The 71,696-nt window shown below is 39.0% G+C and overlaps 6 protein-coding genes across 7 annotated transcripts in view; 3 read left to right on the forward strand and 3 right to left on the reverse strand.

Moving 5' to 3' along the window:
• Positions 1-25,747: 25,747 nt before the first annotated feature.
• Positions 25,748-29,933, reverse strand: ing2 (inhibitor of growth family, member 2). Its single transcript, XM_073475073.1, has 2 exons — positions 29,689-29,933; positions 25,748-27,106 (listed from the first exon to the last, which is right to left on the reverse strand). The coding sequence occupies exons 1-2, from the start codon at positions 29,831-29,833 to the stop codon at positions 26,406-26,408; spliced, it is 846 nt and encodes a 281-aa protein (XP_073331174.1). The 5' UTR covers positions 29,834-29,933; the 3' UTR covers positions 25,748-26,405.
• A 3,046-nt stretch (positions 29,934-32,979) lies between these two features.
• Positions 32,980-42,366, forward strand: cd68 (CD68 molecule). Its single transcript, XM_073475140.1, has 6 exons — positions 32,980-33,124; positions 34,442-34,842; positions 35,148-35,267; positions 36,767-36,827; positions 37,179-37,352; positions 40,029-42,366. The coding sequence occupies exons 1-6, from the start codon at positions 33,067-33,069 to the stop codon at positions 40,166-40,168; spliced, it is 954 nt and encodes a 317-aa protein (XP_073331241.1). The 5' UTR covers positions 32,980-33,066; the 3' UTR covers positions 40,169-42,366.
• A 1,497-nt stretch (positions 42,367-43,863) lies between these two features.
• LOC141003448 (uncharacterized) lies at positions 43,864-51,413 on the forward strand. The gene is made up of 7 exons (XM_073474791.1): positions 43,864-43,971; positions 44,196-44,317; positions 44,442-44,552; positions 47,226-47,279; positions 48,204-48,362; positions 49,855-49,977; positions 50,325-51,413. Exons 1-7 carry the CDS (start codon positions 43,965-43,967, stop codon positions 50,361-50,363), a joined length of 615 nt encoding a protein of 204 aa, XP_073330892.1. The 5' UTR covers positions 43,864-43,964; the 3' UTR covers positions 50,364-51,413.
• Positions 51,414-52,604: 1,191 nt separating this feature from the next.
• slx1b (SLX1 homolog B, structure-specific endonuclease subunit) lies at positions 52,605-57,438 on the reverse strand. The gene is made up of 5 exons (XM_073475127.1): positions 57,059-57,438; positions 56,907-56,958; positions 54,973-55,290; positions 53,111-53,326; positions 52,605-52,943 (listed from the first exon to the last, which is right to left on the reverse strand). Exons 1-5 carry the CDS (start codon positions 57,229-57,231, stop codon positions 52,914-52,916), a joined length of 789 nt encoding a protein of 262 aa, XP_073331228.1. The 5' UTR covers positions 57,232-57,438; the 3' UTR covers positions 52,605-52,913.
• A 396-nt stretch (positions 57,439-57,834) lies between these two features.
• Positions 57,835-60,240, forward strand: LOC141003758 (bolA-like protein 2). 2 transcript variants are annotated; one of them, XM_073475199.1, is made up of 4 exons: positions 57,835-57,910; positions 58,122-58,186; positions 58,784-58,881; positions 59,984-60,240. In XM_073475199.1, exons 2-4 carry the CDS (start codon positions 58,124-58,126, stop codon positions 60,081-60,083), a joined length of 261 nt encoding a protein of 86 aa, XP_073331300.1. In that variant the 5' UTR covers positions 57,835-57,910; positions 58,122-58,123; the 3' UTR covers positions 60,084-60,240. The 2 variants fall into 2 exon arrangements, with proteins under 2 accessions (XP_073331300.1, XP_073331301.1); XM_073475200.1 differs by lacking the exon at positions 57,835-57,910 and adding an exon at positions 57,913-58,014.
• Positions 60,241-66,749: 6,509 nt separating this feature from the next.
• The window catches only part of LOC141003333 (protein C-ets-1-like), a 6,076-nt gene continuing 1,129 nt past the window's right edge, over positions 66,750-71,696 (reverse strand). The window contains exons 4-8 of the mRNA XM_073474656.1: positions 70,606-70,680; positions 70,290-70,483; positions 68,621-68,843; positions 68,405-68,523; positions 66,750-66,962 (exon numbers count right to left, since the gene is read on the reverse strand). Coding sequence (XP_073330757.1) covers positions 66,750-66,962; positions 68,405-68,523; positions 68,621-68,843; positions 70,290-70,483; positions 70,606-70,680 — 824 coding nt within the window. The remainder of the gene's footprint in view (positions 66,963-68,404; positions 68,524-68,620; positions 68,844-70,289; positions 70,484-70,605; positions 70,681-71,696) is intronic.

Here is a 71,696-nt window from a genome sequence, read left to right on the forward strand (position 1 = left end):
TTAATGTGTTCATCTTGTTCTGCTGCCAAGCCTACAAGTGTCTTGCTGCCTAGAAACTTTAGAAAGAGAACCTTGTATGTTCATAAAGTTTATAATTTTATATGAGCATGTCTAAGGTAAATGTGTGTCTCTCGTGTGTGTGTCAGGTTTTTGACCTGGCCTCCTCCTGCTCTCTGCTGCACTGTGTTAACATTTCCATGGAGCAGCAGGCGATCCACAAAGACCGCTCCATTCTGCTGTCCAACAACTCCATCAGAGACTACGTCCTCTTTGCCTACAGGTCAGACAGAATCAGTTCAGACCCAGGTCAGGATCAGACTGTTGCCATGTCTTTTTGAGTTATGCTGAATACTACCTCAATTACGAAAAAGTTGGGACACTGTGTTAAACATAAATAAAAACAGAATGCAGTCAACTGTGTTCATGACAGCTGCTGAGCCCATGTTGTAATGACTGAGCCTTTGAAGATGCCCCTTTCACACCCAGTCATGACTCTCTCACCTGTTACCAATGAGCCTGTTCACCTGTTTGGAACATTCCACGACTTTCTCAGTCTTTAACTGCCCAACTTGTTTGAAACGCGTTGCAGCCATCAAATTCACAATAAACATATATTTACAAAAATCAATGAAGCTGAAAAGTCAAACATCACATATATTATCTTTGCATTGTTTTCTATTGAGTATATGTCAGACAGGATTAACAAATGATCATATTCTCTTTTATTCCCACTGCAATCCATTCAGCCATAATGGCTTGCTCACTTTCTTAGTGTGGAACTGATAGTCCTGGAGTAACATTAATTATGATGTTCCAGGAACAAAACCAACACAGACACTAAGCTATGACAACTCAACAACGTGATTGTTCAGTTCCAGTGATGCTCCTGAAAACAGCCTTAATCATGATGTAATAGGAGCAACACTAACAAGGCGATATCAGATAGACCCTGCAATGGCACAGTAATATTAGCAGGCAACCCAAGGGTATCAGCATTTCTCTTAACCCAGGAATTCTCTAAACTGTATTATGGAGAGAGTAAAAGGACACTGTCCAGAGAATATTTAGTGAGTCAGATCCCAGCAGGTCTCTATGAATGTTAACTGACGTGATCTGAGCAGCATCACATTCAAAATGCATGAGTCACAAGTGTCACTGCCAGTGACCTTGGTCTTAAATAATATCACATAACCCTTTGTTAACAAGCTGTGAAATCAGGCCTCCAGAGTATTCAGACAAATTTCACCACTGGCTTTGAAAACAGTTGTGAATTATTAAGAAGGGCCACTACTCAGATGCCTCAGCAGTGTAATATAGCACGGTGGTGGATGTCCTCAAGGCGTGGCTCCTGTCACACACATGAATGATACTGAAGTTGATGGCCAGGGGATTACAAGATAATACAAGTTTTTCTTCATTCTGTTACCATCTGATTAAAACTGCATTAAAGGCAGTGGCATGGATGCTTTCAGACTAATGAGCACAGAAGCCAATCCTTCACACCTGACAGGAGGAGGTATCAGATAAACAACAAACTAGGTCACTGTTTTTTGGTGGTAATGTAAGACGACAGGGATAGTAATAACATGGAACGTCTCAGAGCATCAGCTCATTTACATTTCGCTCACTCCAGTGTGTCAGTGTTCAATGAAAGCTCAGACGAATGAAAATTCAATCATCATCTCCTCCCCACATGGAAAGTCAGGTGAGTCCACAAAACATTTCTGGAGCTTCACAGCAAAACAGTGTTGCAGCATTCTTCTCAACTATTGAAGTAGCTGGAGACTTGTTTTAAAGCATTCATTTTGGATGACCTTTCCTTTAATCAATAAAAGCACTTGTAGAGGAAGTTCTTTGAAGTAAATGACTTGCAATGGTTCATAGATTTAAGCCTAGGCCTCTAAAATGTCTTTAATCCCGACTGAAAGTCGCCCCGAATTGCCTTTTGTAGCTACTGCAACTACTTCTGGGCCAACTTGCCTTGTTCCATACAGTATAGTAGTTCTAGACATTTTCTGTTCTACATGTGCAGGAGGAAAACAACCTAAATATACAGAAAATCACAATTTTAATTGATAAAAATCAACAAAGGGGTTGCTCAAACTACCACATTTCAGAAGCACAAGGTTATCACTTACTGGATCAATTCAATATACTTACTGGTCCAAACTTAAATTATATATTGCTGTGTATCTGGAGACTGTATAACCCCTCTCTACTTGTGCTACACTACATTATAGGTGTAGGTGTAGTGGTTTAAAAAAATGACACAAATTAGACCACAGACCTCCATCTAATAAGAATTTTGCTTTTAGATGTTTTATTACTGAAAGTAATAAACACATGGCCAAAGCAGTAACACAGTCTGTCATTGTGTTACTTATGGATGGAATTATAGTGATATAGTTTTGCTGGGAACCCCGTGGAACCCCCTGAAGGACCACTGCATTATAGCAATTCCACTAACTCGCACTTGCTATGCAGTGTTCAGCAGATATACAGCAGACTTGATTCACAGACCTAACTCGATGTTTTCTGAGGTAATTCAAGGAACACAGTTTTCTTCATCTTTCAGTGATGTAATTAACTATACTTCACCTGGACCTTTAAATAAGCCAGCATGCACACTTAAATGACTACTTTTTAAGAATGCAATGATAAATGGAGAGCTGCTCAGAGCTGATAAAAAGTAACAAGTAGCCTGTAACATCTCAGAACTCACGTGATGAAATGAATACTAAATTGAATACTAAACTGTGACAAATCATTGTACTGGCAATACAAATGTCCTCTCTATATACCAGAAGATGAAACAGACCCTTGTTACTTGTTCTCCTCAGGTCTGGTGGTGAGGCAGCAGTATTCAGTGCCAGAGGAGGTTCGGTGCTGTCTGTCCTGTCTGCTCAACATGGTGCTGCCTCTATACAAGCTGTGGAGATGACTGAAGACTACCTGCTGCTCTTCTGCAGGTACGCTAACACTAGTGCACCCCAGTGTACAGTTACTTTATAGCAAGTACAGGTACAATCCCTGGATTTGTTGTAAATTCCAGGAGTTCTGTGTGAATGTGTTTGTGTCTGCATAGTGTCTTATATAAAGTACAAAAACATACATATTTGATGTTTCTGAAATATTGGGCTGGTTTGAGTGCAAAAAATTGAATGACTTGCCATCTTATTAAACATTGTTGGAGGGATCAGTGACGCCACACTGAGGTGAAACATTCTCCTCTCACCACCCACTTGTCTGTGTCAGATACCCATACAAGAATGGCAGTGACATCATCCACGTCGAGCTCTTCAGCACCATCTCCTTCCTCTACCTGCGGTCTATACTGGGCTGCAGCCAGGACTGCATTTCCCAGGTTTCTGTCAACCAAGCGGGGACTCACGCCGTGGCCTTCTGCCCCTCACCTCGTACCGGCATCACTGAACTGGTCACCTGGAACCTGGAGACGGAGGACCACAAACATATCATGCGTTTCCCCGCAGTACTGACCAGAGGTCCGTATTTATAGCTGAGCTGTTGTAGTGTGGCATGGAGATATCCAGAGGGGTTTTAGGGTTTTTCAGGGATTCATTAACTGTTTGCTAAGTGCGTGACCCAAAGGGCAATTGTCCAATCATAGCTTAAAATGTTTTACTAGTGCCACATGTGTGCCATTAGTAAGAGCTACACTCAGAATTCAAAGAGTTCGGAGGGTTTTTTATAGCCTTTCCAAACGCAACAGAAATAAGTGTAAAGAATGGGTTAAACAGCTTGCTGTCTGCTTTAATGTAAGCTGCTAACCTTAACATGCCTGGCTATCGAGCTCACTCCTTATGTTAGTCAGTTCACTCTTCAAAGGCTAACAATTAGCATATGATTAGTTGCCATAGAGCAGGGGTCTGCAACCTGCAGCTCTGGAGCCACATGCGGCTCTTTTGCCCCACTGCAGTGGCTCCCTGTGGCTTTGACATTTTACGTGAAAATGAATTATATATATATATATATATATATATATATATATATATATATATATATATATATATATATATATATATATATATATAAATATATATATATATATATATATATATATATATATATATATATATATATATATATATATATATATATATATATATATCTATATATATATATATATATATATATATATATATATATATATATATATATATATATACAGTCATGGAAAAAATTATTAGACCACCCTTGTTTTCTTCAATTTCTTGTTCATTTTAATGCCTGGTTCAACTAAAGGTACATTTGTTTGGACAAATATAATAATAACAACAAAAATAGCTCGTAAGAGTTTAATTTAAGAGCTGATATCTAGCCATTTTCCATGGTTTTCTTGATAGTAACCAAAATCACTTAAGTTCTTACATCAATAGCTATGGCACTGTACTGCCAAAAACACTGCTTTTAAGCATTCCATGTTTTCTTTTCTGTTTGCTTTAAACACATGATACACACAGGAGTTAGTACTTGATTGCGTAACCATTGTTTTTGATGACTGAAGCCATGCGTCTTGGCATGCTCTCCACCAGCTTCTGACATTGTTCTGCTGTCACAGCAGCCCATTCCTGTTGCACAAATTCAAACAAATTTGCTTTGTTTTTGGGCTTGTGGTTCTCCATTTTGAGTTTGATGATTTTCCATAGGTTTTCAACTGGATTCAGATCTGGTGATTGAGCAGGCCAAGGCATGGTGCGAATGTTGTGGTTCTCCATCCAGGCTTTAACTGACCTTGCTGTGTGGCAAGGGGCATTGTCTTGTTGGAAAATCCAGTCATTCGAGGCAGGAAAGAGTTTTCCAGCTGATGGAAGAAGACTGTTTTCAAGAGTAGCCCTGTACATGACCTGGTTCATTCGCCCTTCACACAATTGCATTTGCCCTGTTCCACTCATACTGAAACAACCCCAGATCATCACTGATCCACCCCCATGTTTTACTGTAGGGGCAAGACAGTCTGGTTTGTAGGCTTCTCCAGGCCTCCTCCTAACCAGTAAGTTAGCTGGAGTGGGCATCAACTCAAAATTGGATTCATCACTGAAGAGAACCTTAGCCCAATCATCAACAGTCCAATCCTTGTGATCCCTAGCAAAGAGTAACCGGGCCTTCCTGTGCCTTTCGTTGATGAAGGGCTTCTTCCGTGCTCTGTGTGACTTCAGACCAGCTTCAACAAGTCGGTTTCGAACTGTCCTTGCCGAACAAGTCACATTTCTCGACAGTGCCCACTCATTTTTAAGGTCCCTGGAGGTCTGACGACGATTCCTGACACAGGAACGGACGAGTGCACGGTCATCTCGTGGGGTAGAGAGACGTTTCCTGCCGCGGCCAGGTAGCAATTTGGTAGTGCCGTGTTCGGCTTGTTTTTTCTTGTTGTAATGAACAGCTGTCTTGGAGATCTTTAGTTTTTTTGCTACCTGTCTCTCACTCATGCCAATTTCCAGCAGTGCCAAGATGGCTGCCTTTGTGGCTTCACATAATTCTTTTGTTTTAGGCATTATGTGAGAGCTGACAACTTCTGAGTTGTGCTATGGCTTGAATGTAAGCAGGAAACCACTCTAAGCCTTTGCATGTGCAGTGCTGCTTATGACATGAAATGGCCTCTTATATACCCTGGGAATACAATTAAGCTTAAGAATGTCAAATAGGACATAAAGTATTATGTGATCAGCTGCATTTTTTGTCGTGTTCATTGTATTATACCTTTAGTGGTACCAGGTATTAAAATGAACAAGAAATTGAAGAAAACAAGGGTGGTCTAATAATTTTTTCCATGACTGTATATATATATATATTATCATCATCACTGCTTTAGGCCGACAGTGATTCTTGCATTCTCCTAAAGTAAAAATGCGTAGCCTACACACAGAATTGTATCTGTTCTATCAAGTTGTGATTAATTGAATGATCCTGAGTTAACACATTGTGTTTAATGCTCAAGCCCGAGAGTTGGTCGCTGTATGTGGCCGAGGATAAAAAAGAAGGATTAACTCACACTGAAATGGACTAAAATAAATTTAAACTGTTCTGTGTTTTTTTTTTTTTTTTTACTTTTACTGCCTGCCACTATGTGTTTTATTTATTATCAAAAGAGGCTACTTTTTATTTTGTACATTTTCACAAACACAGGGGTCTGCATATATAGCTCTTTATTGCTACTCTATTTCTATTTATTGTAGGTTAATTCTTCTATTTCATAAATGCACCAAAACATGGCATCATTGGAATGGAAATGCAAAGTTCAAGTACCTTATACTGTAAGCATGAGTAGCCCACTGCAGAGTTGCCACATCATGTGGAATTATAAATGAACACTCATTGAGGCTGATTAATAATCTTGATAGGCTAGGCCGTGTTACCTTCATTATAAGACACATATAAGACATATGTTTTGCAGCTCCAGACATATTTTTTCGGCGAGGGACGGGTGCAAAAATGGCTCTTTTGATCGTAAAGGTTGCTGACCCCTGCCATAGAGTTTAGGGTAACATTAGCAGCCTTGACCAGCCATTATTGAACTTGGAGAAGTACTAACAGGAGGGCTAACTAGCTGTAGGCTTTATTGCATGAAGACACAGTATTGTGTTTGCATGATATCATGTATGCAGCCATGAAATGCATATTTAAGAACAGGACGAATTCGTCTGGAGACAGATTTTATTATCTAGCATGATCAAATCTGGCTCAACAGTTATCATTTCAAACAAAATCAATGTGTGACTAAAAATAAGAAGGTGCTTCTGTCTACTTCAGTCTGAAATCACACTCATTGTTCAAAAGTAATGATTTTCACAGATCAATCTGCCACTGTTATTATCACTTTAAAACTGCCCACAAGCTCAGAGTCAACTGGAGAGAGCACTGTTTTGGGGAGCATTAAAACAATGAGTAGACATTACACATTCCTGACTTTTCTCAAGGAGTAACTTCACCCAGGACGAGTCCTGCTGGAGCTGCCATGCAGTCCTAGTATTGTACCCTGCCACATCACAGCTGGGTGTGGTCACAAGTACAAAAGGCCACACCTGATCACACCCAACACGTTTTTCCTCCACCCATAAAGCCATGTCATTTCCTTTCCCTTCAGGCCTGTGTTTTGATCTGCGCTTCTGCCTGGGGATCTGCAGCGGAGAGAAGTATCTTCACCTGTGGGATCTGACCTCCAGGATCAGTGACCAGACTCTGACCTATAACATCCATAAGCTGAGGAGTGACGGCACAGAGGAGGTCATCCCTATGGGGAAAACCCTGAGGTATGTGCTGAGATGTGTTTTCATCTCATGATGCTTCTGGTTCAGTATGATGATGACTTCTATCTATCTGTAATGTCTTTTTTAATAAACTTCCACTGGGTCCTTCTGATATATTATACATAACTATTCATTGGCTGTTTCATACGGAAGCCCTAAAGGGCCATGCATTCATACATTTTATTTCCTCCGTTTTCCCGTAATAACGAGCTTATTTCATTTGTTTTCTCGAGATCTCGAGTTATTATCTCGAAATAACAACTGCCGTTTTCCCGAGATAACGGGATAATTTTCTCGAGATCTCGAGATAACGAAACTTTGTTTTCCCGAGATAACGATATAATTAATTCGAGATCTCGAGATAATGACAGTGATATGACAGGCCTGAGATTATGGAGACGCCCGGGACCTCGTAGCTGGTCAGCTATGTAGTTAACGACAACATCAGGCTCACTTAGATTGCGCCGCCGATATAGCTGAAGCCTTGCTAACCGTCTTTTCAGATTACGCACACTAATGTGTATATTATCTGTAATAGCAAGGCATAATGCTATTTCAGCCTGTGTCAGGCCTTGATTGAAAATATATGTGACGCGGTGATCGATATGCTCCTGCTCCTCTGACATTGCTACACTGAATGATGTTTCCTGCAATGATTTAATATACTACACTATTGTTTTGTTTTCTCAAGATCTTGAATTAATTATATCGTTATCTCAGGAAAACAAAGTTTCGTTATCTCGAGATCTCAAATTAATTATATCGTTATCTCGGGAAAACAAAGTTTCGTTATCTCGAGATCTCAAATTAATTATATCGTTATCTCGGGAAAACAAAGTTTCGTTATCTCGAGATCTCGAGAAAATTATCCCGTTATCTCGGGAAAATGGCGGTTGTTATTTCGAGATAATAACTCGAGATCTCGAGAAAACAAATAAAATTAACTCGTTATCTCGGGAAAACAAAGTTTCGTTATCTCGAGATCTCAAATTAATTATATCGTTATCTCGGGAAAACAAAGTTTCGTTATCTCGAGATCTCAAATTAATTATATCGTTATCTCGGGAAAACAAAGTTTTGTTATCTCGAGATCTCAAATTAATTATATCGTTATCTCGGGAAAACAAAATTTCGTTATCTCGAGATCTCAAATTAATTATATCGTTATCTCGGGAAAACAAAGTTTCGTTATCTCGAGATCTCAAATTAATTATATCGTTATCTCGGGAAAACAAAGTTTCGTTATCTCGAGATCTCAAATTAATTATATCGTTATCTCGGGAAAACAAAGTTTCGTTATCTCGAGATCTCAAATTAATTATATCGTTATCTCGAGATCTCAAATTAATTATATCGTTATCTCGGGAAAACAAAGTTTCGTTATCTCGAGATCTCGAGAAAATTATCCCGTTATCTCGGGAAAATGGCGGTTGTTATTTCGAGATAATAACTCGAGATCTCGAGAAAACAAATAAAATTAACTCGTTATCTCGGGAAAACAAAGTTTCGTTATCTCGAGATCTCAAATTAATTATATCGTTATCTCGGGAAAACAAAGTTTCGTTATCTCGAGATCTCAAATTAATTATATCGTTATTTGGGAAAACAAAGTTTTGTTATCTCGAGATCTCAAATTAATTATATCGTTATCTCGGGAAAACAAAATTTCGTTATCTCGAGATCTCAAATTAATTATATCGTTATCTCGGGAAAATAAAATTTCGTTATCTCGAGATCTCAAATTAATTATATCGTTATCTCGGGAAAACAAAGTTTCGTTATCTCGAGATCTCAAATTAATTATATCGTTATCTCGGGAAAACAAAGTTTCGTTATCTCGAGATCTCAAATTATTTATATCGTTATCTCGGGAAAACAAAATTTCGTTATCTCGAGATCTCAAATTAATTATATCGTTATCTCGGGAAAACAAAGTTTCGTTATCTCGAGATCTCGAGAAAATTATCCCGTTATCTCGGGAAAATGGCGGTTGTTATTTCGAGATAATAACTCGAGATCTCGAGAAAACAAATAAAATTAACTCGTTATCTCGGGAAAACAAAGTTTCGTTATCTCGAGATCTCAAATTATTTATATCGTTATCTCGGGAAAACAAAATTTCGTTATCTCGAGATCTCAAATTAATTATATCGTTATCTCGGGAAAATAAAATTTCGTTATCTCGAGATCTCAAATTAATTATATCGTTATCTCGGGAAAACAAAGTTTCGTTATCTCGAGATCTCAAATTAATTATATCGTTATCTCGGGAAAACAAAGTTTCGTTATCTCGAGATCTCAAATTATTTATATCGTTATCTCGGGAAAACAAAATTTCGTTATCTCGAGATCTCAAATTAATTATATCGTTATCTCGGGAAAATAAAATTTCGTTATCTCGAGATCTCAAATTAATTATATCGTTATCTCGGGAAAACAAAGTTTCGTTATCTCGAGATCTCAAATTAATTATATCGTTATTTGGGAAAACAAAGTTTTGTTATCTCGAGATCTCAAATTAATTATATCGTTATCTCGGGAAAACAAAATTTCGTTATCTCGAGATCTCAAATTAATTATATCGTTATCTCGGGAAAATAAAATTTCGTTATCTCGAGATCTCAAATTAATTATATCGTTATCTCGGGAAAACAAAGTTTCGTTATCTCGAGATCTCAAATTAATTATATCGTTATCTCGGGAAAACAAAGTTTCGTTATCTCGAGATCTCAAATTATTTATATCGTTATCTCGGGAAAACAAAATTTCGTTATCTCGAGATCTCAAATTAATTATATCGTTATTTGGGAAAACAAAGTTTTGTTATCTCGAGATCTCAAATTAATTATATCGTTATCTCGGGAAAACAAAATTTCGTTATCTCGAGATCTCAAATTAATTATATCGTTATCTCGGAAAAATAAAATTTCGTTATCTCGAGATCTCAAATTAATTATATCGTTATCTCGGGAAAACAAAGTTTCGTTATCTCGAGATCTCAAATTAATTATATCGTTATCTCGGGAAAACAAAGTTTCGTTATCTCGAGATCTCGAGAAAATTATCCCGTTATCTCGGGAAAATGGCGGTTGTTATTTCGAGATAATAACTCGAGATCTCGAGAAAACAAATAAAATTAACTCGTTATCTCGAGATCTCAAATTAATTATATCGTTATCTCGGGAAAACAAAGTTTTGTTATCTCGAGATCTCAAATTAATTATATCGTTATCTCGGGAAAATAAAATTTCGTTATCTCGAGATCTCAAATTAATTATATCGTTATCTCGGGAAAATAAAATTTTGTTATCTCGAGATCTCAAATTAATTATATCGTTATCTCGGGAAAACAAAGTTTCGTTATCTCGAGATCTCAAATTAATTATATCGTTATCTCGGGAAAACAAAATTTCGTTATCTCGAGATCTCAAATTAATTATATCGTTATCTCGGGAAAACAAAGTTTCGTTATTTCGAGATCTCGAGAAAATTATCCCGTTATCTCGGGAAAACGGTGGTTGTTATTTCGAGATAATAACTTGAGATCTCGAGAAAACAACGGGAAAACGGAGGAAATAAAATGTATGAATGCATGGCCCTTTAGGGCTTCCGTAGTTTCAGGTATTTCTCAGTGCCATTCAGTTTTATAGGCTCTCTTTGATTCAGACTGGTTCCACACAGTTTCAGCAGATGTTCCACACATACAGACTCTCAGTGAAATGTCACTTTAGGCACAGTCCGCCAGTAGAAACAGTGATGGACTGTGTTTATTAATTTAATGTAATTAACTGAATGAATCATTATGAAAGCAATGTGCCAATTGTTTTATAGAGTATTACACCCAACTAGACCCAGCAGCATCACATTCATAGACCATTCACAGTGTTTATTATGTATCATCCACATCAGAAAGGCTAATGACATCACATCATTTTTCTGTGCCCATTGGTCAAGTGACCACAAAGATACCATCTCTTCTGCTGGGACCCTGACCCTAAACATGGCACACACCCAAACTTAACCACAGCCCAACCATTGACCACTCAGGTCACAATGGAGTGACATAGAGTCAAAATGGACAAAAGAACTGATTAGGAGTAAAGTGACAAGTAGTAGAGAACCGTTTTTAAGAAGGCATTTTTACTGGTCACCTGGAATCTGGACACAGAGGACCACAGTTGTTTCCCTGCAGTACTGACCAGAGGTCCGTTTTTACAGCTGAGCTGTGGCAGTGTGTTAACCAGGGCCAGTTTGCCTTTCTTAATAACTATATCAGAGATTAAAAAAAGTTTTTGCACAACCATGTGTCCAATCTGAATTTAAAACATATCTTTAAATAAACCTGTCTTTAAATAAATGTCTTTATAGCTGATTTCTCGTATGCTCAGTTATCTCTTTTCTCCAAGCTTTTCGTCAACTACCCGTACCTTTTTCCACTATGTCAACAGCTTTTTACTGTATATAATAGTGTCACTTACTGTTAGGTTAATACTTTGTTCACCATGAGACAAAAAAGCTCCAAAATGTCATATCTAGATATTCCTCTTAAAGCAGACACAAGGAACTCTTTATTTTATTTTGTTGATTCTGGCAGCCCCTGTGGTCAAAAGCGGTATAAACACTGCAGCCTCCTGTCATAAAGATCTTGACCTGTCTCGCACATTTATTTTTGTGCAATTTGACAGTGAGTGAAAGAAAGGTGCAACATATTTTTTGTATGCTACTTGACTGACTGCAATAAAAAAAATATAAAAGTCATATAAAAGATGTAAGAATTGGTATATTTTGCAATTTGCCGCCACAACAGGTTCTTACTGCATTTCACTTATAGACCACTGTCATAAATATGGACTGCTTTACACAAAAACCAGCCAGTCCCCACTGTTGTTAACACAGCCGAAGCAAGTGCAACAACACAAGACGTTTAACTTAGCAAGCCAGCTAATATTACTAGTCCAACAGAATGAAAGCCAGCCCAGTGTCTGACTTGCAGCCTTTTATTTAGCTAAGCTCTCACCAAGGACTTAAAGCCAGTCTGACATTTATTCTTGCTTTGTTCCTCTCTTTTTATCTTCTCAGTTTCCTCCATCTCCTCTTTGTTTTTCACCTCTGTAATGATGTCAGCAGAGGCTGCTGAGCCCGGTTCTGTCGCCCTCTCGCCCGGCTGCCTCCTCCTGGCAGTCCTAAGCTCCTGTGCCAGCGGTGTGAACCCCAACAATCCTTCAGTGCTTCAGGCTCCCAGTCCAGTCTGGGCAGAGTCAGCTAGCTGCACGGCTAACTGAGCAAACTAGCTAATTGCAGCTACAGTTAGCAGCCGTTGGCAGTTATTTAGCAGCAGGTACAGCTCTTTATCCAGCAGGAAACTCTGTAAATCATGAGAGCTGAAGCTGAGCAGCCTGAGGACATCAGGGGAGGAAAAGCCAGAAAACATTTTCTCCATAAAATCTGATCCAGTTTCAGCCGACATAGTTAGCGGTGGGTGACATGGTGTAAAACGACATGCACTTTTTGCAGGAGATTGTACTCAACCAAGTTGCACAGTGCATTCCCTATTACAATCAGTGTACCTTCGAATTGAATTTAAAACTTTTTTTGCTCTTTTGTGTTTAGAAAAATAGGTTGTAATGTACTCACCATTAGATATTCCAAAAAGTCACAAATATTGAGCATATGTAAAATGTTAATTTTAGTATGATTATGCGTTAATGATACTTAACACAGCTTTTCTATTAGGCTATGTTACCACTGTAATGGAGGGATGATTAGACAAACTGTAATGACCATTTCAGTCATGATGCTGTTGTAGTTAAATGGGTAATGCAGGTAATGCAAGTATCATCTTAATATTTTGTCAGACTGAATCATATCATTATGTCTACTCCAAGTCTGACACCAAACCTACTGTATGTGCTGGGTATCAATAGTAAATTAGAATTTTCCATTCTCTTATTAACACCTGGGACTGTTCCACCTTGATGACAGTGAAAATGTGATGTAAAGGTATCAGGTCCAGCACTTTGATGTACTGCCTGGTCCATACCATGTATATGCACTGTGGGATCCCTCACCTTTGCTGGAGTCTGGCTCCCTCTGTTGGCAGGTATGCTGTGTGCCGCTCCATCAGAGCTGGGACGGTGTACGTGTGGAACTTGACCAGGCGGCGTTTCACCTGCCGACCTGTCAGAGTGGAGCACGGCCTCTACAGCAGCACTGATGTGATGCTCGCCCATGACTTCAAACTTTACATCTTCACAGACAGAAGCACAAACAGCAGCATGGAGCCATCATTTCGATTCAGGGTGAGACTGTGTTTGATGTACAGTTTCTTAGATTTATCTGCTCATTTGGAGTCTGTGTGTTCAGTAGGCTGTGAGTTGGATGGAATCCTACACTCTGTCATAATAACACTGATACGTTATGTCTGACCTCCCAGACTCTTCTGGTGTATGATTTGATTAAGCGGAGCTATGTGAAGAGACAGACTGGGCTCGCAGTAATCCCCTGTCCTCAGCATGAGTACCGTCTTCTGGAGGATGCACGCACTCTTCTGGGCCTATCAGAGACCAGGTGAGAGTTATACCTATGAAATACAGGGAGCATGAAAAGTCTGCAATTATGAGGATATTTCACAACATATGAGAGGAGAAAAAGTTTTTGAAAATGTGGAAATCAATTTTATGGTTTTTAAATTAAACGATGGTTCCAATTACGACATGCAGTTGTTTAAATTCACGGTATGTAATTTCTGTCACTAGGGGTCTTTTAATCAGGAGTTATCTTTATTGTTAAGCAACCAACATCGGTGATGAAAATCTGTCGATGAGATTCATTCATCATTCACAGACAAGGTTATGTTTCTAAGTGTTATTCAGGGTTTTGTTGAATCATGTTCACCGACTCCCTCCCTGATGTGAGGTTTTCCTGGAAGTTATGGTGACAGGTGACCAAATGAAAAACACTTTTTACCTTGTGTAATGAAGGTCCTTTCATTACCACTTTGCGTAGCACATATGTTAACAATTAATAATAGAATAAGACACTAACCCAGAAGATTGAAATGTTTTATTGAAATTGTTACATTTTGCTGATGCTGTTTAAGTAGATACCTCCTCAGTGGTGAAAGGTTTCCTGTAAGACAAACACTCATTCAGTTTGTCTCTGTGGCTGTGTCCCAATTCAGGGGCTGCATCCTTCAAAGTACGCATTTGAAGGCCAATTACGTCACAACGCCGCGTGAAGGCTGTCCCAATTCCAAGGCTCCTCCAAATGCACCCCACAAATGCAGCCTTCTTTTCCCTCTTTTTAGAGGACGCACCGCTACTATCCTTCGCGGCCTCCCATATCCCAAGATCCTTTGTACGCCCGAAAAAGAAGAAAGAAAGAAAATGGCGACATCAAGTGGTGTAGATCATCACTTTCGCGGGCCTGGGCAGCAGAAATCGTGACGTAAGGGTAAGGGCGGGAACATCTGGTGACGCAACCAGGAAATGCTCCGAAGGCTAGACCGTCCCATTTAACAACGGTTGACGCGGCTTTCGAAGGTCTCTCCGAAGGACTGGCCTTCGAAGGCTGCAAAGGCCGGGTCCTTCGAAGGATGCAGCCCCTGAATTGGGACACAGCCAGTTAGTTAAACACAATGAAGTAATCAGAATTCCTTTATTTGTCCCGCCAATTGGGAAATTTCTTTGTTACAGCAGCCAAAGGTCAGGAATATTACAATAAACAATAAAAAAAAATAAATAAATAAAATAAAAAGATAATAGAATAGACTATATACATAATATTTACAATATGAACAGTGTAATTATAAACAGTGTGGGCAGTGTATTTTTATTTACAAATAAAACTGTCCAGTTAGTGCAAACCAAAGAGAATGAGAGTGGGATATGTGTAGCGTTTGAGTGCACATGTGAGGTCTACTGGGAGCAGTGCTGGTTGTACAGTCTGACAGCAGCAGGAAGGAAGGACCTGCGATACCTCTCCTTCACACACTTGGGATGTATCAACCTGTCGCTGAAGGAGCTGACCAGTGCGGTGATAGTGTCCTGCAGGGGGTGGGACTCCTTCACCAGCAGCGATGACAGCTTATCCATCATCTTGCTCTCTCCCACCACCTGCACTGGATCAAGAGGGCATCCCAGGATGGAGCTGGCCTTCTTGATAAGTTTATCAAGTCTCCTCCTACCTGCTGCCGAGATGCTGCTGCTCCAGCAGACTACACCATAGAAAATGGCTGATGCCACCACAGAGTCATAGAAAGTTGTCAGGAGTGCCCCCTGCACTCCAAAGGACCTGAGCTTCCTCAGCAGATGGAGTCTGCTCTGACCTTTCTTGTATGTTGCTGCAGTGTGATCAGTCCAGTCCAGTTTATTGTTCAGGTGAACTCCCAGGTACTTGTAAGATGTCACCATCTCAATGTCTGTTCCCTGGATGTTCACCTGTGTGCAGGGTTGTCTGTGCCTGCGGAAATCCACCACCAGCTCTTTGGTCTTCCCGGTGTTGAGCTGGAGGTGGTAATGATGGTTATGGTATAAAGCACTACATACAACATGTTAGTTTACTGATTTGTGGCTGACTGTGTGTACTCACCTGTTGTGTCTCCTCTTCAGGGTGTTCTGGGCAAAAGAGTCCCCAGGGCAACAAAGCACAAATTTAAAGGTTCCAGGAGATACCACCTGTTGATTGGTGTAGGGGTGTCTGGGACTTTAGTTTGTTTGTCAGGGTTGCTAGGATTGACTGGTATGGTGTAAGATAAAATAAGATCAGGTAGAATAATTTATATTAGTATAATCTAGGTGTATCCTGATGTATTTGTGTTCGTTGTGTTAGTTTGCTGTCAGGTGTGGCGCAGATTCCCCTATACTGTGGGAGGGGTAGAAGTTAATGGCAGTGGCAGGCTATATAAGGCAGCCAGTTTCCAGCAAGCACGGCCACTGCCAGGACTCCATGTAGCTCGTTGTAATGTAGTTCTGTTGTATGTTAAATGTTGGTGAAAATAAACACTCGATTTGGTTTGCATCAAACCTCTGCCTCAGACTCTAGCTTCAAATATCCAGCCGTCACACAGCCATCCTTGTATAGAATTATATATATATAAAATAAAGGTCTTGTCTTTTTTAGACATTTTAATGTAGAAATGTTTTATATCGCATTATATAGCATTATATCTTTAATTTGAGGCTATTGAGGCCTGATGACCCAGACACCCTACAGTACATACAGTCCTCTCTAAAACTATTGAGGCCAATTCCTTTATTTTGGCTGTACACTGAAAACATTTGGGTTTGACGCCAAAAGATGAATATGATACAAGAGATCAGTATGTCAGCTTCCATTTCCAGGTATTTACATCTAGATCTGTTACAAAACTTAGAAGATGGCATCATTTGAAACAGAACACCACATATTTTGGCGAGCAAAAGTATAGGAACAGGTAGACTTAAAATTCAATTTAATTAAAAATTAATTAAAGTGAATAATACTTAATATTTAGTTGCAAATCCTTTGCAGTCTTCTTTTGTGATGCTTTCCAGGCCTCACCACAGCCTCTTTCAGTTGTTGTTTGTTTCAGGGGGTTTCTCCCTTCAGTCTCGTCTTTAGCAGGTAAAATGCTCAATAGGGTTTAAGTCTGGAGATTGACTTGGCCAGTCTGAAACCTTCCACTTCTTTCCCTCGATGAACTCCTTGGTTGTTTTGGCAGTGTGTTTTGGGTTGTTGTCTCGCTGCATGATGAAGGATCTCCCGATCAGTTTGGTTGCATCTATTTTTAAATTGGCAGACAAAATGTTTCTGTAGACTTCTGAGTTCATTTTGCTGCTTCCATCATGTGTTACATCATTAATGAAGATCAATGAGCCCATCCCAGAAGAAGCCATGCAAGCCCAAGCCATGATATTACCTCCACCTTGTTTCACAGATGAGCTTGTGTGTTTGGGATCATGAGCAGATCCTTTCTTTCTCCACACATTAGCCTTTCCATCACATTGGTAAAGGTTCATCTGTGTCTCATCAGTCCATAAAACTTTGTCCCAGAACTTTTGAGCCGCGTCTCTGTACTTTTTAGCAAATTCCAATCTGGCCTTCCTATTCTTATTGCTAATGAGTGGTTTGCATCTTCTGGTGTGGCCTCTGTACTTATGTTCCTGAAGTTTTCTGCGGATGGTGGATTGTGATACCTTCACTCCTGCCCTCTGGAGGTTGTTGGTGATGTCACTGACAGTTGTTTTAGGGTTTTTCTTTCATCATCAACTGCTGATGTTTTCCTTCTTCTACCAGTTCGACATCTGTTGCTGAGTACACCAGTGGTTTCTTTCTTCTTCAGGACAGTCCAGATGGTTGCACTGGACATGGCCAATGTTTGTGCAATAGCTCTGAGTGATTTTCCATCTTCTCTCAGCTTCAAAATTGCTTGCTTTTCCCCCATAGACAGCTCTCTGGTCTTCATGTTGGTTACACCTGTTTAACTATAAATGCAGTCTGCAAAGGCAAAACCTAAAGCTGAAACTGAGAGCAGACATTGAGCACTATTTATTGTTTGAATAATCAATGTAATAGGACACACCTGGGCAGCAAAAAACACCTGTCAGTCACGTTCCAATAGTTTTGCTCACTTGGGTGGGTTCAAACAAAAAGGTGCTATCTTCTAAGTTTTGTGTCAGGCCTGGACGAAAATGAGGACTCAGATGCAGAGGATATAACTTTAAGCACACTTTATTGAAATCGGCTCCTTCTTTGAAGAGTGATAAATGAATGAGCTGTGAAACACTTACTATTCTTACGAGACCTGGCTAGAATGACGGGGAGGAATAACACTTCCCAAAAGAGGGAAAACACACATAAAAGGGAGGGACAATTATACTAGAAACAAAGAAAACAGAAGACTAGGCTAGAAATAAAAACTCTCACAAGGAGGAAAACAAAAGGCTAGATAAATAACACAAAACGCTCCCGAAGGAAGAAAACCGAATCTAAGAAAACAGGACAAAAGAAAAGGCTCACCTAAACAGGGGCTCTACTACTATCTAAAACTACCTAACAAAAAATCACTCCGCAAGCGGGAGGAAAAAAAGCAGAAACAACAAAATACAAAATGAACACTAAACTAGAAAAGATTATCAACAAAAATCACTCTTAAAGAGGAAGCAGAAAACAACTTACGTGGCAAAATAATTTCTCTTTGGCAAAACTGACTATGACGATGATTAAGGGCTTGGGTGCACGGACAAGGACGAAACACTTTGGCACAAGACAAAGGGAAGACGCCGACTAAATACACGAGGGAAATGGGGAACAGGTGGAAACGATCAGGGATCAGGTGAGACAATCAGACCGGTGACACATGAGGAAGGGCAAGTGACCTGAAACGAGAGGAGAGTTAGATTTCAAAATAAAAAAGGAAGTAACGAGACAAAACCCCAAGACAAGACAAACCTCACCGCGGTGTGACATTTTGTAACAGATCTAGGTGTTAATACCTGGAAATGGAAGCTGACATACTGATCTCTTGTTTCATATTCATCTTTTGGTGTCAAACCCAAATGTTTTCAGTGTACAGCAAAAATAAAGGAATTGGCCTCGCTGTTTAGTAGTGTTGGAGGGGATTGTATACAGAACCCCTGTTAAATTCCTCTGTGTTGGATGTTGTTGCAGAGATCATCTGATCCTGTGGGATCTGGACTCTGGCTCCGTCAAACATGAGATCAAACCGTCCCACAGAGGGTCGCTTGTGTGCAGCAGCTCAGTCCAAGAGCTGCAGCCTGATGTGACACCACGCAGGGACACATGTGAGCTGCCGGATTCCTCCAAGTGTTAACACATATTTCCATGATGATGGAAAATTTAACTATTTAAAATTCACATTTGACCTAAGTGATTTACAGAGAGCAGTATCAGCAATAATTGTCTAATTGTCCAATTGTTTCCCTCCCTGCCACAGTGATGCCGTGGGACATTCGCACAGAGAGCCAGTCTGCAAAGAAGAGGAGGCTGGAGAGAGAGGCACAGAGGGAGAGAGAGGCGACAAGGAGGCTGGACAGAGAGAAATACAACTGTATAGAGCAGTACCTCCTCAGTGGAGATGAACAGGTACGCAGCAAATAACAATGCACAGTAAGAGGACAGGATAACTCATCTAAATCTAAACTCTTATCTGCAGATTATATTGCCATGTTTTTACACTGGTAAAGGAATGCCATATATTTGTTGTGTACTTACAGTATTCCAACAATGGCTTTAAAACATTACCTCATCTGTGAACGTTTGTGCCTGAGTAACATCAAATGGACTTCCATCAGTAGTGGTGGTTGTTAAATGGTGTGTTCACTACCAGTGAAGCAAATTGTTTTACTCGCGCAAGTAATGCAAATAAACACAAATGATCCCGCGGTCAATCTTGTACATGTAACGCCCCAAACAGTCAGATTACTTTACTGTACATTAGCCGTAAGCTAGTGAGCAACAACACACACCAAGGGTGTGTGAGTGTGTGTGTTTGAATTCAGGTCAACCTCTGACTGACCTCAGCACTCAGCAGAGACTCTGGTTCTCTCTCTTCTTTCCCCCTCTCCTCTCTGTAATGTTATGTTCATGAAGTAAAGTACATTTCCCCTCCAGCTCCAGTCAGCAGTCAACATTACAGAACATAAACACCCGACAATGGAGGTCACCTCCACTGATCACTGCTGCAGTCAGGTTGATAAACAGGAGTGAAGATAAAAAGTAATCTCTGAGCTCTCCTCCCATTGGTAAACCGCTCTGGATCAGAGCAGAATCTGATGTGACTATGGCTGTTTATTCCTCCAGAAGGTCTGGCTCTGCCCTTTACCCTCTCCTCCAGAGCTGCCCATACCATATTGTGCATTTAAAGTGTTTTAAATTGCTTAAGGTGTTACAGGGCATAAGGTCTTGTTTAAATTTTATATCATGTTTATTATCAAATAAATGCAGAAATAAATCAGCCTTTATTTGATACCAACAGTAGAAAGATGACAGGAAATATGGGAGAGAGAGAGAGATGGGGACCAACATGGCAATTCTGGTCACTTTACTGTTGTTGAGATAAAGATTATTTTGAAAACCAATCAGCACTTTCTGTCATTCTCTTTTAGCATTTTGCTTTAATCTGATAGTGGAGAAAGACAGTGGGATATACGACCCCAGCTAGAATCAATATTAAGGCCCAACCAGCATGTGTTTTATACTTATTTTACTTCATGTGTAAGATTTCACAACTTTTGAACAATAATTGTCAATGAAAAATATTGTTACTGCTTAAATGTGTTGACATAAATGGCTTTGGTACATCAAGTTTGATTGTATTGTCAGTAGTTGTTGCGTTATTGCCGTCTACATTCCACTCCTTTATTTTGCAGGTGGTGGTGTGCTCCTATTTTGCTCATCACCTTAATGTCTTCAGCATGGTTTCACAAGAACACCTCCACATACTGGAGGATAAAACATCACTGCTGAGCCTCCGCACGGCAGCTATTACCTACACTGGCAGCCACTTGGTGCTGACCAACTATAAGCATGAGCAGAGGACTCCCTGCATCACCCTGTGGGACCTACACAAAGGAACGGTAGGATGCCACTCTTACATGTTTTTAGTTCATTAAAGTCTTTTGAACAATTATTCTTTGTATTTGTCAGTTCTCTGGTGACCAACATAGCACATATGTGATTGTTTTTTGGATGATTTAAGATTTCATATTGACCTCAGGTTATGTTTTGCGCATATTATTTTAGGTGATTAAAAGACTGAGGAACGAGGCTGGAGTTTGCTGCGTAGCTATCACAGACAATGCAGACAGAGTCGTCTTTGGGGTCACAGGAAGCAACAGGCATGTTACTATTCATCACCTCACCAATGTGTCCTATCATTATTACACTGATTACACAAGTCATATGTCTCACTTAGTCGTGAAAGTCTATCTCAGTTCACTGCAATGCTGCCTTGCTACAACACTTGATGGCTTCAACTTCCTGCAACAACACAGATAAGACTGAACCTTGGACCACCAACAGCTCAGATCACTGATTAATGAAACGTTCACACACAGGAGTTTGATTTTTTTAACTTTTGATTCATCACTGATTCATCATTTACAAATAAGAACAACAACTTGGTGGCTCACAGTGAACTTCAACAGACTTGTGGAAATCAAAAAAAGAGCTGATTTCAAATAGGAGATTTTCATAATGATACAGGATGCAATTTGTTCATCTGTATGCATTCTATATGAGGAAGCTACAATGAACTGAAGACTTGGAGTTGTGTTAAAGACTGGAGACTGTCAGTAGTTGAGCTTACAGTTTAGCCTAGCAGCCTCCTGCTTTACACAGGGAGCTTTTATAACATTCTTACTATTACACACTAATATTGCCTCTTCAGATAATAGCACCCTAATTAACTTTAAATCTCTAATGTCATGTTTGGTTATGTGATTCAGGCATCATGTAATTTGTTTATATAATAATATAAATATAATAATCACTGTGTGTAAAAGAGTGTACCGGTCAACAAAATAAGAGTGAATGCTGCACACAGCTTTCTCTCTTTTGCCTGTCAGCAGGCACTAAACTTTAATTACTGACAATATTACCTTACCTATTGATATCCACCTGTGTGCTGTCTTTGGGAACAGCTGTCTGGATGAAAGGTCTCTAACAGGAGCTGATACAAGACTTCATCATGTTAATACTTTGAGTATGACATCTGACGTCAACACATCAGGCTCCAACATCATCTGATCTAATTCATCTTCTTTTTTAGGCTAATTTGTAGTAATTTATTTTGGGTTGAAAATATTGTGGTGCTCAGCCCCATCAGCAGCCACAGAGCTGGAGGCTGTGCCTAGTTCCCAAATGTGCTAGCTGTTAGAATTACAGACTGGCTATATTTTTACCTCTTTATGTTTTCAAGTTTAAAATGAAGTAAAAATTCCAGCCCCACTCCCTACCCCAGTAACTTTATACTGTCCCTTAGCTGCCCTGTCTTTAGTTCCTCTTCTTCAAAAGGCTCTAATACATCAGGAGAACATCTAGCTCCACTTTGTATACTACTATAGTTCTTTAGAAGCTCCAGAAAAGGCTAGAAAGTGGACCTTGAGTTTTTTTGTTGTTTAACTGGGACTGAGGTTTGTTTTTCTGAGTTTATTAAAAAATATTAATCAGCAATAAAATCCACGGCTTATGCCATACACCAACTAAACTGACAGATGAATATTTAGGCAGCTAAAATGGTCTCCAGGTGGTTCTTAAATTTTTAATCTTGGGCGGCTTACAGGTTTCATTAACGTCACGTTCTTTTGCAACACTTCATTACTGAGATAATTTTATAGCATATAAAAAATAATTTGCTTTACTGTGACTGGCTAAAATGCAGTTAGATGGCTAAATATGTACTCATAAAACTAAAGTTACATCAAGTAACTACTGATTTCCTCGCTGACTCCGACTTCAGTAAGACAAACATTTGGAACAAAGCAGCCCAAAATCTCCGATGTTGTCTGCAAGAACCAACACAAACGTCTTCATCTACTCTCACCATCAGAGGACGTGAAGACCCAGAAGATCAACTTTTTTGTGACAGAAAACTATAAAAATCTTTTACTTCGCAACCATTTTACTTCGTACTGCTTTCTCAACAAGGGCCAGCAACGTAAAAATCAGGATGCACTTAAAAACTCAAGGATGGATTGTTACCCAGTTCAAACTTTGAACTTTTTTTTTGCCATTTATTTATGTTGTTTTAATCTTTATTTTGTAATTTAGCCTGTTGAACTTGAGTGTTAGCATGCACGGCTAATGTGGCTAGCATTTATTGTAGTTACAAAGTGCATATTCATAAATACATTTGCATTTAATCAGCCTATAACCAAACTAATTTGGAGAGCACAAGAGTTGTGAAGGGATTGAATAAGAAAATACAGTTCATTTATCACTCAGGCCCTTTACTGGGTGAATCCAGCCCTGCTGTCAGCTTTCACACTGTAACATAAACCTTTCACACCACAACATGTTGTCTGGGATGCTGATGGCACTCCCATTCCACCAGCATTTTTAATAAGACAAACTCAATAGTGAATTCTGTTCTCAGTTTTAAATGTTAATTTGTAAAAATCATTTCTTATTTTTTAAGAATTAGTGTTGTTCATGTTTGCTCCTATAGGCTGACATTGTGGGATCCTTTCAAGAGAAACTATAGGAGCATCTGCGGCTATGGGAACCTGACAATAGAAGTCTCCAGTAAGCTGTACATGACAGAAGGAGGAACCAAAGCCATCCTGCTGTCAGGTAGGAAACAGAACTAGAAGCTATTTAAAGCTCTTATAAAGGAATTGAAAGATTTATTAGGGCTTTAGTCATATGACTGAGGTGTGTGTTTGACTTCACACTCTGGTGCTAAAAACCAGCTGTGACATTAAGTATCTTTCACAGTAAGGTGCCATATTACAGCATGCTTTCACATTTTCAAGCAAGTGTAATCAGTGTCGTCCCGGGCTGATGTAGAATACAGCTATTAGTTATTATATTAGTTTATTAGTTATTATAATCAAATAAAGGTGCCAATGGCCCATTTTTGTGCTGTTATGATCTATCATATTTGAACCAGCCACATTAAAGGGTTGATTGACCCACATTATTAAATAAAGAAAAAAATGATGCAGAAAGCTTCAAGGAAAATTTCACCCAAAAATGAAAATTCTGTCATTATCTACTCATCCCCATGGTGATGGAAAGTTGTTTCATGATTCACAAAACATTTCCTGAGGTTCACAGCAAAGCAGCATTGCATCATTCTCCTAAACAACTGAAGTAGCTGGGGAAAAAAATAACCCCACAAAAAAACACATAAATTGGGGGGGGTGTTTGTTTTGTTTTGTCAGGTTGTTTTTTTTACATTTTGATGTGCAACATAGCCACTTAAGGTTCATTCCAAGGTGATGAAAAAACAGTGATTCTTAGTTTCAGGTGATTATATATGCACTAATGAAAACATAATTATGAATATTTCATTTCATTTCTGACAATAAATCCACCTTAAAAACACACTTGCAGTACCACAATTAACCACGTGTCACCAAATCACCCAGAACTGAAGTCTGCAGGATAGACCTCTTCCACTGCAGCCATTTTGACATGAAATAGTAGGTAAACACGTTGTTACTAATGACATTAATTAAGGTTCTGTTTTATTTAGGTACAGAGCCTAATTATTGTGATTAGTAACACCTGTGTTCATGTCAAAATGGCTGCTGTGAAAGAAGTCTTCATGACACATCACCCCACAAAAACTACAGCACTAAAAATCTGTCTAAGACCAAAACTATGCACACCTGGAAACATATTGATTTTCATATCATAAAAAGCACAATATGTCCATGTGACTTTTTATGTTGCCATAATAATCCAGGACAGTTGAGCCTGTGGGACCTGGAGGCATGTAGCATCCTGTCTGTGCTCTCCCTGGATACACATGTCGGCTGTATGAGGCTGCTCCGTGGACGTGAGATCTGTGTCCTGCTCGGCCTCAGCCACAGCCCCGCCCTCATCAACATCAGGCCCACATCCAGGACTGTCAGCTCAGCAACTCAAGCCTCCAGAGACGGAGAACTGTTTGGAGAGTCCAGCAGCAGTGAAGAAGAGGAGGAGGACTCTTAGGGAAAACTCTGCACCCAGTATTCTCCTGGCCATGTGATGGACAGACATCCGAGAATGTGGAGTCTGCTCCATGACAGAACTGAAGCAAATTAAGTCTTCATCATAACACATGGACAGAGAAGAAAGATGCTCAGGTTTATTAAAAATATATTATTATGTATATATAATATATAAGTAAAAATATATTCAATGTTGTGCTGATATGATGGTGTCACAGCCTACAGTATGTACTCGTATCTGTATTACATGTCCCCAATCATTTTGCAGGGCATGCAACCTCGGATGACGGGGAGTCACCGTGGTCGGTGAGGCTCAGCTGCCTTCCAGTTAACATGACTGGACACAGCCTCTGAGACTGATGGTTAGTTTGAAGACGAATACAGTACAGAGGTGATTTACAGAGGCTCTGACCAAGACTATGACTCCAGGGAACAGGAAGTGACTGCAGGTGGAGACAGGAGAGGTGTGAAGGGGCAGAGGAGAGAGAGAGAGAGAGTCGGTAGGGGTGAAAACATCTCACACTGTGAATTGAGGACTTATTTCAACCAAACCAGAGGTGACTGTGGAAACACAAATGATGAGCTCTTTTTATGTCAGTAAAAGAGAGAAACTTGAATTCAGGCAGTGTACGGTTGTATTGTTTAGTTTAGTAAGGAAAATAGGTGTAAACATATTTCCTTTCTTGACATTTCGTGTTATTTCATCTCCCAGCTGAAACTACAGGGGCTGTCAGACTATCCCCTCTATCCACATCTCTGCAACGCAGTACACAGAAACCTTGTTGCATATTTCATGCTGAACGAGAAAAGAGAACTGAATGGTACTGAATGACTATACTTTGTTTTAATGAATATAAAAAGAAATTTACACAATAGTGATAGTGAACCATTGAAACATCAAGTCCACAAACATGACGTCCTATTCCAGTGTCCCATCAACAATCATCTCCTCAATTAAATATCTTGTAAACATATTACATGTGTGGGTTATTCTCTACACGCCATTATTTTATAGACACACAATGATTTTGAATAATTGAGTACAATTAAGAAAGTTCAAATAAAGAATAAAAACTGTTTGGCCAAAACTGAAGAAAATAATGACCATTATTTTTTATTAGGACCTTGTCCAGAATGAATAGGGACAGTAAACCAAAAGATGCTTCCATTTTTCTTCAAAGTCCAAATAAAAAAAAGAGCAAAACACTTGAGGAAGCTGGCAGCTTCAAGCTAATGATTCTTGCAGCAGCTGGACTCCCTACAGACTACAGTACAATTATAGCCAGTGGGAACAATCAGTGATGTAACAGCACAAGTGCAATCACAACTTGTCCTTGATTAATAATAAGCGCTGCTACTAATGGTGTTCGATTGTGCTCTTACAACATCACGAGTACGGTTATCACCTACGGCTGATAGTCTTGACCCTCTTCAGATGAGAGAGACATCTTCCAGATGAGAGAGGACCAATGAAGGGTCACTACCTGGATCTGCGGTCTTTTCTGTTTTTGTCTAGGCTTTTGTCCATCGTCTTTTCGTTGTCCCCTCTGCATTTGGGGCAGTACCACTTCCCCTTGGGCTTGTAGGTGAGCCCCACACAGGAGAAGTGGAACCACTCGATGGGGCATTGGTCGTTGTCACAGCCAATCATCTCACCGTATGACACCTGCTCACAGAGGCAGTAGGTGGGCTCATTGGGGTCGATGGCAAAGTCGACTGGCGAGGCGTCTCGCTCCTGTTTGGCCTTGCGCTTCTTCTTCTTCGCAGATTTGGACTTCTTCTCTCTGGGCGGAGGGATGGACAGCTCCTCCACAGGGTCATCCACCAGAGAGCCATTGGCTGACGGGTGGCTGGAGTCACGGCTCTCGCTGTTCCTCTGGCGGCGAGGGCGCCTGGCCGAGGTGCGCTCAGGGGCCGGGGAGTCTTGGACGCTGGAGCGTCGTTCTGTGGTGAGACGCTCTGCCTCGCTCGGTTCCTGGAGGCAAAGGGAGTGTGAGTCCATCTGGCGAGAGCGGTTCTCCACCAGCTCTGTCATCTGGGTCACTACGTGGATCTTCTCGTCGCCCAGCTCCTGGCTGATGATAAGCGCTCTCTGCAGCTGGATCTGCAGGCGCTTTCTCTGAGCTGCATCCTGCTCACCTTTGTACTTCTCAAATACTTCATCCACCTCCTTCAGCACCTCTGCAAAGTAGGACACAAAAACAGAGGAGGATTATACATTACTATAAAAATACAAAGGTGTTTACCACACACCTTCTGTTTTCTGTTATGCCATGCGTTTTACTTTTTTGTATGTTTTCTTTACTTTTTTATAGTAATATACAATATCTGTGTGTCACCTTTAGATTGTCTGTTTTCATACAGACACTTAAGAGTATGATGATGGATCTACTGACTGTCTGACACAAAATTAGGTTCATACAGTAATTAAGAGCCTGGGTTGAATGAGTGCATGCTGTCATAAAAGTAAAAGGGGGGCATACCAAACACTAGATATATATACTAGAAAGATATTCTGAAATTCATGGACATTTTTCAAGATTCAACTTTTCAATCAAACTGTTAATCTGATATTATCATCAACTTTAGACTTAGATCCTACAGGTCAGATCAACCAAATGACCAACCAAATCTTGTGATGTATAGCCAGTCAGATGTTGTTGTGGGCAGGACATTGTGTAAGAGGATGCTGCATTAGAGCCGAAGTAGCACATTTTTTTATTCATTTATTTTATCAGCAATCTGACAAAAAATCTACCAATACCGATCGGTCGAAAAATTATGAATATCTTCCCCGATAATCGGCCAATCTACCCCTAATCAGAATGCTTTATGAACTCTTGTTTAACAATTCAAGAATAGATAGTCAATGGAAATTATCACATTCGTGTTGATCGCAGCACGTCCAGACATTCACGGAAACCAAAAAGTAGACAATTTGGTGAAATAATTGATCAAAATAGAAACCGTTGGTTTGTTGTTTGGTGAAGACGTTTTAATGCCTAAACAAACTAAATAAACAAACTATCCTTGTTTTCATGACTGAATAAACTGAATAAACAAACTGACCTTAAAGGGCAACACAATTTATACTGTTTTACTTTGTTTATATGTGGCGGACCCTGCCACATACACCTTTCTAGCTTCAGACAGTGTTCTTGGACCTTATTTTCCTCTGAGAACAGCTTGTTTATTCACTTATAGAAAAAATACATATTTCTGACTTTGTATTATTACCTCATTAATATTGTAAACATTAAAATTCTGAATTTGAATTTCTTCTCCTACACAGGTGCCCCTTTAAAGCTTTGTGTGGAGAAAAAAAAACTAAAACTAAAAAATCAACAGAGGCAACAGTAATGTGGAACTTAAGGACATCTTCAGCCAATCCAAAGCAGTATATGTTTAGTAAGAAGGAAGGGAACTAACAAGAAAAAAAAGAGAAAAAAAAAGACTTGGACACAGCAACCTTTACCAGTTCACTTTCATTCGACAGTTGACTGAGATAAGTGTAATAAAAAAGAGAGTGGATCATACTCTAGTATGCCAGAGAGACAAGTGATGAGCACACAGTGACGAAAACAGGGCGAACAGCGGCCAGAGAGTGTGGAGGGCAGAAAATTGCAATTTGGTTTCATGAGAGCAACCGGATTAATTACACACTTTTAAAAATGTGGACACTGAGGAAGAAGGAGCCAGAAGAGCACCGTTAAGAACGCCAACTAAAGATGTGAGAGGAGGGGGAGGGCTGAGCCGCAGTCAGCCCCTGCCTACAGGAAATGACGCCAGTCAGATGTTCGGGGGGGTTGCCTAGAAGAAGAGCCATCCGGCTTTGCAGCTCACAGCCGACGGGGTACTTGACGCTGAGCGGAGCGGCAGACACCGTACAAGCCCTCGGAGATGTGTAATCTCGCTTTAAAAAAAAAACTCAATTTAACGTGTCGTTAATACTGTCGGTGTAGGTCACATTATCTGTCGAAGGTGTCGGAGAAGTTGTTGGTAGCAGAGGCTGGCTGTTAGCTACTGCTCACTCTGCGTCAACAGAGAGCAACAATGAGGATTGTTGTTACATTAAAAACGGCAGTGTGTGTTAACCGTGGACGCTGGGCACGGGTTCACACCTCAATGAGCACAGTTTAGGCTCTCCTACACATCTGTATTCTACGTCCTGTGCTTCGGCATACATTTAATACACCAAGCAGTGTTTACTTCAAATAAATGGCCAAGTTTATTCAGTGTTTTCCTGGTATTCGCACAATAATCCTCCGCGGAAACACCGTAGTGGGCGGCAGTGTGTACCTACTGAAAAAGTTAAGATTTTATTGTTATACAGTGCTTGTTTTTGAATTATTTCTATGCCGAATTTGTCACCGGACACAAAACATTCGTACGAGAGATGGTTCTGGGTCATAATGTACATGTACGTTTGGCGAGAGAAAGAAATAGCAAATTTCAGCATTTTCCTCATTGAGGTTGGTGGCACATACGAAACAGGACACAGTGTATCGGGGCTGTGCTAACTGACGAATGGCTCACTTGTTAGTTTAATACTTGGCTCGACACTGTAACTCTCCACATTTCAGCTTCTCACATTACTGTTTATGGAAGTAGATATGAAGAAGGGTCGCTCGGTTTTTGCAAAATGGGAACACAAGGCTCGCGCCTGCTCCACCATTTGAGCACACCCTGTCAGACTGCCCTTAATGTTTGCCACTTTGATACACGCAGTCAGAGTTAACGATAAAAACATGGAAACACAATACCTTGGTACTTTGCATCAATTTCTCGAAGCAGAGAAACATTTCTTTGTATATCCAAAGGCAGGGACTCCACACATTCCAGATAATCCTCCACATAGTTGACCAGTTGTTGCGACTTGTCGGCATTTGGATAGTGGTGGCCTAACATCGTCTCTACGATGCATAGAGGCACTGAAAGAATATGGATGAAATGTGAAAAATATACTGTTAAAATCAAATGCTTGGCGACTTTGCAGCTTGTAGGGCAGTCCCAGGCAGCAGTTCACTTCAAACAAAACTCAAGCCACTGCGCATGCGGGAGTATTTTCCTTATATGGAATTATACAGTTTCCTCTCATTTGTCGTCATCGAAGGCGGGGTTAGTGGGCTTTGCCGCGTCGGGATTGGCAGAGAGTGACCTCATTATCATAACATTTTCCCGGGAAATTAAACCAATGGGAAAATTGAAAACAGAGGCGCCAGAGTTTAGACGGAGACCAAGTTTAACCTTGTGTTTTCTCTGATAGTAGAGCAAAGCAGCAGTACGATTGAAAAGGCCCAGCTAGTCATTTATGACCATATAAAATTGAGGTTCATTCACATACATACATTATGAATAGCTTGATTAATGCCAGAGAGTAATCATGTTTGTGTTAGCCTGTCTGATCTAAAAATATAAACTGCAATGTTTAAATGCACTACTTATGCTCAAGATTTTAACAGCAAAACATAAAAAATTACATTTAAGTTTTGATGGTGTTGCTGCCTCCTTTTCTCTATATTCTGTGAACAAATTGGCCTGTAATGGAAAAGTTGACCCAACGTTGTTTTGCTGTGAAGCTCCAGAAATGTTTTGTGGTCTTCAAAATTCCACTTGACTTTCCAACAGCACGAAAATGAGTTGCTAATGAATGAATTTTCATTTTTGAGTGAACGTTTCCTTTAAACAATAAATTCTATATATGTTTTAAAGTTATATTCTAGTGATCTGTTATTTATTATTTCACATTGAGGGACCTTAAAGGCGCTTTGCTCAAAATCAAAGCAGCAGAGACTGAGATAGTGTGACTTTATGTCCCTAGCATGGGTTAATCCACACTTCCAACTTGCCTTTCATTAGTTAGTCTTTGCCTGGTAAATATTCTTTTTTTAAAGAGTTATATTGAATCCGGCTCGAGACTTAAGGTTTTGGAAGTCTCGAGCCAGATTCAGTATCACTCCCTGAAGATATCATTGGGGTGTATTTTTCTCAGACTGAAAGATCTCTTCAGAGCCACAGAAGAAATTATACGACTGTTTTCACAGGGATAGTCGCACTCACTATGACAAGTAAACTGACTGACAGAAAATCTTGAAGTGTTCCCTTTTGCATCAGATGTACAGTACATGCGGCCTTAGTGTGGTTGCTGAGATAAGTTTAATGACTTAGCTCAAATAATGAATCAATTCCAACAAATACTTTGTTAGTTTTCATCGTTCCACTTGCTTTCAGTAAGTTTTGGACATTTTTGTAAGATAACATGTAGCTGGAGCTTTTTTTAACTGGCTCTGAATGCAAGTAAATGATAAGACAAGAGGAGGCAAACCAGGAAGAGAGCTGACAGCGCATGTGTTTGGGTAAGCTAAATTTCAAAAACACCTGCAATACATTCAGTCACAAGGTTGATGTGGGTACAGGCATGACAATGGCCAATATGCAGGTTCCTCCTTTAGGCCCCCTATGTTAGTCAAGTTCACAATTAAACATTGTGACTGTAACCACAGGCTTGTGTGTCTGTGTGTGTGTGTGTGTGTGTTTGGGAAACAACTTACTTCCTCTTTCTGTGTCACATGAAGTCAGGAAAGTTCCTGTGTTCTGCTGATCCTAACATCAGCATTACATTCACCCATTTACTGCCAATACAACTAGTACTGTACATTCTTCATTCTTCTACTACTATTACTAATACAAGTACTATACCTCTGTGAGCATTTCTACTTTAAGTAATAATGTTAATCAAAAATACTGCTACTACTATTACTATAACAACTATGATTACTACTGCTACTATAATTACTACAACTATTCCTACTAAGACTACGAGTACTATATCTCTCACTGCTCATAATTGTGTCATAACTGCAAAAGTCAGTACTACTACCATTACACCACTACTAGTCCTGATACAAATACTAATACTACTAATGCTAGGCTACTACCACTCCTATCACTATTAATACCAGGCATATACCACCATTACAACTTCTATCACAAATACTGCTGGTACAATAACTAACAGTATTATTACTGCTACTATAATTACTACAGCTTTACTATTACTATACTATTAACACAACCCCTTCATTGTGGTGGAAAATATCATGCGACCTTTCACACCAGTTTAGGAAAAGGGTCCCTCCCAGCTGTCACATTTACTTTCGTTTCCTGGATATTGGTATCAGTTGGCCACTAAAATAAGTGTTACAACTAAAGGATCAACACTAGTGCTTCCTGTTACTCCTTTCAAAATAATATCACAGCAGCGTGCTACAGTGCCTCTTCATAACACTGTGCTGCAGAGTATGATAGCCTCATAATGTAGTTGTTCTCATACATCACCGCTGGTTCACCTATTCCTGAGATGTGGACTCATTGTGACTCTGACTTGAGTGAACTCTGGTCGATGTTTTGATGACTTGCAACTTGACTTCACAGAGAATAACGACTTGATACTTGACTTGAGACTTTGACCAAATGACTTGAGTTACATGTGTGCCTATTCTTTCTTTGTGTGATCAAAACAAAAAAACCCTCCTTATGTCTGGCCTATTCCTATCTTCCTCCTGTGTAACACCACTAATTAAGCAAAAAAACATTTTATTTTTATTTTTAATGTCATCATGACTAAGGAGATATCTGGAAAACTAGCCCTTTTAAAAAATCAATCCATTCCTAAAAAAAACCTTCAAAATCTCATTAGCTTACGTATCGCAATTAGAATTTACAGTAACAAAGGTCTTTTTAAGATACCAGTTAAGGGGGTACTTGTTATTTTGTTAGTTATGTTGAAAGTTTGGGAACAACTGCCTGAATCCACCATGGGGAAAACCTACTGTACCTGAAAACAGAATAACAATCTCTCAATTAATGTGTCTCTGTAAGATATAATCCTGACACTCACATAGATTGGAAAGAAAATCATATATCACTTGTTGATATTATATTGAGTTTTTTAAAGTTTGAAGAAATGTTTTTTAATTTTCTTTGCCAATGAGGAATGCTTTTATATTTTAAAGCCAGCTCTTCCGGGCCTGCTGTGTGTCTGTGTGAGCTTCACAGCTCTCAGTTATGAGCGGAGGAGCAGAGCGCTGTCTGCACACTGAGCTGACTGACGAGAAGCGCAGCACTAACTAACTGTCACCATGAACACCATGAAGAGGACCGCTCTGCTCCTGTTTGTCGCCGTCTGTGCGCTCTCAGGTAAGACTTTTTATATTTCAACCACTTTGTCAAAGCGAAAGTTGAAAAGATGTTTTTGTCAACACTTCAGCGAAGGACTTCATCTGCACTTAAACACTCGTCCTTCTGTATTTTAGTAGTGGGTTATGTCAAAGACATGATGTTGTAAACTATTGTAAACAGCCTTTATATATTTTTATCATGAAGTCTGAAGCACGTTTTTTTATTCGGTGAATATTGGGTATTATTAGATGACACATGACATATCTTTATGAGGCCTCTGTCTGACTTCCTGCATTGTTTGGGGAACAGAAATTTCCGCAGTCTTTCGATAGTGCTACAGGTCTGAGTCACATGTCTGCTGGCTGATGAGGGCTGGGTTTTTTTACATGACAAGATGAATCTGCAATTTATGGTGAAGGCCAAACTCAACAACTAGAGACTTTACGCAACTCACGAAAGTCCTCCCTGTTTATTGGGAGCTGAACATTGGTGTTAAATCATCTGGTTTAGAATTGTATTCTATCGAGAATTATGTTCACTTTGGTGTTGACTTAATGCTGACTGGAGGTCATAGTTTCTGTTTACTCTTTCACTCTCATCTGTCTGGCTGAAGATGAACACAAACAGCACTGTGAAACCTACATGTTTTAAAGTGAACAACTACGCACCTGTTCTATCTGAACCCTAAAATGGGGCATCTTGATAAGGCCTGCCTGAACATGCAGATAAGCTGTGAACTCAAAAGACATGACTGTGTCATAAATGGGCTGTAGACCTGTGTTGCTACTTAGATACAGTATGGTAATATTAGCTGACGTCAATATGGAAAGCAGTCAAGCTGTCAAACTGAGTCAGTCTGCTCATTTGCTCGTTTGTTTTGAAGGTATTAGCTGCTCACAGTCCAAAGATCAGTAGATTAAACAAAGGTTAAAGGGGCATTGTGTAGTTCAGGAGAAGAAATTCAATTCATATTCACAATATTAATGAGGTAATAATACAAACTTTTTCCATCAGTGAATAAACAAGCTGTTCTCAGAGGAAAATAAGGTTCTAGAACACTGTTTGAAGCGAGAAAGGTGGCAGGGTCCGCCACATATAAACAAAGTAAAACAGTATGAATTGTGTTGTCCTTTAAGGTCAGTTTGTGTATTCAGTGCTCCTTTAAAGCTGCATTAATCAGTATTTTTTATATTAACAATGGCTTTGTGTAATGTGAAAGTGGTTGCTTGTGTAGACAAACCTCCACAATTATCACCCGACCTTGAACTAGGGTTGTTTTTACATAAATGTTGAAAGTGATTGGTCTTTTATCTCTCTCTGTCTTTTTGAATGAAGCACTGTCATTGGCCGAAGACAAAGCCAAACCTTCTGCAACCATGTCCCCGGCAGAGGAGTTTGATCCGAAAACTGAGAAACCTCCCACCACCACCACACATGCACCCAACACCACCACACATGCACCCAACACCACCACGCATGCACCCAACACCACCACGCATGCACCCAACACCACCACACATGCGCCAAACACCACCACACATGCGCCAAACACCACCACACATGCGCCCAACACCACCACAAGCAAGTCGACAACAACCCCAAAACCTCCAATCACAACTCCTGCTCCCACTGCCCACCCCAACATGACTGTAGGTAACTACACCCTGATGGCAAATAAAACTGTGATTTGCCTGATGGCTCAGATGGCGCTGCAGATCCGACTGGCAAAACCAAAGGTACATTTCATCTGTCAAATAGACTCAACAGTGAACCATGTCAATGTGGCTAGATCTCATCTGCACGAGACTCTGACTCAGCTTTCAATAATGCAGTCGTCAGCTTCCTATTTTCAGGATTTGAAAAAGTTTTAATTTCCTCATTGTGGTGCAATTCATGACAGTAAGGTTAGAGAGATGTCATCCTTGTGTCATATGACAGTTGTTAATGCTACATGACAACATAAATGTGGTTCTGTAAAGAAACACTGCAGTTTCCATGGTACCTTCTGATACAAAGTCAGTCCTCTCTGTCTACCTTTCAGGCCAATGGAACCTTCATTGTCCAGCCAAAAAACACCAAAACAGAGGGGTATTGTAAGGAACCCACAGCCAACCTTACCCTTACCTTCCCAGAGGGCCACATCACCTTCATGTTCAATAAGGTACTTCTGATTTCTTCACTTTGTCATAGGTATGGAAGTATAATGTTGTGAGGTGGTGATAAGGGATCCAGTGAGGTCAGTTCTTGTCTTTGCAGTAGCGTATCTCTGACCTGCTCACACTGATTTGACATTTTATTAAAACGTTTGAGCAATTAAACCCTGTGACATGTAACACAAGTAACCCATTCAGTGTTTTGATGAATAACAACCAGTTATCTGGCATGAGAAGGGAATAGTTAGAAAAGGGAAGTTCAGTTGACAAGCCTGTTCTAAGAGCATGTGACAGGAGACGGCCTCACACCACCTCCCTCCGCAGTGCTTGTGTGATTCATGTAGTGGTTTTCTAAGTGATGCTCCACATGAACACGCTGGGAAAGTTAGAGGTGCTTGTTGGTTCAATGTATCATTGTCAAATTAACTACATAACCTGGGTATAATTACATTAACAAATATAGCCTGGTAACCTTTATCTCACTCTAATTATATTTGCAAGGGCTCAACAAACAGCTGGTGCAGTAACTGTCCACAAAAGGAAGATTTGAGAACTAGTGTTTGGTTGTATAGTGTTTTGCTGAATGTGAATACAGAGTCAAATAGGTTTGTCGCGTAGCCCAGTACACTGACATAATCGTGATATTTAAAAATGAAATTTGATATTGTGTTAATGAAACACATCTGATAATATTGTGAAAATAATCCAGCGCCTCTTGAATCATTTTCATTCCTTTCTGCTCTTGTTAAAGTTGTATTGCACCTTAATGCTGGTTACCAACTGCGACACTGGAAAAGATTCCACTGTAAAAATACATAAAAAAAACAATGAATACAAGGTTTTTCTTGCTTGTTATAAGTTTTTTTTAAAAAGTTCACAGTTCCTCACATCAGAGGAGATGATATTGTCACAGCCCTACTGTCAAATCTGCTCTACAGCTGCCAAGATTGTTTTCACTATCGATTAATCCAACACTTATTTTCTTTATTAATTTATGAAGTATTTAATGTATAAAATGGTTTTTAGATGTCTTCTTTTGTCCAAACAACAGTCCAAGACCCAAACACATTCAGTTCACAATTATATAAAACAGAGAAAAGCAGAAAAACATCACAATGGAAGAGCAGGAGCTAGTGAATATTGGGCCTTTTTGCATGAAAAATGAGTTTGTCAACTTGACTTACCCAAGACAAAATGAAATGGCTTGAAACTTGGATTAGTTGGCTTGAGTCACGTCTGTAGAACACTACTGTGAACAAATGATGTAGTTGTAAATATATGAGATAAATGTAAATATAAACATGTCAGTATATGGCCAGAGAAGACATACCTGAAAAAAGATTGTTGTATGTTGTTACTGACTTTCCTAGATCTAGTTTGACACCGTTGTCATCAATATCTCACAATTAATGACAGTAAGGATTCAAAGTGCTCCATGTGGCTCGTTGATTAATCACTATCTTTGGATGACACCGTTGGTGAAAACTGTTTTCCTTTCTGTCCTCAGAGCACTGAAGATAATACGGTCTACGTTAATGCTCTATCTTTCAACATCTTAGCTAAAGGAGGTAAGTCGGGAATACTGTCTGCATATGATTTACTGATTTTATTGATTCAAGTTTCGACTCTATATAGGTCACTGTGTGTACACTGCACAGTTCCGCAGGTGGAGGCTGTGTAAGACTGTGTAAATATTAACCTAGACAAGAAGCAATCGAGAGCCAGTAACTTCCTTGTGTTCAGATAGGTACAATAATAATCTGTTCAATTACTGTGAAGCATGTGATGCCAGTAACAGCCAACCTACTTGTTGCAATGCAGTCAAACAAGTTTGGGTCTAATACTGATCATCATTATGTGTTTTCATGGGAGTTGTCATTATGACCTTAAAAGACCTGAGCTTTGTTTAACTCTTGCAGGTAATGGCCAGTACATGGCCAAAAACGATTCAGTGCATCTCTTCGCTGCAAAGATCGGAAACTCCTACTCCTGCAAGAATGAGTCAATCTTCATGGGGGATGGGCTGTACCTGGATGTCTCTCAAGACCAGATGCAGGCCTTCAGTCTGACCGAGAGCAACAAATTTGGCCGACGTAAGTGTCTTCTTGAAGACAAATTCCACAGGGAGCTTTGTGGCTCAATTAGACCTCCTTGTCAATACATGTACCTGTCTCTCAAGTGCATTGTTAGATCCATTAATGTAGGTAAAATGTTCTACTCTCAATCACTGAATAAATACAATACATTAAATAAAGTAGTTTGCATGAGTGGCACCAGCAGCAGCCATAGCTGAAAAGACAAGTAAAGACCATCATCTACAGCACCAGACAGCCATACCTGATAAGTGCAAAACCACCACCACAGTCAACACTAACCACAACGCAGCAAGAATGACCCGACTACCCTGCTAAAGACCCGAGTGTGTGAAACTCCTTAGTCATATCACAGTACAACATATGTTTATCATGTCTTCAAATCAAGAGTCACAGTAGGGATATGTTAGTACTTTTTTCCAGTGATGTTTCCGACCAACTTGGATTAATCATCTGAAATGATGTGCTGATTGTGACACGATCTCAGAGCTGTTCACAAATCCATTCACAATGTCCTGACAGCAACAAAGGCCTCCTCATCATCAGAATCAGCCACAGTGTGGAAAGTTACAAAGTGCGTTTATTCAAGCACTGTTCCTAAGTTGTAACTAACAAAGTATTTCTATTGTATGCTCCTCAATTATTATCATTATTATCAACATTATTTCTGAGGGAAATATTCTAATATTTTACAAACAAAATGTATCATCATGTTATAAAAACACAGTGTATTGTTATTGATTAAAGGGCACATCCACCAATTTAACACATTAAAGTGTGTTTACAGCTGTTGGAGTCCTACTGCATATGTGAAAAAGTAGTATAAAGTCCACTGGTCTAACATTGCACTCCTCTAACACTGTTGGACTCATTATTGACAGTTTAAAAACAAATGATCTAAATGGATACAGCAGAAGAGATGTCACCTTTTTATTCCACACATTCTTCTTGCTTTTGGAAACCTGGTGCCACCACCAGCTACTACAGTAAAATACTTTTTACACATTAATGCATCAGTAAAGATATTTAAATAATAGAATATATGATTCTGTGGCAAAAGAATTTACATTCTGGAAATTCTACTTTACTCAACTGTCTGAATTCCACCAGGGACTGTCCCTATCATCGTTACCTCTCCAATCCCTTACATTGTATTTGGTTACTTTAAATATTCATCAACCGTGTTACTATAATCTTTAAGATATGAAGGACATAAAAATAATGAATCAAAACGTTAGAGCTAGGTCACTAATCACAGTTTAATCACGTGGATGTCACTTGGGTGAGAGTTATTTATGAACTGTTGAACAGTGTGTCAGTAGTCTTTTATCACGAGTTACCTGCAGAACAGGAATAGCTGGTTTACCTGCACCAGCAGCCTGTCTCTGATGGGACAGTTTAATAAAAAAAAAAGACCTTTTGTATGCTTTAGCCTTGAGCAGTGACACGAGGTCATTATGCCAGAGGCGTTATGCTTTCAGGATGTTGGTCAGGCCGTCAGATTCTTGTGAATGCAATATCTCAGGAACACCTTGAGGGAATGTCGACTTTGAGTCATGGAGGAAGTGATTAGAAGTTGGTGGTCAAAGGTCACTGTGACCTCATAAAACCTGTTTTACCTTCACTCAACAACATAGGCTACTTATGACAACAGTGCACACATATGTACACATGTACACACACAGGTAGCCCAAGCCCCAACAATCTTGACAGACTAGCGTATAATTCATGGTGGTGCTACAGTGTTTGACAGTTGTTACAGGTACATGCACAATTGTTCACATAGTGCTTATAATAATTTATACTAATTTATATACAACAGCATAAAGAAAGCCCTAAAAATTCTTCTTTGGGCTTCTTCTCTTGACACAAAAATTGTAGGCACAACAATTTCTGACTATTGACTCTTTTTCCTGTACTTGTTGCATCTTGAGCTGTTGTAACAAGTGAATTTCCCCGTTGTGGGATAAAGTCTATCTAATTTAACCAATCTAATTTTAACACGCTATTACCACTGCATGCTGCAGGCGGACGTGACAGCAGAGAATATGACTTGACAGTTATAGAAGTCTGTGGCTGCCAATATTAAAATCTGTCTCGCTTTTAACAGATTCATAGCAGTGAGATGATTAAAACTCCATGACACTGCATGATAAGGACATGGTACATAAGTAGGCCTTACATTTTGAATTTGCCAGACAACTCAAAAATGACATTGCAAAATGGACTTTTGCATTTAAACTTGATTTGAGAATTGAAATTGCCTTTTTATTTATGTGATTATTTTCATAAAATTCAATATCATAATACTTTTTAATCAAGTTTTAATTTAGATTTAAATTTTGGTAGTATTAATGTGCTTTCAAACTTCCAAAACTGACTGAAACATTTTCAATTTATTAAATTATTCCACAACACTGGCAGTCATAGACTTCTGTACAAGTAAATAAAAATAATAAAAACGTTTTAAAAAATGATATATTATATTAAATATAATTTGTTATATGTAAGTTAATAATGAAAGATGTATTGAATTTTCTTTTTTGTATTAATGACATTAGATGCAGGCAATTTACTATTATATAGGGTTTAGTTATAAGATGTCCATGGTTAACTGTTGATGGTTTTATTGGTTGTCAGAAGTAAATCTGATGTGTGTGTATGTGTGTTTTCCAGCTGACAGGTGTGCTGCTGACCAGCCTGACTATCGTGTTGCCATTGCGGTGGGAGTGGTGTTGCTGGTGCTCATCATCATCGTGGTGGTGGTCTACCTGCTGGGCCGCAGGAGGAGGACCGATGGCTACCAGTCTCTGTGAGAGAGGCTGGACAGAGGTCAATCAGAGGTCACTCCCATTATACACCAAAGTCAGTGAGGCTGTGATCTGTCTCAGGGCTTAAAGGGCACTTCCACTTCAGACTCTATTTTCTGTCCTTTTGCCCTCGGTTTACCTTATTATTGACAGTGTTTTAACTAGAGGTCCCACATATAGAGGCTGGAGCTTGCCGCTAATTAATTGATTAAAACTTAAGTAAAAAAAGTAAATGTTATAGCGTGGATCTGAAAAATATTGTGATGGAATATGAAAGGTCATAGAGCAAATGGAAGCAAATAGTATTTTAAAAAAGTAACATTTTAAACTTTTCAATTACTTTCATGATTTAATTTTAATAATCAATTATTAATCCATTATTTAAAGACAATGCTCCAGACTCCATACACGTGAGTTGTAGAAAGCCAATATTACACAACATTTTTTAAATGTAACATGCCAGTAGCCAGTCGTTTTGTGGGACATATGCCATAGAATAACCCAAAATTACAAGAGTTTGACCCCAGAATTATATTATAATATTTTCATCAGGGTGGACTAGGGTCTGATATAGCATCAATGTCACTAACAATTATAATGTTAATAATGACCAATACTTACAGACTGACAGCTTCATGGATAAAACTGACCAAAATGTCTCTTGGAATTAGTTCAGGTTATTTTTTCCCATAGACCGCCAGTGTATTAGTGGTCAGTACTGTGATAATGATGTCATTTTATATGCAGTTTTGGACAAGAGGCTCCTTTCATCAGTCTGACCCACATTAACCTCTCACTGAGCAGTGGAATTTTGAAGTAAGATAAAATTAAGTCAGATTTTACCATCTCCTCTGTCTAAGTGATATACATGCATATATTCATAAAGCACATTTAAAGTTTCTTCCTTGTTGTGGGATTATGTGTTTAAATGTTTAGTTATTTCTTAATTTTTTATTGAATCAAATCATGTTTTTTCTGTCACACAGGGTCTTATTTTAAAAAAGAAGGGAAGTTATCCAATCACTAACTTTACAGGTGATCAAACTGAGTGTGTTTGCATTATTAATCAGCACGAAGGGAAAAGCAGAAGGATGTTTGTCTGGGATTATTTCCACCTGGTCAACATTAATTGCACTGATTGCTGCTCCAACTGATTAACTATCGTTTTCATACTGTACTGTATATGTAGCTGATGCTATGCTTTCACACAAATTCAGTGATGCACTATCCATGCAGCTCAGTAATGAGTGTAGTCCAATTCTGATCTGTAATAGGTCACTTGTTCATGACATCTTAAGAGTCCATCTCTACTCCTCCCACCAAGTCTACTCTGACACCCTGCACTGCCTTAAAGGAATATTTTGACATTTTGGGAAATAAGTTTATACGCTTTCTAGCCTTATCTCAATTTCAGTTTGAGTACACATGTTCTGATTCCCAAATGGTTGCCTCTTGTTAAAGGGTCAGTTCATCCAAATTATAAAAAGACATATTTTGTCCCATACCCCCTGTAATATCTTTCCCTTCAGGTGGTTTAAGTAGTTTTTAAGATATTTTCTTCTTAAACTTCTGCCACAACTTTAATACAATGATGGTGAATGCATTTAAAAATGTCATCTTCTTCAGTAGAAAGTAGTTCTGGTGAAAACTGTTGTCAGGACACTATCAGAGGATACCGTTTCTAGAAAAACAAGCTGCTGAGGAGTTTGTCAGGACATCTCTCAATGCTGAGCACCTCCAGTGTTTTGGGGTAGGAGCAGAAATCTCAGAGGCAGATATCTGAAAACCTGGACACATAAAACCAAAACTATCTGCACTAGATTTAGGTGGGGAAAAAAATGTTGTTAAATAGGCTAGACTAAATAATACTTTGCATGGCAGTATTATTATAATAAAGAGTGGCATGGTGGGTGGAGGAGACTGTCTGGGTGTGATGTCACTGATTGATTCCAGTCTGTCCCCTTTTGTATCTTCTGTCTCTCAGTAATTGCCAGCTTCTGCAGTAGTTGTAAAATAGTACAGTTGGACTTATTGAATTGATGACCTGCTGCTCACAGCTGCAGTACCGCATTTTGTCCATCAGGTGGTGCTGTGAAGTTAAAAAGTGAACAGAAACGTTGCCGTCTGTACAGTTATCCAGTGTGTGAGCACTTTTACCTGTTGTTAACTTCTTGCCAATAAAGTATGATATATTTCTAAATGTGTGCATGTTTGATCTGCAGTCTCCTTTTCATCTTTAAATCTCCAAATATTTTACTCACGTAACAAATTCAGATTATTATTAGTTTATTTGTGAGGGAAAAGCACAGAGAAACATTGACAGTTGCTGAAGCAGTGGCAGATGTACTGTGTGTGAGCGTAGAGGCCAAGCTAATTTATATAATTTTAATAATTATATCAGTATTTCCATTTGACCAACTTGATACTTACTCTACACATCATTACATTTAGGTGAGAAATCATCATGTGTCAGTTACAGCTACGTTCACTATGAGTTTGTAGATTAATGGTTTACATACAATACAAAATATTATATTGTAGTTTCCATAGTTGATACCATGATATCTTATATCAGGGATCCCCAGACTTCTTCCTTTGGAGGTCCAAAAACTGAAACTTATTGGTGGACCACAGGCCATCATCAAGTACCTAGTGTGTAGTATTGTTAAGATTCAATATGGTACTTTACAGAAGCCCTGAGAGTTTTCTAAGTCTGATCTGAATTGTTTTCTTTCAATTTTTCTAAGTTCCTAATTAGTTCATAGCATATTTCAAGTATGATAACAATGGAAGATGGGCCACTTAAAAAAAAAATATTTTAATTTTTTTTAAAGATTTAAAAAAAATAATCTGCTGTAAATAAAACAATGACATTATTTTTCTTTTTCGCAGTCATATTGCACTTACTGCTTCCATGCTACATACATCACCAACAACCATCACTATACAAACGTCTCAACATTTTCATCAACCTAGATCTTCTTGCATTTGACCTGTGGAAGCATGACAGTGAGAAAGGCCTACTGCGTCTTTCACTTACTCTTTTCACAAGCTCACACATTCACTTAAACTTTATTATATTATTCCATGTTTTAAGCACACTTTGTAAAGACAAGTGATGTCCCATTATAAAAACTGAGAGCTTGGATCATTCTTCTAAAGCTCAGATAAAGGCTTATAACTGGTAAGGAAAATCTTCAAATCAGATGTCAAGTTTGAAGGTGACAAACACCTGAAAATCTCTCAAGAGCAATTCCTGAGGAGGATTCATGTTGCAGCTGTAAATGACACTGCACCAGGAGCTCTTGTTGTGATGGCATGAGAGGACTGCTGGACCTTTGGCTGACAGTCAGCTGCCTGTGGCCCAAATCTGGCTGCCCAAAACAAATATTTGCTCCCCTGACCAAATCTTTGATGTAAGCTTTTCCTTGCACAGCTTACATCCAGACCTTTGCACAATTCCTCATACACGTTGAACTAATTGCAGCCATGCTACAGCTGCTTGGCTCAAACAAGACTACAGGTTTCAGGTTTAAATATGTTATCAGCTGCAAATGGTACAAGACTTTGGTAGACAACGAGCTGCAGTTAATCAGGCAGCGAGCAGCCAATCGTGAAGCCCGTTTCAACCAGCTGATAGAGGAACTGTGCAGCAGGAGTCATGTTGCAGTGGCAGGGCGGGACTCGATCCCCACAGACACAGAGTTGTTGCAAAACTTCCGATCTGCAGCCTGACATCCAGAAAGACGTTTAAAAGAGGGAAGACATCTGTTGGAGAAGTGAGAGCGCACTGATCGTGACCATGGCAGGTAAAAAAGACTGAAACATTACTGCATATCTCTGTTAACAGTGCTAAAGCTGCGCATGAAGATTCCTGTTGTTTGTCCAGAGTGATGAAATCCAGATGTTGTGTTCCTCTGGAGATACGCACAAGGACTTCCGCTGCACATGCAATGCAAGCACTTCTCTTTCCCACCGTACAGTAAACTGTAGTGTTGATATAAAGGCTAAGAGTAGAATTTGACTGTTGCAGATGAAGCAGCAGTTGTGGAGGAAGACATGAGCCCGACTCAGAGCCCTCTGGTCCAAGTTACCTTCCAGAGGAACGTCCACAGGAAACAGAAGTACCTGGAGGCTGAGCCCAAAGCTCTGGGGGTACAGACTCTGTGTGTGTGTGTGTGTGTGTGTGTGTGTGTGTGTGTGTGTGTGTGTGTGTGTGTGTGTGTGTGTGTGTGTGTGTGTGTGAGGTGTTAATATGAAGTATTCCCTCTGCTCTCAGATCACTCAGATTGCCCTGAGTGCCTATCAGATTCTGTGTGTGGCCGTGCTTCTGGCCAAAGACCTGAGCTATGTGGGCAGTGACATACCTTACTTCATTTCGACTCTCCTGGTAAGCACATGGACACACACCTCAAATAATATACCTGAGTTCAGAGCCTGGGCTCACCATAAGGTTTGATCATTATCATATGAATCACTGTTGCTGTATTATTGTGTCTCGGTCAGATACTCATCCTTAATTTTTGAGTGACAATTTGTGCAGGGAGTCAGCAATTCAGGGAGCTGTTCTTAAGTCTGAAACACAGGAGGGAAAAGACCAGATGTAGAAAATGCATCACCAGACTTTTTCTACCCACCTGCCTCTGGACGACACTGTTGCACATCTTAACATGGCTGTACAGTTGGTGCTTCCTGGCCTGCGGTCCACTAAGTTTCAGTTTTGGCCCTCAAAGGGAAAAGTTTGAGCACTTTAGGGTTCGGTGTTTTGAAAATATATATGAGACCATAAATGGTGTTATACTGAGGTAGTTTTCGCTATAATAGCTGATTACATTCGGTCACTGCAGGCAATGTTTCAAATCAATAAGTAAATGATTTTTTCCATCATGTGATAAATTAGTGTGATTGTCAGGTTTTTAAAGGGGCACTCCAGTGATTTAGCACTGACAGTAAGTTGTGAGACAGCTTGAAAATAAAAAGTCTAAACTCAAATCAGCAGAGGCTGACATTTAGGCCCAATCCTAATACACCCCTTGACCCTACTCATGTTGGGAAAGAGGCAAACTGTTGCTCGAGGTTTTTCAGAGGCACAGTGGAAACATGTAACATGGTTATTGCTGATTTGTGCATTACAATCCCATATTTTGATGTATTTCAGTGTTGCACCCCCAGCATTGAGCCTTATGGTGTGTTCCAGTTGAACTGGGAATTTGGAATTTCCGAGTTCTCATTAAGCAATTTCATTTGGAGCTCAAACTTAAGTCACATTTCCGACTCGGAGAGTCGGACGCACTTCACCAACCCCAACCACAAAATTCAAGATGGCTGCCCTGCTTACAACTGTGAGAGCTTTATAATATACAGTTCATATAATGGTTATTAGTGCTTCTGTTTTATTGGTGTCTCATTAAATCAGTCTTACACACATTACTGTCCAACTGTGGACATGATGCTTTGGTGTTTGTATGCACAAAATGCAACATAATGCATTGTTATCAGCTGGTAGTGCTAACAGTGATGAATAAATAAGGCTAACCTGGCTAGAACAGGTATTCCAACTTAATCAGAATCAGAATCAGAAATACTTTATTGATCCCCGAGGGGAAATTGCTTGCATTGCAGCTGCTCCCATTCAAAGTCCAGAAATATGCAGAAAAATAATAAGAATAATAAAATTCTAATAATAATCATAATAATAATCATAATACTAATATAAGCTATATATAAGCAAGAACAACAAAAAAAGAAACAAAAATACAAGAAATGTACATTCTACTAGAATATATCCATATATACAGTGTAATAAATAATGCTACAGTTGAAAATATATGGGTTATTGCACATTGTCTTAATTATTGCACATTAGAGAGAAACAAAGCATCCAGAGCCCTCCTAATGACTCAGAGTGTCTGACACTCAGAGCGAGGAGTTGAACAATTTGATGGCCACAGGCAGGAATTAATTAATTTCATTAATTAATGAACTGGAATGCAGTCAACTCAGGAATGACATCATTCCTAGCTCCGACTTCCAAGGTACATTGAACGCACCATTAGTCTGTGTGGGTCAAACTCCAAAAACACTGCATCCTACAATACCCACAATGCACCCAGTGGCACCATATTTTCAGGCCCTATCTCAATGGTAAAAGCTCACATCTTTGAAACTGCACACTTCCAGTTTGTAACATGGGATTCTATTTATAAAGACGTCATCTCCAAGCTGCAGCCCAGAGAACCCTGATACGACTGTTACATACAGTGCATACCCTCCATATGTGTGAACAGGGTGCTTACATGGAACTTCAGTGCTCACTGTCCACTCTCTGCACATTTTCACCAAGATTGCATTTTTATTTCTTTTTTTGATCACAGCTTTTAAAAGAATGTGTCACACCTGGCAATGGGCTCAAGAAATGGAGCAGCTATTTATTGGACTTGTTTGGCTCCTAAAATACATGCTATTGATTCAGAGAGCTGCACATTTTTTGCTTTTATTTGTCAGTGTACGTTTGAAAAAAAGATATAAGTTTGAAAGTAAGTTTCACTGATTCCATCATCCATCCTGATTCATTTGAGAGGTGATAACATAATGTAAACCAGGGCTGCTTTTGAGTTCTTATGTCTTATGTCTCTCTCATGTATTCTTGCTAAGTCTTATTGTGAGTATAATTGTGACATGTTATGTGAGATGTTTGTACCATTTTTACTTAAAGGGGGCAGTTCACACCAAAATCCAATATACATATTTTTCCTCTCAGATGTAGTGCTATGTATCCATTGAGATTGTTTTGTTTTGGAAGATGTCTGTCTTCCCTCCATACAATGGGACTAGATGGCATTCAGCTTGTGGTGCTCAAAGCACCGATAAAATACATTTGAAAAACTCTGCAGCAATGTCTCTTTACAGAAATCATGACCCGGGTGAAGATTAGACAGACCTTGTTGTGAGCAGTTTCATGTAGGAACTATTTTCTTTCCGGGTTTGTGACTGTGCTGTAAACTGGTGAATTTCCACACACAGCCCTGATGTCCAGGTTGTCTGATCTGTGTTCTCTTCATAGGTGGTAATAGCTGGGAGTGTGGCTGTCGCAGCACAGAACCTCCATCTGCCAACGGTGAGTGACCTGACTGGAGAGGAAATGTACATGAGAGATGTACAATAACAACGACAAAATACAGATACAGGCAGAAACTAGTAGACGTTACAAAAACTGCTGGCATGAGAAATTAAGACTATTGCACAATTGTACTCTCCATTCCACAAAAAGAAGAACTGCTCTCAGTCTCTACCACTTCCTGTAAGACGAGTCACTGGCCAAGGCTGAATGGAGCTAGTTGTTACACAAGTCCACTGACCCTGTCATATGTGGCAAGATTCAGCCATGTTGTTCCTTTAACTGGTTGCAAGCTGCATGGCTGTCAGGATCAGAAAGGAACATTTGGTAAGGGAATGGGGAAGAGAGGCTAAATACACACAAGACAATGACTTTATAGCTGTAGATCAGAATCAGAATCAGAAATACTTTATTATCCCCCAGGGGAAATAAAGTATTTCTGATTCTGATTCTAAATTAGATGAGAGTGAGGCTGAGCTGCATGTGTGTGCCAAAGCTTCCCTAACAATTTAGTCCAGCAGTGACAGTTCCAAATAGTTGTGAATTTACGAAGTACAACTGATAATTATGATTTCAAGGTATAACACATACATATGCCACATTCGTGCATTAAAATGTCTAAAAACAACTAGAGTTGTGTACATCCAAAATGTTCCCAACAATGTTCGAACCCAAAACCCAAAACATTATGAGACTAAACGTAAGGTAACACACTGTAATGTGTCGTAACACGTGACGTGACGTGACGAGACGAGACGAGACCCCTGATGGCAGAAATGACATATTGTGCGTTTGATTATCAACACATTGTAACAAAAACCTTTTGCTCTTCATTTGTCCAGTCTGTAAATGTCTTATAGAACCAAGCAAGACAAGTTACATTTTTTTAAAGTTATATCTCCTGTGTTCCTCTGTGTCTGTCAGCTGAGGGCCTGTTTGGCGATGCAGATTCTGGCCTGTGTCGCCTCCTTGTTCAACATTATCTTATCTCTAGTTAAAATGGAGGACCTGCCCTCTTTCTGCTGGCATTACTACTACGACAACTTCACGTTACATTATGGTGAAACCTGTCATAGTATTGAGGTGAGTTAACAATGCTACCATGTACTGTCATACTGTCATGTTTTGGAGATGATATATAATGAAATGATATTGTTGTTTAGTGTTAGTGTTATAACACACTGTATTACAAACCTTTTTAAAGACCATACATTCAAAACAGTCTTAAGTGATCATTTTTGCATTGTTGTGATCATTACATATATTAATACAGAGCTTCCTAAGGGTCTTGGCAAAACAATTACGTACGTCAGCACACTTGCAAGACTCCTTTCTTTGTATCGAGGCAGCTCTCTTTGTTTCTTTCCTTTCTTCAAGTGTTTTTCATCCCTTGGCCTGTTTGGCAGTATAAACTGTCACCAGGAGAGCTGGAATCGATAGCTTTCCCTGTTCCCACATTGCCGGTGTGGGTACCAGAACAGGAGGATCGTGCTCTCTGTTTGGTCACCAAGCAGACAGGTCCGCCTCTTTATGTAGTTCTCTGTCTTGATTGGACAAGATGGCCAGAAAATCTCTATTCTCTTTTACTGCATGAGCGGTGGGAGGAGGAGAGACATGAGTTACTGACCAAACAACAGAGCTATTTAACAATTAATTTAATAAATATTTTTCACTTACAGCAGCGTTAAGTAGGTTTTGATTATACTACGCACTACAGCTGTATATAGTATTTCACATCTCACATTTTTACTACAACCAAGAAGGTTATGTTTTCACAACATTTAATTTGATTTGCTTGTTTTGTTGGTTGGTTTGTCAGCAGGATTACACAAAACTGATTTCAATGAAACTTGGATTGTGGGTGGGTCTCGACCAAGAATAGGCCCCATTAAATTTTGGTGCAGATCCAGATAAAGGGATGGATCGAGGAATTTTCACTTCCTTTCTTGAACATTGTCAGAAAGGGCATTTTTTGATATTTTTGTTCATTTCTCAGGGAATAATACATGGATCTTGATGGTCTAGGTCACTGATATCTATGAGTGAGTACAATTCGATGAGGATCCAAATAAAAATCCAGATCTAGTGGATTTAAATGCATTTTATTTTATATTGTTTTAATTAAAGGAGACTGTTGGGTATTGGCGGAGGTATATTATTCTATTTAGAAATAAGAGGGTGGCCAATGTATAAAAAGAAAATCCAAATTGTTACAAAACAGAATTATCCTTTAATTCCTTATTGTAAATATTTCAAATGTATAAATGAACTGTCAGAGATATTGTGAGCACTGAAAGCTGCTGAACTCTCATTTAGAGAGTGCAAGATGAAAGCAGTTGAAGAGTGAGTTGAAGAGTAACAGATGGAAGCAGTTGCCAAATTACATTTAACTGATATGTGAAAGTTAAAGTCAGTTTAGTGTAAGCAGTAGGAGCACTTGGCAGTTTCAGTTCAGTGTAATCTCACACTCAAAACACGTCACATCTCTGCAGCCCTGTCATTCATTTTTCTTTTTCTATCGTCATCTTTCTTCAATCCAAACATAAATTCTGCAAAGCTTTCTCCTCACTTGCAGAGCACCCAGTCCCACTTTTATGCTGAGTGTGTGGTCATTCATGTTGCTCTGTTGGCCATCTCTGCCACTCTGGCTGCCTACTGCTGCAAGGTGGCCAACTGCTGCGCGCCAGCTCCCAAAATGGTGAGTACTGAGCAACACGGCTGCAAATATTTTCTAGTTGTGTCACAAATCTAGCAACCAAGTCTCGTTCCATCATTGAGAACCTCTGTATAAAAGGGCTCACTACTAATGCCTAAATATAAAGCAACCACACAAGAAAAATAAAGATGACTGAAGAGGACGGTTGATTCTTTCGAGCAGAGTCTGCCAGAGTCTGGACCCTAGACAGTGTTTCAGTAGGCCTTACAAAAGTGACCATCACTTATCACTATCACTACAAAGAAACGATTCTACAGTAACTTTCATTGTAGCAGTCAACCATTCCATGGCCTAATTTTTTTCTTTTCCTCTTTTTCTGTCCCTCTCAGCCGGTGATCACTGTCCAAGCCCCCCCTATCCAACAGTGAGGAGACAAAGTGGATGAAAGTGGAAGAGAGATGTACTGCTACATACCAGTGCTACACAGAGTTAAAGCTGCACTAATCATTATTTTTTATATGAACAGTAGATCAAATAACAAGTGTGTAATGTGAAATGGGTGAACTGTACAGTTCTCTCCACTATAGATGTTTTTAGCTTCTTTTAGCTCCTTGTTTTGGTTCTCCTGCCCAGAAACTGCATTCTTATCAATCTCCTATTAGCCATTGTTTTCTCAGCCAAAACAGCAGACAGATGGAATTAGAGACTAGCTGGTGAACATAGTGGAGCATTTAACCAAGCCAGACTTGATTCAGACCAAAACAGAGCTAAAGGGGGGTTATGATTGAACTAATAGAAACTTGACTGAATGCTAATGTTTGTCTCTACAGAAGACGATTAGAGTCACATGTGAAAATTAATTTGAAATCTGAATTTAAAGTCAGAACTGGGATGTTTTTTTCTCAGAATTTGGACTTTAATTTCCGAATTCAAATCATTTTTCACGCGTGGCTCTAATTGTTTTCTGTAGGTCTCTGTCTGCTTGTATGTGTATATGCTAATGCTTGCTAACACATTTCTCTAAAAACAGAATAATGTGACAGTATGCCAATTTTGTATTAACAGCTTGGTCGACTGTACTCAAGTGGTAAAAAAAATAAAAATAAATGCAGTGTTAAGAAAGTACTTAAGCATTAGTTACAATGTCCTCATTCTTAGCATATTATGATATATTTTGATGAGTTGATTAAGAGTTTTAATGCTTTTGTTCAGAGGTGCACAGTCATGCTTTAACATGTGCTTAGAAACATCACAGAGGGTTATTGATACAACTGTATTGAGAAGATAAATAGACTGAATTTTACCTCTTATGACATCAGTATAATCACTAAATGATGCACATTAATGCTTTTCTGAAATTATTTCTGTTCAGATTGTTGGTTACTTTATGATTATTATAACCTAAATAATGCTTTACTGTTGTTCCCTTTGTCACTGCGACTAACACAGACTGATAATAAAAAGATGACAAATGTAAATTTTTGTAATTGTCCTTATTTTTTGTGTGTGAAAGAGACAGTAAAACAACACAACCACACATGATTATTTTTCAAATATGTGTGTGTGTGTGTGTGTGTGTGTGAATGATTTGTGAAAGTACCAATAGTCATCCCACCAATATTGTCACAATATTGATATTGAGGTATTTGGTCAAAAATACTGTGATATTTGATTTAGTCTCCCTGTTCCAGTGTTTATGAAGTACGTTAGAAGCGATTTCAAAATATCAAGATAAACATTATGCATCACATGATAACCAAAAAATATTACAATATTATTTTAAAGCCACATTGCCTTTTTTGTGGCTAATCAATCCCAGTCATGTCTGCACTTGATGTGACAAGTGCAGTATCTAAAAGGGTTAATGATGATTATCGATTGATTGTTTGATTGATTGATTGATTTTATTGACTGATATGCATTTGTTGTAATTAGGCACAATCAGAGCGTCTATGTTTTCTGTGCACGTAAAACAGACACTCCTTGCGCCATGGCTTAAACTTTAGTTAATTCATTCTTAACATTGTTTTAACAATTTTGACTGTTTTTCATAATACTTTGTAAATGGTTAATAAATACTGTGTAGTTCATCTTTAAACATTGATCCGATGGACATTGTAAAGTTACAAATGATGTTTAGAAACCTTTACAATTGCTTAATAAACAGTCACATAAATATTAAGGAACGTTGAGGAACTATAAATTCACCATTTATTAATGATGGTTATTATAAAGTGTTATCACATAATAACTACACAGACATAGCCAGGCGAGATAATAAAAATAAAGAAAATCTTACAATTGATACTTTGTCTGCTGTCATTACCTAAGAAATAAGTGAACTTCAAAATGGTCATTATCTGGAAAAACGTGATAAGATGCTGCTGCCAACAAGACCTACAGAAAACATAACGACAAGCAATCCTACAACACATGCATGAAAACCAACATGCACAATACCAGAACTATGGAAGTGGAACACTGAACTGGGATGCAGCCAGTTAATATCATTAGTTATACCTGTGCTTCTGCCTACCACATGTGTATTTATTATAATTATATTCATTATAATCATATTAAAAAAACAGCTTCAGTTTACGGATGTGGATTCAATTTGAATGTTTGTTTCAGCTGTTGCTACTGTATAACTGTGACAGAAATGCTTCATGTACAATATAAAACAAACAATCTTTTATTAGGCACAAAAACATTAAAAACTGTTTTTCTTCCCAAATATTTAATACATTAAACACATATATTCAAGCAGACATGGTTAAAAATGATACTTCATGATCAGAATTATAAAAAACGGAACATCCAGGAGAGATGCGTACACAGTCATGTGGGACACATTTTATAAAGTTCCTGTAAAGTCCTGTTCAGTCTGAAAAGGCAGATGTCCCAACACATTATCTACAGAGCAGCTGACAATGTTATGAAGAAGAAAACAGAAGTTTGTTTTTGCAGGTCTCACTCCCTCATATCTGCAGTTCATCTGCCCAGTGGCTCTGTGGGAATCCAGAGGAAAAAAAATAGTAAAGCATAAGCTACAGTCATCTTTAATTTATCAATTCTTTGGTTTGATTTCCTAAACGCCCTTTTTAAATTTCAATGTGTATAAAGTATGAAATATTTAGCACACAGACACAGACAGCTTCAATGTCCAATAACTTACTTGGGATGCAGACGGTGTGTTCTCCTCCAGGTCTCCGAAGCAGCCATGTTTGTGGCGGACGAGACTCCCCCACAGCACAGAGCGACGACAGGCCGGACATTCACCCTCCACTGGCAGGAGGTGGGACGGCTCTGACTTCAGGAAATGTTTGGCGAGGCAGATCACATGACTGCTCATTCCGCACGAGACGTGGAAACAGCTCAGCTTTTCCGACCCCTGAGGAAAAGAAGAGACAAAGGTGTAAGGACTGTCAGTTTACCTTACTGCCCGCAACTAACTAAAACGTTTGTCGTGATTAAGGTTGGATGATACTGAAATTGTTATAATAAAACTTATTTGATACTTCACAAATAAAAATTCTTTTTCTAGATTACGGAACATATTTTAACTCTTTTATAAACCTTCTATGAAAGCCTGTTTGGAAGAGATCGATCAAGGTGAAAGATAGAGATTGCAGGACTTCTCATTTGTGACTCAAAAGCAAATAAAATGTATGTAAAATGTTTTTTTTTTTTTTTGTTTTGTTTTTTTTTACAGTTTTTGTGTATGCATATTAACATGCCATTGTTCACATAGCATCAGCGTTAACAAGCTAAATTAGACAAATTAAGTATCAGCAAAGATTAGCATGTTATGGTGCAACATTTTGAGTAAATTTTCAGCATGATGGCATCTACTAGTTGTTAAGGTGTTAACAAGACACATGTAGGCATGCTAGCAGTAGTTAATGTGCTTTGATTTGTGCTCTGAGCAGAAGTCAGTATTTAAGAAACACAGGGGGGCCCTATTTAGACAGTCTATAACACATGGTCTAAAGCACAATGCACTAGTGCATTTAGGGCGTGTCCAAGTCCATTTTGCTACTTAAACTGTGGATAATCTGGGCGCAAAGTGCAGCACACAGTGCAAAGAGGTTGTATTTAGACTCTGAATTAGTCATGGGTGTGTTTTGGGCAGAACATAAATTAAACCAATCCGAGTGTCATCTCCCATTCCCTTTAAAAGCCAGGTGTACCAGGCACATATTAAAAAATACACTGATATTAAACTGACGAGGAGGAGCCCTGCTGCATCTCTCTGTCAGTGTGCTGTTAATTTATGTTCTGTGTTCTTCTACACATCTAAAGCTTACACACAGTCCAGATTCATACAGTAAAATAGTGAAGCAGCTGTCCTGATAAATCCTGACATCCTGTCTAAACAGATGTATTCCAGAAGATAAAAGTTTGATTCTGTTTTCTCTGGAGACTTTGCTCTCCAGCTTTTAGTTTTGTTGATAAAATGTGCTACGTTATTTGTTACAGTACATGACTGCGTTCATAGAAATGTTTAAAATAACTGAAAGCAGCTTCATAAATCATAAAATCAGAGTGTATGAACGGTGTGAACCCGCCTGTGTAGGCACAGCTTACTGTCTGAATAATGCACAATTGTATCAACAACAACAGCAGCAAAACTTGAATCTGACTTATTAACATGTCATATCTAATGTGTTTGCGTGTATAGCTGTTCACAAAAAAAAACCATAAAAACATCAGTTTATGATTTTAGAAGATTTTTATGATTTTACATGTTGGAACTGCGGCTTAAAGATCAAGAGTCAGGTGCAGTGACTGTGTGCAGCCTCCTGGAATCTTGCTGTCACAGTGAAAACTAAAATCTGTGCTCACTAACTGGCAACCAGAGCTAAAGCCAGAGATACTGCACAGAAGTAATGTGTGTATGGATACTCTGTCATTCATCTACAGATAGTTCCAGCAGGTGTTTATGTGCAGGTTAGGAGTATTTCCCAAATGATGAACTTTAACAGTTTATCCAAATCTTTCAAAGAAAATCCTGATTGAAGATTAAAGAGATTGTACCTTGACCAGCCCTTTACAGAGAAAACACCTGGATTTCTCCTCCTCCTCTCCTGCAGACTGCAGTGGCAGCTTCTTCTTGGCTCTCACACTTCCAAAAGCAATGGGGATGTGCAGCGGAGGCTGCAGACTGGGCTCAAAGTCCATCCTGTACTCCTGTTTGAGCCAGCGGGCCGTCAGCGGCAGCCTGGTCCACGGTGCCACCCGCAGCATGTTGGAGACGACACGCCAGTGGAACTGCAGGCTCGACTCTTTCCGGGAGCGCCGAGTGATGTGGGAGAGACGCCTGGAGGAGTGAGGGTGCTGCCACGCCCACTCAAACTGACAAATACAATGAGGATAGAGGGAATTATTTTTTAGTTCAGCGCATACTAGAAACATCAGGTACTAATGACTGACGAGCCTTTTCGTACAACCCAGAGTCCAAAGAAGTTGGGATGCTACGTAAAACATAAAACAGAATGTGATAACTTGGTAAAGGGCCACTCCATGCATCTTCGTATGTGTTTCTGAGCCTCACCAACTGCATATTTTTCAGTGGATTGGGTTGAAATTTGTCCTGAAAATCCAAGTAACCCTGAGGATACTTGGCAACATGTATTCATTCAAATAGTTGTTGCTGAATGTTTAAAATAATCAATATCAATAAAACATTTTTTACCAAACAAAAAAAATGTTTTAATTTTCTTAAATTCATATCTCCACTATCACTTTATTGCAACCAAACTGTGGTTCTGTGTAGTATAAAAGTAGTTCTATCAAATCTAGAAGTTATTTGGTCATGCATGAAAAATTGAGTGCTACATGTCTGGCTAAATATAGCTTTAGAGCTGAAAAATTTTAAGTGTAAATTTTCCCAAGGAGGATTATCTTAATTAGACGTTATACTACTCCTTCTTATTGCAACATGGGCTTGGGAACACATTGTAAGACCATTGTCAGTAGACCCAGTTTGTTTGAAAATGATTGCACTGTGTTTTTAGTTATGTTTTACACAGTATCCCAACTTTTAGGGAATCGTGGTTGCACCTGTAACTGGCTTAGACCAATGTAAGTGTAAATATTGGTATAAATTGACTTCTATTGTATATGGCAAATGAGCAGAGTAAGAAAAAAGACACCAACTGATCTGAACCTGAATTTACTAAAGACAGAAAACATAGTACTACTAAATCTGCTTGGGATGAAACATTTTTAAAAGGCACACAGATATTTAGCAGCCTGACATCTTAAGGTGAGTTGATCTAAAGTCTGGAGAGCAACAAGAAACTGTATATAGCCACTGTTTATAATGCAGACTGCAGAATAACTGATCTATAAATGGGTTTAATTTGTTTATTCTGGAGGTAAAACTTATCATTTTCTTTAGAATCTGATTAAGATTCTAAAAAAGATATGATCTGGTCTTTGCATTAGTAACAATAAACCTGCTTCGTGTAGATGCTGCGGATGGTTTTTGAGTTTCCATGCAAGACAGTGTGCAGTGACATTGAGTGTTTGATGGTGATTTATTTCTGTTTTAGAACGTAACAACAATGAACCAGCTAATAAAGTTTAGTTTATCACATTCACTTCGTCCTGTCAAAACTGTCCGATATTGATTCAAAAAGCACCTGTGGTGTTTCATAGACGTGTGAATGATGCTGCACATATCACATGCATATCTTGTGGCAGCTGGAAGGTCTGTGTTTGACCACTGAGCCCTAGTTCCTAGGCCATCTACACCCAGAGCAGGGACTTTTTGGGATTAGAACATTGTCTGAGGAGCTTGGTTCCTCTGGTCCTATAGGTCAGGTTCCTGATCTGTCCCCTACACAAATGTCAAGTAAATAACTGATGACTCATCAGGATTTGGATGGAATACAGTCACATTTAACATAATGCACTTGGTTACAAAATATTGTCCAGTCTCTCCTAAAAACCGTAGACTTACTTACCCTCAGGGCAGCAATATCAGAGGGAAAGCCATGTATAATAAGGACCATTTCCCTGAAGAAAACATACAACATAATCAGAATATCACAAGTTATACACACATTATGGGGTTACATACGATGTCCATCATGTAGTACAGTGCAGCAGGTCATACCATGGTCCTCTTCCACTGGTCCTCTTGGCTCCCCCCCTGTGCCGTCCAGCGTTGTGCTGTCCGATCCTGCGCTCAGGGTTCACAGTAAAGCCGATGTAAATCCGGCCTTTAAATTTAGGATTGGTGCAGTACAGCATGTACACACCAAAGAACCTTTCTACCTCGACTACCATTGTAGAGGAAAATATGCAGTGTTGTAATTAAGCTCCTTAATAAACGGCCGACTGAACATTGGATAGAACATCAATGGAATTAGCTAACTAACGTTAGCTGACTAGCGTACAGTCACAAAAAATAGGAAATGTAAAATTACTAGAAGATATCAGTACATTAAACAGTCGTAATTCTGCCATGCTTACGGCAATATTACTTGTAATATTTGGTCGTAGACAGATACTTCATACATTTCAAACACAGTCAGCCATAGCTGACTCTCAACAAATATTTACATTATGTACGGTGTCTGTCTTAGCAGCCCACTACTCTGCCTGATGAAATGTGTTTCAAAATGACTCAATGTGTCTCACTGCGACTCTAAAAAAAATATTTCTTCATAACTAACACGCAATGGATACTTCTACACCTTAAACTGTGGGAATTCTGAACACATATTTTTGTTTACATGAATTACTATTAATATTTAGTTCGTCTTTCTGTAAGGACCCCTAATATTATGATTCGCTACTTTAAAAAATTATGTCCCGCCTATTCTTACGTATACCGCATGTTATTGGATAATAATTATCTTCGCTGCAATGCAATTGGACATTTCTGTCAGTTATGAGAGGGACGACCACCCCTTCAGGCACGGTGACTAAAATAAGCGAGAACAGCGTACAATATACACCTTTGGTAATGATAAATTCTAAATTAAAGCCTCAGTCCATATCTGTGCTGTAACAGTATTTTTGAGAGTTAGAATTTTAAAACTTGAGGAATACTGTAGTACTTCCGGTGTAAGCGTGTCTATCTATCTGACTATACTATAGGTATTCTTAAAAATTAGCCGGTGTCTGACTGTAACATCTGATTTCCTAACGTCGCAGTGTTTTTGTTCATGCAGACATGGCCATAACAGCTGATCACATCCGGGATAAACTCATTAAGGAGCTCGGGGCAGTGCACGTGGTAGGTTGCTGGCTATTATTTGTTTTTACATGTTCTCTTAGCTTAGCTTAATGTAGCCTTACAGCCCGAGCACACTGTAGTCAGCAGAAATACACAAACTCCATTCAAACATTTGCCGAGCGTTAGCATCACGTTTCTTCTCTTTATGTACATACATGGTAGAACATAACATAACTAAACTAAAAGTTTAGATATGATTCATATTTATAGCAATATGTGCGTCATGGCTACAGTTTTCCTCTCGCTGCTGCCCTCCGCAGTGCAGGTGTGTTAGATACTGGAATTTTCATATAGCTGTAATTCCTATTTAGAGTAGGTGAATAACTTAAGGACTGAAGTGTATAGTACAGTATAATATAGTAATATTGTGGCCAACAAATAGAAACCCACTAAATTGAATGTTTTTTGAGTGGAGTTTGGTTCAGCTACACAATCCATGGTGCTAAGCAGGCCCCTGGCCAATTAAACAAGGTAGAGTGTCAGCAGTCCCTGCTCTTGTTGCTTTAGAGGTGTCACTCAGAGTACAACCAGTCAATTTAAGCATGTCTGCAGCATGACAGTGAGCTAACGGTTGGCTGTAACTTCTACCTGTCTCAGGATGTGGAGGATACATCGCCAAACAGATGTGCTGCCAGCTACAAAGTCCTGGTGGTGTCATCCCAGTTTGAGGGCAAACAACTGTTACAGAGACACAGGTATTACACACTGTAGTAACTATCACATAGGGCATGTTTGCTGTGTAGCATGTACTCAAATATTTGGTATCAGGATAGTTTAAAAGACATTATAAGTCAGGCCAGTCGATGTAGATTTATTTATGCTTTTATTGTCATATTAGGTAGTTACAGCTATGCTACTTGACATCACACAGTATCTGTTTGGATAGATGAACTAGTCTGTTACAGCTGGTTATGTCTAACTGAGCACCATTTAACAAAATCAGTGCAAATATAATAATATATAGATAATAATATAATATATTAAATTATATCACTTTAAGCAGCTTTAATAGTAGAACTAGATACCAAATGTAAAGATGGTGCCCATTCAGTCCAATGAGCATCACTCCCCTGGCGCATACTACAAACAAAGTTTTCTAGCGTGTGTGTTTACTTCATGGTAATACAGCCCACTGAATACATGCAGTAGTGTTTCTCCCACTGGCTTCGTCTGAGATTTCACGCACGGCCCATGGACTTTACACTGTGATGAGGTCACAGACTTTTAAATCCCTTTTCTTGGCTGAGGAAATCATATCATAAACATAAAAAAAATCAATAAAACACAGAAAATGTGGCTCCAAAGAGACCTGAATTTAAGAGTGTTTAACCAGGGCTGACAGTGTATCAAGGCCAACATACTTTGCTTTCTTTAAATGTTTAGGACCCTGATTGTGGGTTTATTGGTTCAATGCTAAATAAACTTGTATTGGAAAAATAAAATATGCCAAAATATGTCTGTCTAATTTAAAACAAAAAACCTATGTTTAATTTCAAAATTCAAAGCCAGCAGTACATCCAAACCATTCAGCACTCTACCACCACAATGTCTTAAAGACTCTTATCATATTTGTAAATTGAATAATTTCTGATTGGCCCACAGGCCGAGGTAACCTTTTGTTGTATTTTAGATATTTTTCTTATATTGACTTATATTTATTTATGCTAAAGTTTAATTCAAAAATTAAAAGTAAAGATGCACATTACCAACACAAGAATAACATGTGTGCCCAGATGTAAAACCTTCCTGACTTCTGTAAATGCATACATTCCACAGCTGTGTGTTGTGCTTTCACAGGATGGTGAATACGTGTCTAGCCGAGGAGCTGAAAGAGATCCACGCCTTTGAACAGAAGACCCTCACACCAGAACAGTGGGAGAAACAGAAATCACAATGACACACACATCACACTCCCTTTAGTTTAACATTTCCACTTTGAAACAGGCCTCATACTTCTCTGATATGTTGAAAGAATAAATGAGTAAATCAGCAAAATTGTTACAAATGAATGTTGCAGAATGTTCTGATGCCAATAAAACACATGGATGCAGTAATATGTTGTTGTTTGTTTGAGAACTGAAGACAGGGAAATTTACAGAAATGAATCACTTCTCTGAGGAAGTTGGTGAATAATGCAGTGATTTCCCCAGGTCTGTGGAAGACTAAGGTGGATATGAAAAAAACATGGATTTTCACATCATTTTGGACCATTAGTATATCTGTATACATTAAGTTGAACAACTAGAGCAGGTAATAAATAAACACCACAAAAAACAACCGCTGGATCTGGAAAAAGTAATTCAGCTCGTTTAGGTGCTCTCCACATTGATTTTACCTTCATGCAGCTTAGGTGGCACCTGAAACAGCCTGGGTGCTGCACCCTAAGCCTTAAAATGGAAGACAAAACCCTGTTTTGGATACATATTTTATAACTTTGCCACTGAACAGAATGACAATTTGATAAAGACACCAAATCCTCTTGATGGGCTGGGGGTGTCGGACTTCATGAGCCAGCAGATGAGCTGGGGATATGACTGCTTATGATACACATTTAGACAAAAGAATTGCAAGAACATTTATTTATTGTAACATAAGTAATAGCTCTATTATTGGTAGCATTATTTAAACCAGCGGTGGCTCTACTGGACTGTTAGTATTCTTCTATACCGAGATCTTTAATGGCAATCAGGTTTTGATGCACCCATACGCTTTAGTTTAGGTGTTTTTTACTCTCATCCTGAATAAATAATAAAATGTATTCCTATTTGAGTTTCAAAGTTCATTCTTGAACAGCAGTTAAAGATCTCTCCACAGGGTGAAATATAGATACAGTATGTATGAATTCTGCGTGAAAATGTCTAAAAATGGCTAGACCTTTGTTATATATATTTTGTTGAGTTGTGTACTCAAGTCAAGATAACAGCGCATTTTATTGGGATGCCTGTCGCTATAACTTCTGAGATAGAGGAGCCAGCAAATGAGACTGAATTTTAAATATACTTTAAAAACATTACCTTATCCATGAACATTTGTGTCTGAGTCATGTCAGCAGTGGTGGCTGTTTAATGGTGTGTGCACCACCAGCAAGTTTGACAGTGGTTATTTGTTTTGATTCATGTTACTCATGAACGGTATTTGCCCAAAACAGCCAGAATACTATTTATTAGCTGTAATCTAGCGCACAATGGACTCACCAAGGATGTCTGTGTCTGTGTGTCTGAATTCAGGTGAGACTCTGGTTCTCTCTTCTTTCCCCCTCTCCTCTCTGTAACGTTACGTTCATGAAGTAAAGTAAATTTCCCCTCCAGCTCCAGTCAGCAGTCAACATTACAGAACATAAACACCCGACAATGGAGGTCACCTCCACTGATCACTGCTGCAGTCAGGTTGATAACCCGAGTGAAGATAAATCCACTTTGTAATCCTAAAAGTTAAAAAAGTAATCTCTGAGCTCTCCTCCCATCGGTAAACAGCTCAGAGCAGAATCTGATGTAACTCCGGGTGTTTATTACTCCAAAAGGTCTGGATCTGCACTAACTCTCTCCTCCAGAGCTGGCCAGCTCTGAGCGGCCTATGGGCTAAAATTACATATTGTGCGTTTAACTATAAAACGGACATTGTGAGAGATTCCTTGATTCCACTGCTGTTTCAAAAATAAACTTCTAACTTCAGCTATTAAGACAACATAGATGTGCCCAGACTCACAAATCACAATTTGCTTCAATGGACTTTGCAATCTGCACAACATGCAACACCTTTTGTCCAGACCAGACCCTCAATTCGGATAAGGAGAACTCTCCCAAAAACCTCCCGAACAGCTGCTAAATGCATCATTAGGTGAAGGCTGTTTTGTGAATTATATTTTTTATAGTTAAATGACAAATAAAGTGAACCTGCCACCTCTATAGATTACTATCAGGGCTTAGTCCAATGGAAGAGCAATAACAGGTCCATGTGTGGGTTTATATGAGATTAACAGCCTCTAACAACAGATGAGTGGGTCTGTAATCAAGCAAGCAACATGTAAAGAGTGGGCATTGAATATAAATCAGACTCAGTTTATAATAGAAAGCTCTGAGTTTATTCACTAGTGCAGCACATGCATATTGCGTGTGTGTTGAAGTGTAGTGAAGCCTCACACACAGCACAGAAGTGTCCATGAGGTGTTATTAAGAGCAGACAGACCCCCTGCCTGTGTGGATTTCAGGGCGACACATTACAGCTGTGTGCTTTGATCAGTCAATCTGTGCCTTTTCATAGGGCTCTGCTGATTTCACAAACACACACCAGCCACCTGAACCTACGTCTACACTGCAGACTCACTTGAACTGCTGCTGAATACAACCTGCATCCACTAATGTTTCTAGGTCATTTTTGTTGAGATCTCTGCATAAAGCCAAACACCTATGCAAATCTTAAAGAGGCACTACAAAGTTTTGTAGAAGAAATCCAACTGAGAATTTGAATATTTACAATATTAATGAGGTAATAATACAAACTTTTTTCCATAAGTGAATAAACAAGCTGTTCTCAGAGGAAAATAAGATCCAGAACACTGTTTGAAGCTAGAAAAGGTGGCAGGGTCCGCCACATATAAACAAAGTAAAACAGTATAAATTGTGTTGTCCTTTAAGGTCAGGTTCATCTTTCTCTGCTCATTAACATTTCTTCAACAAAACTAGAGTGCTCATTTAAGTATTGTAAGTTATTGAAATGTATATAACTTTTTAATCAATTTAATTTCTCCATCTTTTATCATATTTATTACATTTTAAATAGTTTGTAATGTCATATTATAATTGTGGATAAGGGAGAAGGCAAAATCTTACACTGTCTCTTCTCTGGGGATCAATAACGTACAGAAGAAAAGTGGAATAATTATCAATAATATCACAATCACATTAGCATTGATAGATAATAAATAAATAATCACATTCGACCATTTTTAGTGGGAGTAAAATAATCTATACACTTAGATAATATCAGTTGGTTTCTATAATCACTAAAGAGATCAGTCAAGACGTATTGATTATGGTTATTATGCGTCTGGGTACAGCTATCTTTATGAGAAACAAACTGAGTTTCAGACGCTGGGAATGAAGTAGTCTTGTAAAATCTTGTATATAGTTAATGGGGAGAGAAAAATACATTTTGGATCCAGTTGGAATTGTTGTATGAATTACACATATGATGTTTGTCAATTTAAAAGATCATTTTTCAATGATCAATTCATTAAATAGTTGATTAGTTTTATGACAACCTGCAACTTTCTTCCATTGAAAATGATCTCATGAATGGAACGGGATCAAAAAATGGTTTGTCTGTGTCATTCACTGACTGCAGTCTGTATTTCTGACTTCTAATCTAAAAGCGTCCCAGTGCATGGAACCCATGGTTCCATTGCACTTGATGGTGCCAGGTCCCATGGTAGTCCACCAGAAGGAGAGGGACTTTGGGTCTCTATGAGGACATTTTGGCTCATCCTAACTTTGGGACAGACCTTCAACGGGCTGAAGGGTTGAGGTCATACATTTATTTGTGACAAGTACAGAAGCACAAAAGGTTTTATTACTTATTGGGGACTTGTGTATAGTGTGTGTGTGTGTGTGTGTGCGCGCGCGTGCGTGCGTGCGTGCGTGCGTGTGTGTGTGTGTGTTGGGTGGGTTAGACAGAATCAATAATTCCTCTCCATGTTTCATGACATGTACATTTCACAGAGCATTAGGCGTGCAGCTGAGCATGAGTGTGTTTACTGTGCTCTGAGTGTTTACCAGCTGAAATCCATTCGATTTGGATTTGTGACTAAAGTATTAATAAACCTGTGTTTCAACTAACTGGACTATGAAAGTGGAAATCTTTCAGTGGGATCTTCCTCTTCTCATTGTTAACAATCCACAGTCAGTGTTTTCTTTTTTTAATTGATCAATTATCTTCTTTTGACAAGAACATTTTGAGACAGGGTCCACTGGCTTGTCAGATTCATTCAGGACGTTTCAACCACATTTAGTTTGCTCAGTAAAGAAGTGTGGAACTTGGGTGTGTATGAAGAGATCATGACTGTCTGTGTTATAACAGTGGTCTGTTGTGTAGGAACTGAATTGAACCCTTGATCTGGAGTCAGTGATGAAACCAGAGGGATGATGTTTTTGACAAAAATCTGCTGCTGGAGAAAACAGGTTTCAGGTTTCAACATCTCATTTACATCCTTAGATTTATAGCGTGAAAATAAGAATCTGCTTGTGTTAAGAAAAGGTTGAGTAATGATTTGATTTGATGCCCGATTGAACAGGAGACAGAAACAGAGCGAGAGCATCAAGTGTGTGAGGATTACTTCCACCACTTACCCTACCAAGGCCCACTAATGGAGGAGCCGACATGGGGGAGAGTGTGTGTCTTTGTTGCAGAGTGTTGTTGGGAATGAATCTATTCACTGGGCAGGACACAGCTTCTCTCTTTTCAGCTTTGGAAAATATGACACTGATCTTGTCATTAATACCAGTGTAGTAACAGAAGTAACAAAAGAAGACAAAACAGAATCATGGAAATCAATTATTAGATTAGATATTTTATTGTTTGGCTTTAGATTCAAGTGAAACCTGTGCTTTGGCCATATGGTTTGATAGAGGCTGAAGACCCTGACTGTACCACTGTAAATCATGAGCTGTGCAGAAACTACTATAAACTTTTTACACTGTCACGTAGTAAAAAGGTAGATTTTAAGTATCACTTTGTTTCATCTGCTCTCCAACTGAAGGTCTCCTCAGTTTTGTGACAGTACGCCATGTGTGGAGCTGTATTCAGACTTTTTTCAGGGTGGATGACTCTCGTAGATAATCAATACTCTGCCATGAAACTTTCCACAATTGTTTCATCTCAGCAGAATCTCAATAAACACACTTCTTTGATGCTTGTGTATACTTTTCACATACAGTAGCACGTATTATAAACCAGCTGTGCAGAGAAAACCGGGTCAGCCTGACAGGAGCCATTCTTAAATCCACAGGAGCAGAGATGAATCTCCTGTTGTATTAGGAATTAGAAGGCAATAAATCAATGAAGTCTGTGTGATATCGGAGATTTTAAATTAGAGCACATTGTTTCTCTGCAGGGGCTGACTATTCCAGTCACCCACACACAGCCTACCTTTCATCTGTAGTGAAGTGAAAGGCAGAAGGAGATGATTGAGCAAGAGCGAATACATCAATCAGGTTCCATTAGTCCAGCCACCAGCTGATCTGTGTTGAGACACCTCCTGGCAGGGACTCTCTCAGGCTTTTTGTTGTCACCACCTGAGTCTAGACCAGCACTCACAAGTGGGGCCCGGGGCTGCGCCACAAGGTTCGAATTTGCCCACGTGCATTAAGAAATATATAATAATGCTTATGCAGTTTTATTTTTTGTGATCCCTACATTTAAAGGAGCACTCTGTAGTTTAGGTGAAGAAATGTTATTGGCTGATTGTTTTTCAGCCTAAACAAACTAAATAATCAAACTCTCTTTGTTTTCATGACTGAATTAACTGAATAAACAAACTGACATTAAAGGACAACACAATTTATACTGTTTTACTTTGTTTATATGTGGCGGACCCTGCCACCTTTCTAGCTTCAAACAGGGTTCTGGGACCTTATTTTCCTCTGAGAACAGCTTGGTTATTCACTTATGGGAAAAAAGTTTGTATTATTACCTCATTAATATTGTAAATATTCAAATTCTTATTTTGAATTTCTTCTACAAAACTTTGTAGTGCCCTTTTTGAAGAAAGACTTGCATCCTGAGGACAATATATGTAAGCAGCAATATGCGCAGGGAATTGCTTTAGGGTCTAACTCTAATGAGTTACTTTTCTCAGTTGGTAACACTGTAATGTAAAGAGTGTAGAGTTACTTTCGAAAGTAACTACCCAACACTGGTGTCCCCATCCTGATGGAAAGTGAGATTAAGTTTCGTAGTCCACAAAACATTTCTGGAGCTTCACAGCAAAACAGCATTGCAGCATTCTCCTAAACAACGTTGACCTTGACCACACATCCAGGGCATAAATAACGTCTTCTAGAGACAAGTTTGGCTTCCAGAGACTGGGATTACCCCGGACAAGCTGTTTGGAGCCGTTTTATTTTGCCGTATTTAAGTCTCTAGTTTCTTCAGTTGTTTAGGAGAATGCTGCAATGCTGGTTTGCTGTGAAGCTCCAAAAATGTTTTGTGAACTATGAAACTTCATCTGACTTTCCATCAGCATGGAGGGAGGAGATGATGACTGAATTTTCATTTTACATTTCATGGATTAAAACATAATGTAGCCTATTGTTAAATCCTACAGGTAATCAATACATTTTCTTTTCAAATTAGGAGGATTAAATGACATTATTGACTTTGCTGTGAGCTTTATTGTTGACAGTCACAACAGTCAAGATAAAGTGCTACATTTCACATGTTAAGGCTCAGAACTTCTATTAGCAGAGAACCTCAGCATCCTCTCACATGTGCACACACATACAGATATAAACTGATGGATCCAATATAACAAGTGTGGTTTTGCTCCTGCCAGTGTTTGTTGAGGTCATTAGTGACTCTTGTTTCTGATGTCCAACATGGCGTGCAGCTCCCCAGGCTCGTATCCCAGCAGGCCTTGCAGGTTGCAGACAAAGCGGTAGACGTAGCGTTTGCCGGCCGTCTTGCGGATGATGTTCTTGTCGTAGTAGTATCGTAATCCACGACTCAGCTTCTCATAGTTCATCTTGGGTTTGTTCTTCCTCCGACCCCACAGCAGGGCCACCTGCAGACAGTGCTACATCTTAACTTCAGAGGTCAATAGCATTCGGCCTTTGAACTTCATAATACAGTATATATATAAATGTTTGGGTGTGACTTGCTGTGTTTTGGTGATATCTGCCTTCTCTCTGATAGAATGGAACTAGATGGCACTCGGCCTGTGGTGCCCAAAGCGCCAAAAAATACACTTGAAAAGCTCAGAACAGAAATCACGACCTGGTTACTGATGATAATCCACAGAGCGTGTTGTGAGCAGTTTCGTGTAGGAACTATTTTCTTTCTACGGAACTACACGTGCACAAATTTACTAACACACAGAAGGAAGTGAGCATTTACTCATGAACGAGAGGTTCATACTTGTGACAGCACAGGATGTAAACATTAATGGCTAGTTAGCATGGTTAGCTAGCCTCTCATCCATGAGTAGATGCATATTTCACAGACAGGAAATAGGTCCTATACTGTACATGAAACTGCTCAAGGTTTGTGATCATGATTTCTGGAAAGTGATTTTGGAGTGAACCTTCCTTTTATAAACTGTAAACTAGGAGTGTTGTAGAAAGTAACCAGAGCTCATACATGAGTAAATATATTGTGTTAAAATGTTACTCAGCTAAAGTGAAAGTCGCCCATACGAATAGTACTTGAGTAAAAGTTTTTAAGTATCTGACAGTAAATGTACTGAAGTATCAAAAGTACAAGTAAAACAAAATGATACGTACAGTATATCTACACATTTGTATACTATGGGTTGACTGACTATCGGATAGCGTGCTATACTTAAGCTCTGATGCAGCATGTAATCTGAAAAGTACCTAAAGTAATCAAATAAATGTAGTAAAAAGTACAATATAATATTATATAAAATGTCGTGGAGTGGAAGTACAAAGCAGAACCTGGAAATACTTGAGTAAATCACAAGTACCTGAAAATAGTATTTAAGTATATTACTCGAGTAAATGTAGAAAGTTGCTGTGAACTTTTTTTTTCTTTTTTTTTTTTTACAAATTCTTTTTACAGACTGCATACTTTATCTTTTTACTTTTAGTACGTACTGCAGCTGCCCTTACAAAGTACATACTGTTCCATACAGTATGTATACAAGTGGGACATACTACTTTGTCATGACAGTGCGCCCTAGTGTGTAATTTTGTAGTACATAATAAAGGAATGCACTTGCTTTCATCTGTCATTGTGTCAGTCAGCTGTTAAATGTTTGTGCTCTCTCTGTTTAGTTTATATTCACACAACACACGACGCACTAAATCCTTTTCTGGCACACTAAATAGTATGGTAGTATGGGTAATGGAACACAGGGATAGTCTAGATCAATCTGAACCATATCTTGATCTTCTCAAACTGTAAATACAACAGAAAACAAATGTGTTTCACCAATTGTAGGAGTGTTCACCTCCTGTATTACTCAAACACACAAGTATTACGTACCTCATCAGGGTCTGTCAGCTTAAACTCCCACCCATCTCCTGTCCAGCTTATACATGACTGACAGCTGTGGTCTGTGAGAAGCTCCAGTAGAAACTGCCACAGCTGGATGGGACCACTTCCTATTGAAACATATTGGGAAGGTACCTTGAAGATCTGCAGCACAAATTAACAACTGAGACATAAAAGCTTTATCCATTACCTCCTCCAACCACTCACCAGTGTAACCAGCGAGGATAGCTGCTGGTATCACGGCTCTGCCCAGATCTGTTTTGTTGCCTACATATTCTTTGAAGCTCCTGTGTGGTTGTGTTAAAGTGAAGACATCTTCAGACATAGTCTCCTCCATCACTGGCTCCGTGTCCTGGAGTGGAGCAGTCCACGACAGAGAGCCCACAATGTCAGAGTCGTCACTGTGAACAATCTCCACTTCTGAGTCCGTCTCTACAAGTGCAGAACCGTAGAAACACAGGACAGGGACAGCTGAGTAAGGACTGAGGGCTCTCAGGAAACCACACTTGGGATCTGTTTTTGAAGTATCCTGGTCTAGTTAGCTCTTCCATTCATTTAACTAAGGGTGTTTTTGCTTATATGGATATTGATTATCCATTATATAATTATCTAGATGCATACATATGTACATGTTCCTATACAGGTACATGCATTCTTTAAAGGGGCTCTATGTAACAATTTGTTCATAATCACTCATTTATTGGTCATAAGTGAGCAGATTGTAATGTGACGTCTCTTTTGGTTGCCTATGGAAGCCTGTGGACGATGTGTTGAAGCTGTTTAAAGCTGCTGGACTGTGGATTTGTTTGTGAAGGACTCAGGTCAGATTAGCTGTGACAGGCCAGAGGATGTGACTTTATGTACGTTCTCAGTGCCTCTCTCTGCTCCGCTGACAGAGAGCAACAGCAGCTAACGTTAGTTTAGAAATGGAGTCCGCTAAAATGAACTAACAACCAGCTTCAAGCACTGTACAGGAGGTCCATATAGCCTGTTTAAAGGGTCACTATGTAGTTTTGGAGATGAAATTCAAGCTCAGAATTTGAATATTTAAAATATTAATGGAGTAATAATACAAACCTTTTTCCATAAGTGAATAAACAAGCTGTTCTCAGAGGAAAATAAGGTCCCAGAACATTGTTTGAAGCTAGAAAGGTGGCAGGGTCCGCCACATATAAACAAAGTAAAACAGTATAAACTGTGTTGTCCTTTAAGGTCAGTTTGTTTATTCAGTCATGAAAACAAAGAGAGTTTGTTTATTTAGTTTGTTTAGGCAGAAAAAAATCAATGCAGCAGCCAATGAAGATCTTTCTCTTCTCATTAACATGTCTTCACCTGAACTACAGAGTGCTCATTTACTTATGTTGTTAAGTTATGTATGTTTTATCTAATGTTCAGTATTTATCTGCAGTTCTGTAAAGTGACATATCCTATTTCAAACAAGTTGGTTAAACTCTTCTTGTGGCTAATGTGTCAGTGTTAGTGTCCCACCTGGTGAATGTTCATCCAATTATGACTCTCCTTAGAGCTCTGTTTTGGTTTCCCACAAGTCCTGAGGGGGCTATTTGGTTCTTGAGCTGCTAACACTGCTAACATGCTAACATTGTCTGTCTGCTGTTTAGTGCTAAGCAGATAGTGTACAGTGGGTTTATCAGAGTTTCTGACTGAAAACAGATGCCTGTACTAATGAGACTGTGACAGAGGAATGTGCGGGCCATAAAACCAAAACAATAAGCTAAAAGAGACTAAAAGCATAGGAACGCTGCACAGTTGATGAGAAAATATACTGTAGGTTTGTCACATTAATACATAGGGACTATAGGTTTGGGTTTTTTGCACCATAAATAATGTTGGCATGCATAACGTTTTCACCTCCAACTCCTCCTGTTTCCTGCAGCAGAGCAGCTGTGGTCATATTCCTGCTGGGATCTTCTGTTTTGATCAGGTAGTAGTCTTGATGCTGTATAGTCACAGGGTCCAGAGGATGAAGGTCTGTCAGCCTCTCAGTGGGATGATACTGAACATGATAACTCTGTCTGTCTGAATGCTCCTGAACATAGTCTGAGTAGTTCTCTGAGGAAACACAGACAAGCAAAACATAAATCTATTCAACATAATATTGTAACAAGTATAGTGATCATATTATGGTACTGACAGAGCCAAAGGCTGGAGGAGACTCATTACTTCATTTTTACCTTTGATGAGTTGAAGCTGGCAGTAGGGCGATACTGTACATGTTGATAATGAAGAAGTGCAGTCATATTCATTCTCTGGAGAACCAAATTGAAATAACAAGATGTTAGGATGGAGTAGTGTTATTATTCCATGACAGAAATATAATAAAGAACACATGTCAGAGAATGTATTCACCTGTATACACACGTGTACATATGTATGTACCTACTGTAGATACACTGCATACCTACACATACTGAATATGCAGGATGAAGCCAAATGATTGGAATAGATGACCAGGATACAGTATAATGTAATATACATCATATTTTGAGTTTTGCCAAACAAAGAATAGGAAAGGAATGAGTTTTTAAAAATGTTGCATCCTCAACTTCTTGCTAGGCACATCAGCAGATTTACTGAACTGCCTATTTGTGCTTATGGTAATGTACAGTCATTTAAATGTGTACATATTATTTAACCCTTTCATGCAGTTAATTATTCAATCCCAAAGTCATATTTATTTTTGATTTTGATTTTACTTTTAAACAAGTGAAAAATCACGCCAATAACCGCATTTATTTTTTTTTTTGGTTTGTTTTGCGGAGTTATGTAAATGTCCACTGCAGTGGACACCATGCATCAGCTATATAAAAAGTGACCCAGTCCTTTTTTCTCAGAAAACCAGACAGATAAAAAGAACATTTCTCAACTAAATGAGGTGATTGAAATACTTTGATCCAGATTAAAATGTTCAGCCACAGAAAAGAATGTGCAAGAAATATACTATTAAAATCTGGGAGAAAAAAGTATTAACAACATCTTATTTAGCTACATTTTTTCCCTTTTTTTCCCCCTGTCTGGTTTTGTGAGAATAAGAGGATTTGACAGTTATTCCAGAGGTACTTGTTGTATCTCCTCTCCTCTCTGTCATTTTGCATTTATGATGCCATATCTCAAAACAAATGGCATCCAAATATCTGTCCACTGTAGCGTACACCATGCATGAAAGGGTTCAGCACAACCTAATTGGTGTAATTTGGATTGGAGCCCAAATTTATTATTTTAAATGATTCATATTCATCAATAACACGTGTCCATATTTTTCATG

Source organism: Pagrus major, chromosome 10 (genome assembly GCF_040436345.1).
Source record: "Pagrus major chromosome 10, Pma_NU_1.0".
Taxonomy (NCBI): Eukaryota; Metazoa; Chordata; class Actinopteri; order Spariformes; family Sparidae; genus Pagrus; species Pagrus major.

Coding starts and splice junctions, on each gene's coding strand:
- ing2 (XM_073475073.1), bottom strand. CDS start 29,833: ATGTTAGGCCACCACTATCCAAATGCCGACAAGTCGCAACAACTGGTC. Junction 27,107..29,688: donor AATTGATGCAAAGTACCAAG/GTATTGTGTTTC, acceptor CCTACTTTGCAG/AGGTGCTGAAGGAGGTGGAT.
- cd68 (XM_073475140.1), top strand. CDS start 33,067: ATGAACACCATGAAGAGGACCGCTCTGCTCCTGTTTGTCGCCGTCTGT. Junction 36,828..37,178: donor CAACATCTTAGCTAAAGGAG/GTAAGTCGGGAA, acceptor TAACTCTTGCAG/GTAATGGCCAGTACATGGCC. Junction 37,353..40,028: donor GAGCAACAAATTTGGCCGAC/GTAAGTGTCTTC, acceptor TGTGTTTTCCAG/CTGACAGGTGTGCTGCTGAC.
- LOC141003448 (XM_073474791.1), top strand. Junction 47,280..48,203: donor AGAACCTCCATCTGCCAACG/GTGAGTGACCTG, acceptor TGTGTCTGTCAG/CTGAGGGCCTGTTTGGCGAT. Junction 48,363..49,854: donor AAACCTGTCATAGTATTGAG/GTGAGTTAACAA, acceptor CCTCACTTGCAG/AGCACCCAGTCCCACTTTTA.
- slx1b (XM_073475127.1), bottom strand. CDS start 57,231: ATGGTAGTCGAGGTAGAAAGGTTCTTTGGTGTGTACATGCTGTACTGC. Junction 56,959..57,058: donor ACCAGTGGAAGAGGACCATG/GTATGACCTGCT, acceptor TGTTTTCTTCAG/GGAAATGGTCCTTATTATAC. Junction 52,944..53,110: donor ACACACCGTCTGCATCCCAA/GTAAGTTATTGG, acceptor GGATTCCCACAG/AGCCACTGGGCAGATGAACT.
- LOC141003758 (XM_073475199.1), top strand. CDS start 58,124: ATGGCCATAACAGCTGATCACATCCGGGATAAACTCATTAAGGAGCTC. Junction 58,187..58,783: donor AGCTCGGGGCAGTGCACGTG/GTAGGTTGCTGG, acceptor TACCTGTCTCAG/GATGTGGAGGATACATCGCC. Junction 58,882..59,983: donor CAACTGTTACAGAGACACAG/GTATTACACACT, acceptor GTGCTTTCACAG/GATGGTGAATACGTGTCTAG.